Consider the following 71,457-nt stretch of genomic DNA (forward strand, 5'->3'; position numbering starts at 1 on the left):
TAGCCAGACTTGCAACGCCAGAATCAGACTCCTCCTTAGACTCCACCTCCGCCTCCTCAGAAGCAGACTCCTCCTCTGAATCCATTTCCTTGCCAACAAACACACGAGCATTGCCAGATGAGCTCTTCTAGTGTGATGAAGACTTTGAGGAAGACTTGGAAGAAGACTTTGAGTATTTCTTCTTCTTCTTGTCGTCAAAATCATATTTCTTGCTCTTCTTCTTCTTGTTGTTCTCATTGTCCCACTACGGACACTCAGAGATGTAGTGACCAGGCTTCTTGCACTTGTGGCATGTTCTCCTCTTGTAGTCATGAGCAGAAGCTTCATCATTCCTTGAGCTTAATCGTGAAGACTTTCTGAAGCCTTTCTTCTTGGTGAATTTTTGGAACTTCTTCACAAGCATAGCAAGCTCCTTTCCAATGTCTTCAGGATCATCAGAACTGCAGTAAGATTCTTCTTCAGATGTGGAGACAGCTTTTTCCTTCAAGGCCCGAGTTTGGCCATAGTTGGGACCGTAGATATCTCTTTTCTCAGAAAGCTGAAACTCATGTGTGTTGAGCCTTTCAAGTATGTGAGACAGATCGAGTGTCTTGAAGTCAGGGCGTTCTTGAATCATCGGGGCTAGGGTGTCAAATGAGCTATCAAGTGATCTCAGGAGTGTCTTGACGATTTCATGCTTGGTGATCTCAGTAGCACCGAGAGCTTGAAGCTCATTTGTGATGTCAGTAAGGCGATCAAACATGAGCTGAACATTCTCATTGTCGTTTCTCTTGAAGCGGTTGAAGAGGTTGCGAAGGACACTAATCCTTTGATCTCTTTGGGTTGAGACGCCTTCGTTGACCTTGGAGAGCCAATCCCAGACTAGCTTAGATGTTTCCAGAGCACTCACACGGCCATACTGCCCTTTGGTCAGATGACCACAGATGATGTTCTTGGCAGTGGAGTCCAGTTGAACGAACTTCTTGACATCAGCAGCAGTGACACCTTCACCAGCCTTGGGGACGCCATTCTTGACGACATACCAGAGGTCGACATCAATAGCTTCAAGATGCATACGCATCTTATTCTTCCAGTAGGGATATTCAGTTCCATCGAAGACAGAGCATGCAGTGGAGACTTTGATTATCCCTGCAGTCGACATAGCTAAAACTCTAGGTGGTTAAACCGAATCACACAGAACAAGGGAGTACCTTGCTCTGATACCAACTGAAAGTGCTAGTGATTGACTAGAGGGGGGTGAATAGGCGATTTTTATGAAAGTCTTCAAAACATGGAAGTTTCGAAGACAAACGATAGAAAAAAACCTATTACCATGCAGCGGAAGGTAGACTACACTAGGCAAGCCATAGTCAAGTATCCAATGAAGTGAAAGCACAATGACTAATAGCAGCTAGGCAGTATAGATCAGGGTGGAAGATAGTATGAAGCCAATCAGAACAAGCAGTTACACAGTGAAGACAAAAGGATAATGCAAACAGGCAATGACTTCACAAGGACCAACCACAAATAAAGATATGGGAATGATAGAACCACTGGCTCGTTGAAGACAATGATTTGTTGGACCAGTTCCAGTTGTTGTGACAACTGTACGTCTGGTTAGGGAGGCTGAGATTCAACTTAGAAGACCGCGTCTTCACCTTATTCCCCTTGAGCTAAGGACACCCAGTCCTCGCCCAATCACTCTGGCAAGTCTTCAAGGTATACTTCCAAACCTTCACAGACTTCATTCACCGGTGATCCACAATGACTCTTGGATGCTCAGAACGCGACGCCTAACCGGCTGGAGGATTCACAATCCTCAAGTGTAATAAGTCTTCAGATCACACAGACAGGAAGACTTCAGTGATGCCTAACACTCTTTGGCTCTGGGTGTTTAGGGCTTTGTCCTCACAAGGATTTCTCTCTCAAAGGCTTCGAGGTGGGTTGCTCTCAAACGACAAAAGCCGTGCACTAACTCTAAGCAGCCAACAAATTTATGGTGTAGGGGGTGGGCTATTTATAGCCACTAGGCAACCCGACCTGATTTGTCCGAAATGACCCTGGGTCACTAAGGAACTGACACGTGTTCAAACAGTTAGATTTCCAACACACACACAGCAACTTTACTTGATCTACAAGGAAAGCTGACTTATCCAGCTCTGGATAAGATTTGCTCTCATTGTCTTCGCTCGAAGACATAGGATTTTGGTTAAGCATCACTTCAGTCATTCTGACTGGTTCACTTGGACCCCACTTAACAGTACGGTGGTTCCTATGACTCAACAAAGAAGAAAAGGAAACAACGAAACAACTAAGTCTTCGCGCTCCATAGTCTTCACGCGATGTCTTCTCTTGTCATAGTCTTCAATGTGAACACCTTCATATACCACCTTTGTCTTCATTATCTTCATACATTTTTAGGGGTCATCTCCGGTAGGTAAACCAAATCAATGAGGGACTACTACCTGTGTTATCCTGCAATTCTCACAAACACATTAGTCCCTCAACCAGGTTTGTCGTCAATACTCCAAAACCAACTAGGCGTGGCACTAGATGCACTTACACTATTCATGTGGAGGAAGCACAACCAGCCAGTCGTAGTTTAGCATCTATCACATTTGATGTTGTTAAATCATATGTGCGTATCTTCCCATCTTGGAAATATTATACTGAAGATGAAGGAAAATGCCAGTTGCAGGTGTTTGTCCAGGAGTTATGTGTAAGTAATGTTATTCATGGCAATTACTTTGCTTTGTCCCATTCTACCTCCATGATGGTTATAATACAGCAAATTTTCCCATTTTTCTCTATAGAGAAGGACCGTTTTGGAAACTCGGGATGAGGTAACCTGTGCTAATACCTCTGCTATCTTCAAGAATGCTTGGTGTCAGTATCTGAATTACCTGAAGAAAACATACTTCACTGGCAAAGAAACTCATCAAATTCCCTTACGTTCTCCTGAGACACATTTACTAGACGATGACTGGGAACGCCTTGTTCTGTACTGGCCCTGAACCAAGAATGTGGTAAGGTCTAGGAGCTCATTTTCTATTTTTAAGTACTATATTCTTGCGTATTACTGTACTTTGTTCATGTAGAACAAGTGCTTAAACCTGAAGAACAATTGTTCTAATTTAAGATTCCATTGCTATCGTGCATACTGCTTTGCTCTTGTATCACTGTATTTACTCATACAAACTTATTTTTAAATTGAAGGATCCAATCGAAACTCCAATGGAACAGCAGGTATGTTCACGCGTGTTTCTTTAACAGGTTTGCTCTTATCAATAGCTCTGTTGATTTCAATTTCAATTGTGTATACAATTGACTTCTCATATCATGCACATTACTAGCATCACAACAGAGCCAATAGTGTTGTTGTACATGTAGACCCGTGGTACCTGTGTCAAAATCGGCGGATCTCGAGTAGGGGGTCCCAAACTGGGCATCTAGGATCGATGGTAACAGGAGGCAGGGGACACGATGTTTACCCAGGTTCAGGCCCTCTTGATGGAGGTAATACCCTACGTCCTGCTTGATTGATATTGATGATATGAGTATTACAAGAGTTGATCTACCACGAGATCGTAGAGGCTAAAACCCTAGAGGCTAGCCTATGGTATGATTGTTGTATATATCCTATCGACTAGCCTGGCCTTGGTTTATATAATGCACCAGAGGCCTAGGATAACAAGAGTCCTAGCCGAATACGCCGGTGGGGAGGAGTCCTTGTCTTGATCACCAAGTCTTGTGGAATCTTCCATGTATGCGGCAGTTGTCCGAACTGGCCCATGAGTATACGGCCATGGGGGTCCTCGGCCCAATCTAACAGATCAGGAGACGACGTGGTGAGTACCCCCTAGTCCAGGACACCGTCAGTAGCCCCCTGAACCGGTCTTCAAGTTAGGGACGCTCCTCGATTCTTCCAAACTGTTCTTCATCTTCGGTCGTCAGTCTTGAAAACTGGTTCAACAAATCTTCTCACCTTCGATCTTGAGGATCTCCGAAGTGCATCCGAAGAGTTTACACGTCGGGTATCCGAGGAACCCCTTTAAGTATCCGGCCTTTATCAATGCCTTGTTATTTTTATACCACACCTCGGGTTTGAAGTTGTTCCCGGGAGGTAGTGTCCTCTTGCGTCCGAGCTCTAACGCCGGACTGCATTCGAGGTATCTTTTGCAGCCGAGCACCAATGCCGGACTGCTTCCGAGCTCCAACGCCGAAATGTATCCGAGCTCCAACGCCGGACTGTGTCCAAGCTCCAATGCCGGACTATATCCAAGATGTCATAGATCATCTTGGTCCAAAAAAGTTGAAGGAGTTTAGCCGAGCTTAATGCTGGAAATTCCCTCTCTGGAGCCAGCCACTAGCGCCCGATCTTTATGCCGGACTGCTTCCGAGGTGGTGCACCACCCCGACTGTGGGCCAATTTTTTGTCAATATTTTTTATTGGTGCAATTTATTCTCTGCCGAGATATATAGCCAGTAACCCTCAACGTGTGTATCGGTTTAAAACCCGAGATGCACTTGAAGGATGATGTAAGACCACTGATCCCAGTAGCCACTGAGACTCAGGTTGATTTGCAAAATCGGCCTGAGGATCAAGTCCTAGCTCGGAAGAATACTTCGGGACACAAAAAGCGGCGTGCTCAGTCCTCGAGACTCAGGTTGGGTGCGGCCGACCAACCTGAGGATCAAAATCTCCTCGGCAACTGTATTGCACTTAAAATTTTCTGCATTGAACAGGCAATGCAGTAGCCCCCGAGACATTGGTCGGGTGGCAACACCAGATCAGGGGATCGATGTGCCACTTTGATATTTGTAAATAATAAGCCCGAAGCCCAGTAGCCCCCGAGCCTTAATGCGGGCATGGGTGGCCGAATTAAGGATCGATATCCATAGTAAAATCACAATTTATGTGTAATGACTCTATGTATCCAAGTACTTTACATCATTAATGCTCAGATCCGCATTGTACAAAACTTTATTGACCGACCATCGGCTTCCACCTCCTCAGCTAGTAGCCGAGGAGTGTTTGTCCTACTTTATAAAGCCTTTATGAGGGCAAAGATTTACGACAAACAAGGCAATCTGGCCATACGGTTTTATAAACAAAGGTACGCAGAGAGATATGTTATATTACTGTTTAACATAAGAAATGTCTTCCAAAGAAAATAGTTCTGCTATCGGTTCCTTTCTTTGGGTTGTCATGCTAAGCATGATCATGAAACCTCAGCTCTAATGTAAGAGCAAAATATCGAGGATTTAGTTTGGGAGGCCAGTTACTAGTCCCCGGTAGTTTTCGGCGACAATCAAGGTCAAGCCGTAAACACTTCGGCCAATGTTATGAATGGCCCATCATTTGACACAGTCATCGGATCGCTGACCAGTTTACGCTTATTGTGACAGTCAGTTTTTGGCTTTCTCCACTGAGGTGCTTAACCATGTGAGATGGAAGCACAATCGCAGTGGTTCTCCCTTTGCACACCTAGCCGAACAAAGCGGAACGTAGGAAGGAAGTGCAGGAGCCGGGCAACCCAACTATTGACCGAAGACACAATTCGAAACCGATGCATATATAGCAATATCCGAGAATGTTTTTGCCGAATCTCTAAAGTGTCCGGCGTTGCACTGCGAGACTTCTGGTGAAAACACACAAATAGTTTAAAAGTGCCATAAGCTTGGAAAACCAAAAAACGTCAGTAAAAACTTGACGTCCGAACAAGATCAAGTGTTCGGTGCCTATCCGAAAATTGGCCTTAGAAAAAAAAGGTGCTTCTGTCGTGCTTTAACATGACACATCCTATCTCAAGACTTCAAGCGGGTCAGCCTACGGCTTCAACCTCCTATCCCGAGGGCGGAGTACTTCTCATTAGGTCAGTTTAGCAAACTAAACTCTAGCGGCTTTGAGAGAGAAATTAGGCTCCCCGGCTACTGACCACACACTCGTGTCGAAAAAAGGAGTGATAAATAATAATAATAATAATAATAATAATAATAATAATAATAACTTTGCAACGACTAAGAAGAAGAACACTTATTATAAAATGGCTCATATAAATTTAAGAGCCCCCAAGTGACTTGGGTAAAAGAATTTAATGTATAATGATTGTATGTACCGAAGTACTTATATCATATTTGTGTTCACCCGGACTTTAAATGCGTCTTAACCGACCGTCGGCTTCTCCCTCTTCGGCCAAGGGCCGAAAAGTGTCATGTACTCCACCTGTCGAGAGTATCGACGGTGTTTCCGATGACCAGGCAATCATGCCATAAGGCTGTAATAGACAAAGCGCGCTCAGGGAACTTATGCTATATTACTAACGAAGTGTAAGAAGCATCTTTGAAGAAAATAGTACCCCCACCAATACCTTTCTTCGGTGCTCATTATTACTATGAGACTTGTGCAATAGATTTTTTGTACTCATGAGTTCCGTTGTGTGCCGACCATGATTGAAAAAAATAAGAACGCTAGCTTTCGGCTTCACCCAGTCTGAGGTCAGAGCTCGGAGGACCTGGTCGTGACAATCGCAGAGGTGCTCCCTTTACTCCCTAGCCGAACAATCGGGAACGTAGGGGTAAGCATAGGAGCCAGGCAACCCAGCTTGCAAATCGCTTAAGTCAATATGGTGCATATTGTGGTGTAATACACGAACAAGGAACGAAGCCGTACAAGTATAATCATATGCAAGAGGAAAAGCTTCATAAAGGAAGCCCCCAAATAAACGGGGTATTTGAATTTGTGCGTCACAAACAAAGTTTGGACAAGGAAAAAATTTTACAAGCAACTTTTTTCCAAAAAAGTATAATGCTTGGTCGAACCGAACACAAGTTAAAAATTTAAAACTTTGAGCATGAAGGCAACTTAGCTGGTTAATGTGTTCGGTATTGATGACGCAGCCCGAGCTTGATGCGGGACAAGGTTCCATCCCACAAGCCGGTCCCAAGGTGGCAGAGCAAAGAGCTGGGCACTCCGAAGTGGTGACATAGCACGGTCAATGCGGGCCGGCAGAGTGATGCCGAAGTCCCTGGCATGGGGTAATGAAGTGTTGACGAAGCCCCCCGTCCAGCCGAGGTGACGTGGTATGTCAGTACGCCGAGTTAATGATACTGCACAACCCGGATCATTTTCCCGTGGACAAAAAATAGTGCAAACCGGAGTTAATAGTAATAATAATAATTAAAAAAATCATTGCATAATAAATAATTTATGGGAAGTGAGTAATAAAAGCAAATATGGCCTGCGTGCCGAAGTGAATGTCGATGCAGGGCGTCGGCGTGATGCGGTAAAGGCGTGGCAAAGCCTGAATTCACAGGTCGGTCCGAGTTCCGGATGCGGCGTTCGTCGGACCATGTACGGAAACTGACTGAACCACTATGCGACCATCGTTAATGCGGCCATCATTTGATAGACCTGTGTACATATGATGAACAAACCAGAGTAATAATTCTTTGGGAAAAATGAACCCAGACAAGCAAAAAATACTAGGATTAATAGCACCTGGTTTATTTTATGTAGCAATCCGAAGAAAGGTAATTCCAAAAATTGGGACTCGATCCGCACACCCATTGCCTGATGGGCGATAAAGCGATGGTATGGCGATGCTGGCAAAGGTTGGCTCGCCGAGGCAAAGCTCTCGGTCCAGCTAACGTGACGGAGCTGGTCGGCTAGAGACGCCGAAGTCTCCGGAGTAGGTTAATGAAGAGATGGCGAAGCCCCCGGTCCAGCCGAGATGTCGAAGCCTCGATGTCAGCTGATGAGTCGAAGTAGGTCGGCGTGACGGACACCAGCTTGAAGAAGCAATAGTGCGGCCTTGCCGATGCAGGTCGTGATGTGGTCGATGCCGGTATGCCCGCTCCGTGTAATCCGTGGGGCGGCGATGTTGGTGATGATTTATCCTTCGCGATGCCGGACTCTTGTTCGGCTTTCCGAGATGATGATCCGAAGAAGTTGAGCTCGGCTCAACAAAGTGACGACGTGTCTAGCGCAGGTCGGCAGCCTTGGATCAATATTGCCGGACTGGTTTGACACCAGCATGATGATGAAGATGACCTCAGGGGAGGCTTAAAAATTTACGGGCACGTGTTTAAAAACAACGCACAATACCCTAGAAGAGAATTCCTCTAAAAAGGTTGTCCAATATCATGTTCATAAAGAGACATGAATTCGGGTTGGATCCGTATTCGCGCAGAAAACGGATTTGAAAATTGGTCCACTCATCGGAAGGTTCCCGGAGTTTGAACCGTCGAATTGAGTTGAAATTTGGAGGGGTGGAAGATATGGGAATTCCGCAATAGATGAATGGTTGGATCTTCCAAAGGACGTCCGAGCTAGAAGCTGGACACCACGCCCTAAACTCGTCCAGATTCCCGTCCAGATTTGACAGGGCTCCGGTATATCGCGGATTGCCAGAGATTCCTCCATCGGAACTCGACGAATTTTTCCAGGGTTGTTGTAGACTCAATTCCGCACAATTCCACCAAAGCAATCGTTAAAACGACACTTGAGGAGGCTGTGGCGGCGGATACGAGTTCACTGTCCAGAAAAACAGCACGGTCGCCCGAGGGCAGTGTTGACGTTGAACCCCCGGGCTCCCTGGGTGATTTCTCCATGATCTTGATAGAGATCGGAGTTGATGTTGATGAAGGCCCTCATCCGAACATGACGATCGGAGGTAGGGCACAGTCCTCGGTCCAGCCAAGGTGACCGGCCGAGCCGGTGACGAAGAAGCCGGCGTCGCAGTTGACCTGCGGGCGAGCCATCGATCCTTTTGCCGATCACACAGCGGAACTCTCAATGAAAGCACCAATGTCGGTGTCAAAACTAGCGGATCTCGGGTAGGGGGTCCCGAACTGTGCGTCTAGAATCGATGGTAACAGGAGGCAGGGTACACGATGTTTACCCAGGTTTGGGCCCTCTTGATGGAGATAATACCCTACGTCCTGCTTGATTCATATTGATGATATGAGTATTACAAGAGTTGATCTACCACGAGATCGTAGAGGCTAAAACCCTAGAAGCTAGCCTATGGTATGATTGTTGTATATATCCTATCGACTAGCCTGGCCTCGGTTTATATAATGCACCAGAGGCCTAGGATAACAAGAGTCCTAGCCGAATACGCCGGTGGGGAAGAGTGCTTGTCTTGATCACCAAGTCTTGTGGAATCTTCCATGTATGCGGCAGTTGTCCGAACTGGCCCATGAGTATACGGCCATGGGGGTCCTTGGCCCAATCTAACAGATCGGGAGACGACGTGGTGAGTACCCCCTAGTCCAGGACACCGTCAGTATCCATCTGAAATCTTGTTGTGCCGTGTAGTTTCCCACGCTTTGTATTCTTTCACTGCTGCTTTGTCTTGAACTGATATGATTTGAACTGTGACTCTATTTTGATTTGGCAAGACAATGCAGCGACCATAGGACATAGATATATGTTTGTTTGATGCTTTTATTATGTACTACTTGGCAATAAAAGACTTGGTAGGTTAATCCTGTCCACCTTACTAATGAACTGGTTCACCAAAATGAGTTTCATATACTAGTACATGCTAAACCTCTTATGTGTCTGCTTGTTTCTTCTTTTAGAATGCTGACAGAATATTGGGGAAGAGTGCCTTATTAAGCAATGGTAAAGGAAGTAATGCAGATAAGGTTCATGATAGTGAGACATCCTTGTTGGTCTCCAACAAAGCTGATAAAATAGCTAAGGAAGACTATCTTGAAGACAGTGAGACAACCCCAAAGTCCTGTCTTGGCTTAGTGTTCGAGTTACTGGCCACTACCGCTTGCACAAGCTATACAAACTCACTGTCTGAATCAGTTCGGTTTCTTGAGTCTTAACTACAAGCTGAAAGACATCGATCAGCTGTGCTGCAACAAGAAGCGGAAGGACTGCGGAAGTCCCTGAAGCATTTAGATGCATACTTTCTGGTGCAACAACAAGAGTTGGAGGATTTTAGCGCCAAACAGGACAAAGCTAATAAGATTGCTAAGCTTATTGCCAACATGGTGGATACCCAGGATAACGTTTCTTGAGCTCTTCTGAAGTTGTTTTAGTTATGGACTTGTTTTGCGACTGCGTTTATTTGCACTAGTGGCCAATTTAGATGGCCAGTGTATGTAATATGCTGCTTTGTTCCCTATATTTGCACTGGTGGCAAACTTTGATGCCTAGTGGATGTAATATGTGTAATAGCCGTAATAACCTAGCGTTAGTTCCTTGCTTATTTATTTCCTTATTGTCTTGTTTAGTTGTTTGCTTGTAGTCATTGTAGTTCTTTTTCCGTGTTTTTCTAGTGGCCACAATAACCATGGCAAAACACAGACTGTTGTGACCATGGTCCTGCTACCTGCGTAGTGACCATGGCCCTCCATGGGTTGTACGATCCATGGGCCTTCCACGGGTTGTACGATCCATGGGCCTTCCATGGGCCGTAGGATCCATGGGCCTTCTACGGGCTGTAGGATTCATGGGCCTTCTATGGGTCGTCTCATCTATGGGCCTTCTACTGGTTGTATCATCGTTTCACCAAACATGGGCCGTACTATTCGTGGACCAGTGACGGACCGCAAAATGGGCCGTAAATGGTCAAGAGTGGAAATTGTCTGTTTTATGGCCCAGCCATAATGGGTCGTTAATAGGCCGTAATTGATGATGCTACGTAAACAACCCAACGTGTTAACGGGCCACAAGCAGGCCGACTGTAACCACGGGCTGAATTTGGCCCACAAGTTGAACAGGCCAGTAACAGACCGTAAGTAATCGAATTCCGGAAATGAGCCCAAGAATAAATGGGCCCTTATAAGGCCGAAAGTTAACACGGGTTGGAAACAGTCAACGGACTAATGGGTCATTAATGGGTATAAAGCGATAGACTGTTCATTACAGGCCAGTTTCACCAGGGCCGTTAAGGGGCCAAGATTTACAAAGGGACTCATATGGGCAGAAAGACGTCATGGGCCAGACATGGGCTGGAAGCTACAATGGGCTGGAATCATACTGGACAGCCCAGATGACGCTACTGGGCCTAATTCGGGTAAGCCGTAATGGGCCGTGACCTAGCGGGCTGTATATGGGCTATATGCTAACAGGCCGTTAACAGGCTTTTCGTGGGCCGGACCGCTACCTCTTTGACCAAGTCAAACGGGTCGGCCTTTTCACTAAAATGTGCCTCTGTTGGGCCGTGCCATGTGTCGATGTGTCATAGGCGCCTCCTGTCCAGTGAGTGGATGACATCTGTCCCAGCGGTGAGCCAACACATGTTTCCTCCGGCCAATGAGAATTTTACACGTGGAAAATCCCCATTGGTCCGTGTTGTTAACGGGTTACCGGATCCAAAACCGGACCCGATAGCTTAACGGCGACCCGTTACGGTGGATGCCATGTGTCGGTCACCCTTGACGAAAGCACTTTCATGATGCGCCATTTATCGTCATGGAAATGGACACTTCCGTGATGATAATTTTGGTAATGTCATGGAACACTTCTACGACAGCACAGGTATGACTATCTTGATTCTGTCATAAAATCGTCATGGATGTACATGCATGACAGAAAACGTGACCTACTATGACAAACACGTATCATCACAGAAGTGTATTTTTTTAAGTGTACACTTCCACCATTCATTTTCTAAGAGAGAACCACCTACTCATGTATTGAGATCAAGTGTTTCCATTCCTACCATTTGAACCTTGATTTCTAGCCTTCCCAAGTTGCTTTCCACTCAAATCCTTCTTCGACCATAGCCAAATATGTGAGAGAGAGTTGAGTGTTGGGGAGACTATCATTTTAAGCACAAGAGCAAGGAGTTCATCATCAACACACTATCTATTACCTTTTGGAGAGTGGTGTCTCCTAAATTGGTTAGGTGTCGCTTGGGAGCCTCCGACATGATGTGGAGTTGAACCAAGAAGTTTGTAAAGGCAAGGAGATTGCCTACTTCATAAGATCTACCTGAGTGAGGCAAGTCCTTCATGGGCGATGGCCATGGTGGGATGGACAAGGTTGCTTCTTAGTGGACCCTTCCTGGGTGGAGCCCTTCGTGGACTCGCACAACCGTTACCCTTCGTGGGTTGAAGTCTCCATCAATGTGGATGTACGATAGCACCACCTATCGGAACCACGCCAAAAATCTTCGTGTCTCCATTGGGTTTGCCTTCTTGAAACCCTTCCCTTTACCTTCATATGCAATGTTTTAAATTCCACTGCTATACTCTTAGAATTGCATGTGTAGGTTGATTGCTTGACTTGTCATAATTGCTAAAATCTGCCCACAACTAAAATTGTGAAAAGGATAGATTTTTATTTGGTCAAGTAGTATAATCACCCCCTCTAGATATACTTTCAATCCTACACAAGATCCGCAAGGGATTAGTGGGGGGAATCAAATTTCTCTTGGTGGAAGTGTAGGTCTAGGCCTTCTCAACCAATCCCTAGGAAATCAACAAGTTTGATTGGCTAGAGAGAGAGATTGGGCAAGAATGAGCTTTTGACCAACAATGGAGCTTGGAGGAGGATGAGGTAAGTCCACTTGAAGAATAAGACTCACTTATATAGTGGGGGAGAGATCCCAACCATTATGGCCCTTCTGTCGGATTTCGGGTTCCGGCAGACCCTTGAGGTTCGAACACTGGGGTGCGCGCGGAGATTTCACCTTCTACCTACCTGCACCCCTCCGCCTCGCTAAGATCTAAGCTATGGAAAGAACAGCACAAGAGACACAGGGTTTATATTGGTTCGGGCCACCATTGTGGTGTAATACCCTACTCCAGTGTGTGGTGTGGTGGATTGCCTCTTGGGCTGATGATGATGAGCAATACAAGGAAGAACAGCCTCGCGAGGGTCTGTTCTTGGCTGGGGGGATGAACTTCTAGGAGGAGTTCAGTCACCCTTCTCTCTCTCTCTTTTCTCAATTCTCTCTCTGATTTCGATCCGATCTCCCATATCTCCTGTGGGTGGCTAGTCCTATTTATAGGCAAAGGCCCTGGGTCTCTTCCCAAATATTGAGCGGGAAGGGCGCCAACAATTGGCCATTTCGAAGGGGAACATCTGGTACACTTATCCTGACTAAAGTTGGTCCTCGCCTGCCAAAGGCTCTGGTGGTGACGCTGGCTTGGGCTCCACAATGACTTCCTCCCTGCCGTTGGACTGGTCTTGGTCTCGTTGCACCGAAACGGGTGCCTTTGCTTGATGCTCTCGCCTGCGCTTGCTCCCTTTGCACCAAAGAGGAAAGGAGGACACTGCGCGGCTGGCGCCCGCCTGGCACCCTTGGTCGTCATGGCTTGCGTCACGGGCACCTCGTGAGGTACCCCGCCTTGATCTCTCCGCCTCCTCGCGAGCCAGCCTGATGAGGCCATGCCTGAGGAAGCTCCGTGTCATCCGCCCCGCGAGGCTTGGCCCCTCGCGAGGGTCTTGGGTCTGTGTTGATGAAGATGGGCCGCGCTGGGCCCCTCCTTGAGCCACGCCGCAGGCCGCAGGCAGGCAAGTCTAGGGACCCCCGTTCCCAGAACGCCGACAGTAGCCCCCAGGCCCAAGGCGCGTCCGGACTTGGCCGTGCAGGGAGGCGAAAGGGCAAGAGCGAAGCACCGCGGGCCCTAACAGCCTGCGGCCTTGGGCGCCGCGTGGAGGTTGATTGGATGTGGGTGTCTCCACTTCCCACGGCGCCTCGGCAACTGCACGGACTGGACAAGTCCCTGCATGCAAAGCGGGTCATGATTACCTGCGATCGTGGAGGTCGGCGGTTGGCCTTCGCCGGCCATAAGTACGGAACGGCGCGCGCCCTTCCAGTCCATCCCTTCTTGCTTCTCCTTCTTCCCGGTCCTTGCTCCGTCTTGCTGCGATGGCTCCGATCCGCCGGTTCTCGGCGGCAGAGAAGGGAAAGGCTCCCCAAGAGGAACCAGACCCGCTCCCGCCGAAGAAATGGCTCGCCCTCTGCGGCCGGGATGAAGGGGCCCATCAGGTGGTGTCGAGGCCCTGGTGCGAGCGGCCACCGCCGGGGTTCCCGCTTCCCTTGTACGCCCACATCGAAGGCTTTGAAGGAGTCGATGGCAATCGCCACGGGCGGCGCCGCCGTCGGCGCCGACGGGTCACGAAGGTGTGGGTCGTCCCCCCTGGGGTCCACACCGAGGGCTCCTCCCGAGAGTTTGTGTTCCACGCCGCCATGCCTCCTCAGTCTTGGATTCGCCTTCCTCCCTTCTTCGCCTCCATCATCCCGCAGGGAGACTCCTGAAGCTTTGGCTGCAGCACGCCGGCTGCAGCACCCTCGCGACCGAGGCAGAGGTCGCGGTCATTGCCCCGGGCGAGGTCTTCATGAATCGAGGCTGGAGAAAAATCGCCCGGGTTTGCAGGACAAGAGGGGCCCTCATGATCCACTTGGAGTACGACGGTGCTTCAGTGATGTTCTTCAAGGTCTTCGATGCTAACGGGCACCGGCTGGAGTGCTGCCCCGGGAGAGGTGGTCGGGACCCTGCTACAGCCAGGACTGGGCCCGCCGACCGCTCCCTTGGCGGCTCCTCAGGCGGCGGAGGCGTCGGAGGTTCCAGCGACTCCGGCGAGCTCTTCGCGACTCCGAAGACAAGCGACGACAGCTACGAGCCCCCGAGCCGGCGCCACTCCTGGAGCAGGGCGGGCTCGTCAGGCCGTCGCCGACTCTGATCTGGATGGCGTTGGCACCGGTGCTTGATGGCCCACTGTTGATGATGGCGTCTTTTGCAGGGGCGCGTGTAGTTAGCATCCTTTTAGGATCTGTTCCCTGCGAGGAATCAAAGATGCATCCCGTGGGGGCTTGTAAGGTGCATGTGATCCTGTTTTGTTAATATAACCCTTGTCGTAGAATTGTGCGAGTTGCTTATTCCGTCTTAACTCAGTTCTCCCTTTCGAACCTCACGAGGGCTTGGTGCTCTGCGCCGACAGGTCCCAGTCCCAAGGCGGCTTCAGCCGTCGCTGGTATGCCAGGTCGCGATGCCGTGGTCAAGGCCAGGAGGTGAGCGACCCGGGGTCCGGTAAGAGCCCCTGAGTCGTGATGCTCAGGAGGTCCCCTTTGGCGCTCAAGCAGCCGTCGTTCGGTGAGAAATGAGAGCGGCGTCGCTAACACGGGATTGCATTAGGTGCGGGGATGGTGCCACGGTAGCTGGTGCTTCCGGGTGGTGACTTATCTCGAGAATCAGGGGCCGCTCTCTGGTGTGTCGTCGGGTCCGTGCATCGGCAGGCGTGAGGTTGCTCGGCGAGGTCCTCGCGTGTCCCTCCCCTCTCGCCTTTGCTCCCCTTTCTGCTCTACGTCCTCGGGTCCCGGCCCTCGAGCGAGTCTCAGTCGTCGCTGGTATGCCAGGTCGCGATGCCATGGACAAGGCCAGAGGGTGAGGGCTGGAGAGCCAGTAGGAGCCCTGAGTCACGATGCTCAGGCACCCCCCCTTTAACGTGCAAGCGGTTCGCGCGGATGAGAGTGAAGGAGACACCGCAAGGGCCTCGCCTGACGCAGCTCTTTTAGGAGATCCTGTAGACCCATCATAGAAAGAACGAGGGGTTGCCATGACAATTGACAGTCAGCCGTTGGTTGCTTCCGAGGGGCGATGAGGCACTGAAGTCTTGACGAGGTGGCGCCATGCGGGGCTGCCGCGGCCAGAGCTCAGCCATTCAGGTTTGTCGGCGTTGCAGGGACGGACCCATGCGCAAGCGTCGTGCCGTTTGGGAGCAGCTCCGTCAGTTGGCGTCAGTTGAGCGGGCAACTAGGTCAAACACATTAGCCACGAAGGAGTGGATTCATTCAAATAGATGCTGGGAAGGTGGACATCACTGGGCCAGGCCCGAGCGACTTGGGGATGATGCAGCCCGAGGGGCGCCCCCAACAAGGTAAGCTAACAACATAAAATAAAAGGGATACATGCCGCAGGGACGGACCCACGTGGCCTGGGAATAATGCAGCCCTGGGGGGCGCTCCCAGCTGGAAATGAAACTTGAAAGATGTCACCTGATGATGTTGAGGACGAAGAAGTGTTGGCGTAGCAGACTCGGTGGGCTGCGGAAGCCGATCCTCACGAGCCCCCAGGCCCAGGGGCCTCGGGAGGCTCCGGAGGCGCTGGTGGCTCCTCGCGAACCATCTCCATCTCCGCCAGGGCTGCGGAACGCCTGGCCTCTTGAGCCCACATGATGCCCCTCATGAGGCGCTGGTACGTGGCAGCCGCGTTCGGCAAGCCGTAAGGCATGCAAACGTAGCTGTGGGGTGGACCTTCGCAGCGCCCCACTCGCGAGGGCCAGAGGCGCTCCAGAGAGGCGACTCGATTGAGCCCTGGTATGTCGATGCAGACGTGCAGCCCACCATCCTCGCCTGGATGGGGAGCCACAGCTGGTAGGCGGCGGCCACCTCTCATGACTCTTGACTCCTGTAGCTCCTGAATGGCCTTGCTGACGAACTCCTGAGGGTCTGGCCCTCCTTGCCTTACTCCTTCTTAAGGGAAACGTGCTTCGAAACACGCCTCCATGTGGTGCCCAAGCACCTCCCTCGTGACCTTAGCCAGGTCGGTGGCCCTCCAGGGGAGAGCCCCCGAGCCCTGCCTGAGGAGGGCGCCGGGCGCGCTTTCCTATGCGATGGAAGGAGGTTCCCCCTGGGCAGTCGCGGGCCCTGAGGGGCCTGCCTCCTGAGGGGTCGGGCCGGACGATGTCTTCTTCTTCTTGGGGGCGGTCTCGGGAAGCCTCCTGCTTCCGCGATCTGGGTCTTCCAGTGATGCGGCCTGAAAGGCTCGTTCCAGGGAACACACCGCGTCCTTCTCTTCATAGGGCACCGTGATGACTCCGCCACTTCCTGGCATCTTGAGGACATTGTAGCCGTGGTGAGTTACGGCCATGAGCTTGGCCAGTGATGGGTACCCAAGGATGGCGTTGTACGGCAGGCGAATGTGAGCAACGTCGAAGTCGATGAGCTCGGTACGGTAGTTGTCGCGTGCCCCGAAGGTGACAGGGAGGCGGACCTGCCCAATCGGGACCGTGGAGCCATCGGTGACTCCGGAGAAAGGCTTGGTTGGCTGAAGCTAGTTGTAGGGCACTTGGAGATTGTTGAATGTTTCCACGGACAGGACGTTGAGCCCTGCCCCGCCATTGATGAGGGTCCTGGTGACCACCACGTTGCTGATGATTGGGGAACAAAGCATCAGGAGGACTCCGGCTGTGGCCGCACACTTGAGCTGATCTGCTGAGCTGAACGTGATGGCGCACGCCGACCACCTGAGAGGGCGCGTGGCTTCGAACTTGGGGAGGACTGCATTCACTTCGCGGGCGAACTGCTTGAAGATGCGTTGGGAGGCTGAGGCTTGAGCCCCACCCAGGATGCAGGCGATCGCGCGCGGCTCCTGGAAGCCCCCAGCCCCCTCGTCCTGATGGCGGTCCTCGTTTCTCCTTGGCTACGGCGGCAGCGGAGGGAGGCCTGCGTTGCCTGGCGGGCGATCCTCGCGAGGCTGATCCCTCCAGTCTCCCTCGCGAGGCGGGTCTTGCCATCGATCCTCGCGAGGTCGATCGCGCCACCCTTGGCGCGGGCAGCTGTCTTCCCAGCGTCCTGTGTTCCTTCCTCCTCCTCGACCGTAGCCCCAGTCACCGCGGTCGGGGCGACGGCCGATCCTTCCTTCTCGCGCGGCTCGGAGCTCTTGACATTCGTTGGTGTTGTGGGTGTGGAGGTCGTGGTACACACAGTACCGACTGCCCTTGGAAGATTCGGGCTGATCTCTGCCCCGCTTGGTGTCTGGTTCTGCCGCGAGCACGGCAGCCCCCTTGCGCTTCACATCCTTGGCCTTGGGCTTCTTCTCTTCTGGGTCTGCGGCAGGCAGATCGAGGAGGGAGAGATGCCCTTCTTCAGTCCTGGCGCACTTGGTTGCCAAGTTGAACAACTCCAAGGAAGTGCACAGGTCTTCATGCATCGCCAGCTCCTCCTTCATCTTGACATCGCGCACGCTGTCGGAGAAGGCTGAGATGATGGCCTCCTCGGTCACCTTGGGAATCTTGAGGCGTGCGTTGTTGAAGCGCTGGATGTACTTCTGCAGGGTCTCTCCGGGTTGTTGCTTGATGCGGCGCATGTCGCTCACGGCGGGTGGCCGGTCGCGAGTACCTTGGAAGTTGGCGATGAAGCGGGTGCGCATCTCGTCCCAGGAGGAGATCGTGCCTGGAGTCAGGTTCAGGAGCCAGGTGCGGGCCCCATCCTTGAGCGCCATGGGAAACCAGTTCGCCATGACCTTCTCATCTCCTTTGGCAGCTTCGATGCCCAGCTCATAGAGCTGGAGGAAATCCGCAGGGTCGGCCGTGCCGTCGTAACGAGGAGGCAGGTCTGGCTTGAACTTGCCGGGCCACGCGATGCTGCATAGCTCGGTGGTGAAGGCACGGCAGCCTGCCGTGGCCATGGGAGGCCTTGGGTGACGGAGAGCTTGGTCTTGCATGTCCCCACGCGCTGCAGCTGGGAGCAGCGCGGGGTCTTGACGTGCGGGAGCAGGAACATGTGTAACGCCCCGGATATAACTTTCCCAATTTGTACTCCAACTCTTGCCGTTTCCGGCGTTAAGTTATATTTATTTCTCGGGTTCGGGTCTTTGTCTCCGTGTGTTATTGTCTTTGTCATGCATCTCATATCATGTCATCATGTGCATTGCATTTGCATACGTGTTCATCTCATGCATTCGAGCATTTTCCCCGTTGTCCGTTTTGCATTCCGGCGCTTCGTTCTCCTCCGGTGGTCATTTCTAGCTTTCTTTCGTGTGTGGGGATTAAACATTTCCGGATTGGACCGAGACTTGCCAAGCGGCCTTGGTTTACTACCGGTACACCGCCTGTCAAGTTTCGTATCATTTGGACTTCGTTTGATACTCCAACGGTTAACCGAGGGACCGATAAGGCCTCGTGTGTGTTGCAGCCCAACACCCCTCCAATTTGGCCCAAAACCCACCAAACTCTGCTCCATATCCTAGAGCGTTCGATCACGATCACGTGGCCGAAAACCGCACCTCTTTTGGACTCTCCTAGCTCCACTTATGCCTATAAATAGCCCCCCGTTTTCGGATCTCTCTCCCTCTCCGAAACCCTAAAAAAACAGATCTCGCGCGCCGAACGTGTCCGACCCGCGCCGGACAACGTCTGCCGGCCGCCACCGCCAATCCGCCGCCGCCACGTGGGCGTGCGCCCATATCCCCGCCGCCAGGCCCGGGAGGCCCGTGGCCGGCCCCCGAGGCCCACGCCGCCGCCCGCCTCCACCGGCTCCTCCGCCGCCCGCGCCCGACCTCCTCTTCCCCGACGCCGGCGCCGGAGCCCGCCGCTCCGCCGCCACCTCGACGCGGTCCGGCCGCCCGCCGCCCGCGCCTCCTCTCGCCGCCCGCGCCTCCTCTCGCCGCCCGGCGACGCCGCCGCCCTCGCCGGCCGCCGCGGCGCCATCGCCGCCCCGCCGACGCCACCTCCCCCGGCCGGCCTCGTCCTCCTCACTCAGGCAACTCCGGCGACCCGCCGGCGAACAGTAACCCTGGCCAACCTCGGGTTCCGTGCGTCGGATCTCAGATCCAGATCCAGAATATCTCGGTTGACTTTTTCCCATCTCCTCTTAGTTTTTATGCATACTTTGACCGCCCGTATCTCCGCATCCGTAGCTCCGTTTTGGACATATAGCATATCAAAATGTTCGTCTCGACGATTACATCATTTCATTCCATTGCATCATTTTCATTTGAGTGCATATTGATGCCCGAAATGCTGTTAGAAGAGGGCTTCGTGATCTGAAAATTCAGATAAGTGTTAATTTCACTAAGTCTGGAATCTGTTTTGCATTTGCGTTTTTGCCATGATTGTTTGAACCTCATAATGGATGAATTGGCCGTGGCTCAGTGCTAGTCTTTTGTTAAGCATCTTGTGTGCATCCCTGCCATGTATTTTGTTGTCATGTTTGGTGGCTGTAGCATGTTCGTTTCGTTGCCTTTAGATGCCTACTTGCTATAAATCGCAGACCGGTGTCATTCTTAAAACGCTTGCCATTTCCAAACCGTAACTCCGATTCCGGCGTTCTTTATATCGTTTTCAAGCGATTTCATCTCATCTTTCCAGTGGCACCCTTGGAATTCCAAGTTGAGGCCAGGTTCATGCATTTCCTGTCATATCTTGCATTTTGCATCCCGCATCGCATCCCGCATAGCATATCATCATTTCATCATATTGCTTGGTCTTGCACGTGGTTGATTGTATCCTTGTTGCTTTTTTGTCTTGTTTGGGTAGAGCCGGGAGACGAGTTCGCTACCGAGGAGGCCGTTGAGTTTGCTTGTGAGGATCCATTCAACTCTGACAACTGTGCAGGCAAGATGATCATACCCTCAAAATCACTACTATCTTTGCTATGCTAGTTTGCTCGCTCTTTGCTATGTCAATGCTACGATGCCTACCATTTGCTTGTCAGCCTCCCAATTGCCATGTCAAACCTCTAACCCACCTTGTCCTAGCAAACCGTTGATTGGCTATGTTACCGCTTTGCTCAGCCCCTCTTATAGTGTTGCTAGTTGCAGGTGAAGATTGGAGCCGTTCCTTGTTGGAACACCTTTTATTTACTTGTTGGGATATCATTAAATTGCTATGTTATCTTAATGCATCTATATACTTGGTAAAGGGTGGAAGGCTCGGCCTCTCGCCTAGTGTTTTGTTCCACTCTTGCCGCCCTAGTTTCCGTCATATCGGTGTTATGTTCCCGGATTTTGCGTTCCTTACGCGGATGGGTTATAATGGGAACCCCTTGATATTTCTCCTTGATTAAAGCTTTTCCAGCAATGCCCAACATTGGTTTTACCATTCGCCACCTAGCCCATTTTCTTTCCCTTGGGTTCTGCAGACTCAAGGGTCATCTTATTTTAACCCCCCCGGGCCAGTGCTCCTCTGAGTGTTGGTCCCACCGAGCGATGTCCGAGGCTACCAGGGGCAACTCTGGGCTGGCTTACCCGACGTCTGGCTCATCTGAGTGTGCCCTGAGAAAGAGATATGTGCAGCTCCTATTGGGATTTGTCGGCACATTCGGGCGGTGTTGCTGGTCTTGTTTTAACCTGTCGAAGTGTCTTGAGTTACCGAGATACCGAGTCTGATCGGAATGTCTTGGGAGGAGGTCTATTCCTTCGTTGACCGTGAGAGCTTGTCATGGGCTAAGTTGGGACTCCCCTGCAGGGATTGAACTTTCGAAAGTCGTGCCCGCGGTTATGGGCAGATGGGAATTTGTTAATGTCCGGTTGTAGATAACTTGAACCTTAATTAATTAAAATGAATCAACTGAGTGTGTTACCGTGATGGCCTCTTCTCGGCGGAGTCCGGGAAGTGGACACGGTGTTGGAGTAATGGCTGCGCAGGTTGCTCTCTAGTTTCTCGCTCGTGCTTTGCCTCCTCTTCTCGCTCTCTTTTGCGAATAAGATAGCCACCATATATGCTAGTCGCTTGCTGCAGCTCCACTCATATATTTGTCTTACCATTCCTATAAGCTTAAATAGTCTTGGTCGCGAGGGTGCGAGATTGTTGAGTCCCTGTGACTCACAGATTACTATAACTCCAGATGCAGGTCCAGGTGATTCCGCTCCAGGTGACGAGTACGAGCTCAAGTGGGAGTTCGACGAGGACTCTCAGCGTTACTACATTTCCTTTCCCGATGATCAGTAGTGGTGCCCAGTTGGGGGTGATTGGGACCGTGTCGCCTGTTGGGTTCTCTTCTATTTTGGCACCGTAGTCGGGCCATGAGTATTTTGGATGATGTAATGTTATTTATGTTCTTGATTGACGTGGCGAGTGTAAGCCAACTATGTTCTCCCCTTTATTATTCATACTACATGGGATGTTGTGAAGATTGCCTAACTTGCGACATATGCCTTCAATGCGATTATGTCTCTAAGTCGTGCCTCGACACGTGGGAGCTATAGTCGCATCGAGGGTGTTACAACATGGTCGCGACGTGCTGGAGCAGGGAGTGCCCGGGCATCTTCTTGCGGGCGAGGGACTTCTTGGCAGCTCTGCTCTTGCCGCGCTGGCACCTGACGGAGCGGGTTCCGCCCAGGGGCCACGCGCCTTGGAGCCATGGCACCTTCTTGAGGAGGAGGCGGCTGGGGCGCCCCCGGAGTTTCGTCGCTCGCGCGGGGCGGGGTGTGGTGCAGCGGAACGGACAGCGCAGGAGAGCCCCCTGCGGCGCGGACGAGCTCGGCGACGCGGTCGAGCCATTCTTTGTAGACGTCGTCGACGGGACGGTAGCGCAGGAGCTCGTTTGCCGCGATGAGTGCAGCTCGAGCCTCCATGGTTGCGCGGAGCGCGCGGGACGGAGAACCAGCTGGGATGAGCGAGGGAGTAGCGGTGCGGCCGTCTTGCCGCACGGACGGATGCTGAGACGACGCTTGCTGCTCGTCCCCCGCCGGGCCGGTGGCGGTGTTGACGGCAGGTGACGGGGAATGGCGAGGACGCCCGCCGACAGGAGCCGTCTGGGCGACGCGGGAAGCGAGAGCGTCCCGGCGCTCGGCGCGGGCCCGACAAGCGTCAGACATGGACGCGATGGTCGGAGGAGAACGGGGTGGTGGAAGACGAATTCCGGCGCACCCCTACCTGGCGCGCCAAATGTCGGATTTCGGGTTCCGGCAGACCCTTGAGGTTCGAACACTGGGGTGCGCACGGAGATTTCGCCTTCTACCTACCTGCACCCCTCCGCCTCGCTAAGATCTAAACTATGGAAAGAACAGCACAAGAGACACAGGGTTTATACTGGTTCGGGCCACCGTTGTGGTGTAATACCCTACTCCAGTGTGTGGTGTGGTGGATTGCCTCTTGGGCTGATGATGATGAGCAATACAAGGAAGAACAGCCTCGCGAGGGTCTGTTCTTGGCTGGGGGGATGAACTACTAGGAGGAGTTCAGTCACCCTTCTCTCTCTCTCTTTTCTCGATTCTCTCTCTGATTTCGATCTGATCTCCCATATCTCCTGTGGGTGGCTAGTCCTATTTATAGGCAAAGGCCCTGGGTCTCTTCCCAAATATTGAGCGGGAAGGGCGCCAACAATTGGCCATTTCGAAGGGGAACATCTGGTACACTTATCCTGACTAAAGTTGGTCCTCGCCTGCCAAAGGCTCTGGTGGTGACGCTGGCTTGGGCTCCACAATGACTTCCTCCCTGCCGTTGGACTGGTCTTGGTCTCGTTGCACCGAAACGGGTGCCTTTGCTTGATGCTCTCGCCTGCGCTTGCTCCCTTTGCACCAAAGAGGAAAGGAGGACACTGCGCGGCTGGGCCCCTCCTCGAGCCACGCCGCAGGCAGGCAAGTCTGGGGACCCCCGTTCCCAGAACGCCGACACCTTCAGCCCGAGCACAAGCGGTAGTACAACTCGGGTAGCGCTCGGGTGAGCGGTACTTCCGCTTACACGGAAGTTCTAGCACTTCATTCAACTGAACAAGTCAGGGAGGCGGTAGCGCCACTGGAGCGGTACTGCCGCTTCCACCGGCGGTACCGAAGGAAATATGCCCTAGAGGCAATAATAAAGTTGTTATTTATATTTCCTTATATCATGATAAATGTTTATTATTCATTCTAGAATTGTATTAACCAGAAACTTAGTACATGTGTGAATACATAGACAAATAGAGTGTCACAAGTTTGCCTATACTTGACTAGCTCGTTGAATCAATGATGGTTATGTTTCCTAACCATAGACATGAGTTTTCATTTGGTTAATGGGATCACATCATTAGAGAATGATGTGATTGACTTGACCCATCCGTTAGCTTAGCACGATGATCGTTTAGTTTGTTGCTATTGTTTTCTTCATGACTTATACATGTTCCTATGACTATAAGATTATGCAACTCCCGAGTACCGGAAGAACACTTTGTGTGCTACCAAACGTCACAACGTAACTGGGTGATTATAAAGGTGATGTGCAGGTGTCTCTGATGGTACTTGTTGAGTTGGCATAGATCGAGATTAGGATTTGTCACTCCAATTGTCGGAGAGGTATCTCTGGCCCCTCTCGGTAATGCACATCACTATAAGCCTTGCAAGCATTATGACTAATGAGTTAGTTGCGGGATGATGCATTACGGAACGAGTAAAGAGACTTGCCGGTAACGAGATTGAACTAGGTATGGTGATACCGACGATCGGATCTCAGGCAAGTAACATACCGATGACAAAGGGAACAACGTATGTTGTTATGCGGTTTGACCGATAAAGATCTTCATAGAATATGTAGGAACCAATATGAGCATCCAGGTTCCGCTATTGGTTATTGACCGGAGACGAGTCTCGGTCATGTGTACATAGTTCTCGAACCCGTAGGGTCCGCACGCTTAAAGTTCGGTGACGATCGGTAATATGAGTTTATGTGTTTTGATGTACCGAAGGTAGTTCGGAGTCCCGGATATGATCACGGACATGACGAGGAGTCTCGAAATGGTCAAAACATAAAGATCGATATATTGGAAGCCTATATTTGGACATCGGAATAGTTCCGGGTGAAATCGGGATTTTACCGAAGTACCGGGAGGTTAACGGAACCCCCCGGTAAATGTATGGGCCTTATTGGGCCATAGTGGAGAGAGAAAGAGAAGATACCAGGGCAGGACGCGCGCCCCCTCTCCCTCTAGTCCGAATTGGACTAGGAGGGGGGCGGCGCCCCCCTTTCCTTCCTCCCTCTCTCCCCTTCCTTCTCTCCTAGTCCAACTAGGAAATGGGGGGAATCCTACTCCCGGTGGGAGTAGGACTCCTCCTGGCGCGCCCTGCTAGGGCCGGCCGACCTCCCCCTTGCTCCTTTATATACGGGGGCAGGGGACACCCCAAAACACACAAGTTGATCAGTTGATCTTTTAGCCGTGTGCGGTGCCCCCCTCCACCATAATCCACCTCGGTCATATCGTAGCGGTGCTTAGGCGAAGCCCTGCGTCGGTAGCATCATCATCATCGTCATCACGCCGTCGTGCTGACGGAACTCTCCCTCGAAGCTCTACTGGATCGGAGTTTGTGGGACGTCACCGAGCTAAACGTGTGCTGAACTCGGAGGTGCCGTACGTTTGGTACTTGGATCGGTCGGATCGTGAAGACGTACGACTACATCAACCGCGTTCTCATAACGCTTCCGCTTACGGTCTACGAGGGTACGTGGACGACACTCTCCCCTCTCGTTGCTATGCATCACCATGATCTTGCGTGTGCGTAGGAAATTTTTTGAAATTACTACGTTCCCCAACAGGTACTACCGCGTAGTGTTGAGCAACCAGTAGGAACAGCGGTAGTAGAGAAGGACGGTGCGGTAGTGCCGCACATAGCGGTACTACCACTGGGTACTGCCGCTCTACTTCCGCTCGAAGGACAGAGCAGTCCGGAAGACTTAAAATAAGCGGCACTCACAGCGGTACAAGATAGCGGTAGTTTCGCCCGGCGGTACTATCGCTTCGCATGACCGGTACTTTCGCGCTACTGTTAGTAGTCCAGTAAATTTGCGATAGTGGAGTGCTAGTCAGGGCCGCAGTATCGCGGGGGAGATACTACTGCGTTGAACTACCGCCCTATTACCGCTCATTTACAAAGCACTAAAAATAGGTGGAAGTGCCAGTAGCACTGAACTGTGGCAGTACCGCTGGAGCGGTACTACCGTGGTGCAGAGCGGTACTACCGCTTATGTGCCTTAGGAAAGCCCATGCACAAGGAAGGACAAGCTCCAGTGCCGGGAAGAAAAGAGGGTACAAAAAGACTGTGTATGTGTTGATTCCACCCAAACATTTTCGAAGCGGACCCCCTCTTAATAGTACGGTGATCCTACGACTCAAATCCACCAAAAATGAAATGTAAGAAAACAACCGTCTTCGCAATATCTCCGAGGGGTACGAATCGTATTGTGCCATATGATAGATTCTCTGAAATGCTCAATGCACATGATTAGTCCACAAAAGTATTGTCATCAATCACCAAAACCACTATGGGAGAAATATGCCCTAACACTACTTAAGCGGTGACAATCTGGTCACCTATTTACACCACCTAGTTTCCTATGAAAACAACTTGCTTGGCTTTGGATTTGATAAGTTCGAACTTGATTTAAATAAGATTGGGATAAAGAAAAGGCTTATTTATCTTGGGCTTAAACTGGTTACCCACTCATGCCTCGGTAAAGCTATTGAACAAGGTTTTGTGTGTGCGTGTGGGTGGGTGATATGGGTTGGGAGGGGGCTCCCCCCCCCCCTTGAATTGTTGCGTAAGCCAACTTTGTATCTCAGTAAAGCTATTGAATCGAGGTTTTGCGTGTGCATGTGGGTTGGGTGGGGGCTTCTCCCCCGTTGAAATGTTGCGTAAACTAGTCGTGTTATGGTTGCCAGCTGGTCGATCGGCGTGAGTCTCGCGAGCGATCGTAAGCAAAAGTTTTGGTCCCTTTCGCCTCGAATTCTCCGTCGCCGGGGCTATATAAAGCAAGTTTCTCGCTCCATCTCCTCTACTCTTCCCTAACGAACCTCCTCTGCTCTTAGCTACACATGGAAAACTCACCATGGTTGCCTCACTCGCAAGTTGATGGTGAGGAGTGAAGTGAAGCCTTCTCTAATTTGGCGGTGATGATCGGTAACTTACTATGTTCACATGTCTAGCTTTATGTTCGTTGCAGTTCTGAAAAATACTTGCGGGTAAGGCATAGAAGACGTGGTTTATTCTTCTATATATGAAACCCTCTCTACCAACTCCGATGATTCATAGGCCAGCCGAGAGGGGGGAGGGGGTGACACTATACTTCTTCCCCTTTGGTTTACCCATACGAAAGTTCCTCTCTTCCTATATCCCTTTCTTTCGCTGCCGACAATTTTCTCCTCCGCATCCATTATCATCCAACAATACCACCGGAGGTCCGCTAGCAGATGGGTAACTTCATCTCCCCTCCCTTCCCTCCTTGATCCCAGAGAAAATAAATTTGCTCAGATCTACTCATGTCGATAATATAACAAGTTTCATTGTTAGGATTTTTCTGTCTAGATAGATGACCGGATTGAATCGCGATATTATTCGGAAGTTTTCCATATCCTATTTAAGGACTCTAGACCGAAGAAGCGGATTTTTCTTTTAGGGGAGTTGTCCAGTTAACCCGAGCCCCCAGGTGAGCTTACCCTCTTGCAGCTCTAGAGAGTCACCACACCAGATCCGCTCCACCAAAGCGGTGGCGTGAGGAGAAAGACCTGGGGAAGATGATGTAATTTCTAACTTGTTAGGGCTAACCTTTTCCAGCTGCATCGAGCTTTTGCATTGTCGTTTTGGTAACCGAAGCTTATCCCATTTTTGGCAGTTTTACCTTTGCGTGAAACCAGGCGCAGTAAGCAACAAGGCTCACATTGAACCTGCATCAGAAGAGACCAACGGTGGTTCATCTCGCCGCTGAGCTGGATGCATGCGTTCATATGCGGCCGAGATCGAGGAGCCCCTCCCATGGACGGCGTGCACCCGGCTGCTCGCCTCGCGTGCGACCGGCCTCCTTTCCACGTCCTCTGCAGCTTACCCGCAAGCCTTTTCCGGAGAGCCGCGACGAACTCGAGGCTACTGGACGTGTAGACAAGGTGGAGTTACTGGTCTTCACCGCGAGATTAGCGGAGGGGGGCTTCAGTTCGCCCCTGATCACCGCGCGCGCACCGGCAACCGGCGGGTGAGGCGAGCGATGCCGGGCCGGGCTTTCCATGTGAAGGGTGCCGTGTGTACGCCGAGCCGTGCGCCCCTGCGCTGCGTGCTCTCCCTTGCGCGCCCTGGCCTTGTCTCGTAGCCGGGGCGCGCAACAAACCTCTGTGGACGCACGCGCACGCGCGGCGTGCCAGGGCACGGAGCTGGGCCTTTATCAACCCCACCTCGCCGTGCCATTGCCATCCGCCAGCGAGCGAGCGAGAGAGAGAGAGACAGTGTGTTTGTGTGAGAGTGAGGGATCGAGCGAGGTAGTGGTGGCTAGGCGGCCATGGCTGGATTGCGTGAGATGGCTATATTCTACTCACAAGAGCGCAGCTTCTTCCACCGGCTGGTGCGCGACCTCGGGCAGGAGAAGGAGCATATGAGGTGGGTGATCGCGCTCTGGCTCTGGTTCGAGGCCGATGGGAACGACAAGTTCATGCGCCGCGCGGCCGCGCTTCCGGGCCCCGTCGTGCTGCGCTTCGTCGACGAGGCGCTGGCGTGCCTCGCCCGCCTCGCCGGCCGCGTGCTCCCCGGCGCCAGCACCCTCCTCCCCTGCACCAACGCGCTCCTCAACAAGCCCATCGACGACGTCACCTACTTCGACGAGCACCGCGACAACATCATGCCCCGCGTCAAGTTACTGTACAAGACCGTCTGCCGCGTCGTCCTCGACGACGCCTGCGCCTCCGACGACGCCGTCTTCTTTCCCAGGAGCAGCGCCGCCTCCGCGCCGCGCGCCATCGGCACTCCCGTGCTCGCCAGCGCCGTCTCCCCACCCCCCCAGACGCCAACGACGCCGAGGTTCGCCGACCTGAACGCAATAGTGACGCCGAGGTTCTCCCAGCTGAACGCGATGGCGCCGCCGTGGGCCCCGATCCGGCTGGCGCAGCCGTACCAGCCCCAGCCCCAGCCCCAACCCCAGCACCAGCACCAGCAGCATCAGATGATGATCGTCGACCGCCTTCCAGAGGAGTTCCGCTCGCTCTTCATCACCTTCTCCCGCGGCTACCCCATCGACAAGGACGACATCAGGGACTTCTTCAACTCGTAAGCTCATCGCGCCGCCACTACTATATATCATCAGCATATCTATCTCTGGTCAATATATATACAAACGATGACCGTCATCATATATATGCGTGCATGCATGCATGCATGGATGGATGGATGCAGGCTGCACGGGCGCCCGTGCGTGGAGGACGTGATGGTGGAGAGGGCGGCGCCGGGGCAGATGCCGGTGTACGGGAGGGTGGTGCTGCAGAGCGCGGACATGATCCCGGCGCTGCTCGGGGGCGAGCCGACGGCCAAGTTCATCATCAAGGGCAGGCACCTCTGGGCCAGGGTCTACGTGCCCTGCTCCAGGAACACCTTCCAAGCCTGAATGCTCGATCCGTCCATCCATGCATCCAGCTACCTGGCCTACAATTAAGCTGCATGCGTGCATGGAGCTGGAGCTTCAAGATGTGCCATGGCACAGTCAGTTACCCGGTTCATATGCTACCTACTACTACTCGATCGATTGGTCCAGAGACTATGCTCGAGAGATGAGACAACCATCGATCGATATACATATGTGTGTCCAGTCTGTGCTTTGTGCTTGTCTTAATTATATCGGATATGTGGAATAAATGTGTGTTTACTTCCGTTTGATACATGAAAGTATTTATGTTACTCTGTTATTATGCTTATTACGCCAGCTGGCGAAAGGGGGATGTGCTGCAAGGCGATTAAGTTGGGTAACGCCAGGGTTTTCCCAGTCACGACGTTGTAAAACGACGGCCAGTGAATTGTAATACGACTCACTATAGGGCGAATTCAACACTTCATTGCCTCTTTGGTTCAAAGGATTTTTATAGTAGGATTTTGGGAGGATTGAAAAAAAATTAGGAGTTAGTTCTAGGTTGGTCGTTTGATTAGTATGATTGAATCTATAGGGATTTCCATAGTAAATCTTAGCATCCACTCCAATCTGCTGGAAAATTTCTTTGTTTTTCTTGTGATGCAATCAAACAAACTCCAAAGTCAAATCATGTAGGATTCAATTGGGCATGACACTCTAAGGCCTCCTCTGGATATCATGAGAATAGGAAAATCATAAGAAATGAGATGACATGTATTTCAATTCCATGGAGAAAGAGATGTCATTCGATGCATAGGATAGGAATTTTGTCATTGAATCTAGGGTAATGCTTTTTTTTCTTTGAAATGCGAAGTATTGGTTCCTATCCTACATAAGAATAGTAATCCATTTCTACAAAGTAAAGGGCTCCGAAGGAATTTTACCTTTGAAAATTATATCCTATATAACTCCCACAAAATTCCTACAGACCAAAGGAAGCCTGGTCATGTATTCTTCCTATTCCGGTGTTTTTACAATCATGTGAATGAAATAAGTCCAGGCCTTCTTTGGTTTAGAGGAATTTTGTAAGAATTCTAAAGGATAGAAATTTTGTAGGCAAAATTCCTTTGGAGCCATTTGCTTTGTAGGAATGGATTCCTGATCCTGTGTAGAATACGAATTAATCCTTCACATTTCAAAGGCCAATGGAAAAATTCCTACCGTATGAATCAAGTGACATCTCTTTCTCTATAGGAATTGAGAAGTAACATCTCTTTCCCTATAGAAATTGAGATACATGTCTTCTCTTCCTATGGTTTCCTATTCCTATCATATGAACCAAACGAGTGGAATTTCCCACGATATTCCTGTGTTCCAAACAGGCCACTAGTTATGCAAATCGAACAGTTTCATGTGAAGTTCCTGCATTCCAAACAGGCCGTTGTTTACGGTTTACCAGACAGTTTGGTAGCCTCTACTTACATGGCGGCACCAAGGATGTTTCCAGTTACAGAACAGGCTCAAGCTCCCAATATAGAAACTACCCAAATCCATGTCTACATCAATAGTATCTTTCAGGGTAGTATGCCTCATAAGATCATATATACCAATTATGGAAACATTTTGTGGCATGTGAAATGGATACAGATGATCACGTCGACATCTACCGACTTATTCCTCCGTGGGCGTTTTCTCCCACATAATCCAGCACATCTAGTGTCACCGCCTACAAGCTTCAATTCACACTGCTTACAGTTTTGATGCTGCGACATAGCTCTGCTCAGAATGCCCCTCGACAAAGCTCTGCTTGGCATGTTTGCCAGATAGCCAGGGAGCGAGCGCGTCGACCAGCCTCTTGATGTCATCCGAGGAATGAGAAGCACTCAAAGTTATTCGCAGCCTGCCAAGAGATTCATGGTCAGTTAATCTTGGTCGACAGTTGAAACAGAGTCTCATTGGTGATCATCTGTACTAACATCGAGCAGGAATCCATAGATACAGAGACATGCATGCTACAACAGATCTTGCTAATTATGACATTGTGCTATATGCCCTTAATCGAAAAGTCCTAGTCCAGTTACTTGGACACAGGGTTGCAGGTTCTATATTGGTGAAGTTCATGACAAGACACTGGATTGCAAACGAAAAAACAGAAGGGAGGAGGGACCTGCATGAGTTGGGCGGCACGGTGGGTGGTCGAATTGGTGTAACATGAAATCCAGATCTTAGCATATGCCTGCAGTTCAAAGATGGAATAATTAGGAACATAAGATGACCAGACTGGCACTAAATAAAATTTTAAGGAAGAGATATAACCTGCCAGCCCTCAGTGCTGCTTCTTCACTTCCTACTACTATGGAAATTATGGGACTAGTTATATTGAGTTTAGTCAAGGATGCAAAATACTGCACATGCCTCCAGACCAATAATCTCCGCCATCGTTCCTTCCTCGAGACATGGAGCGCAGCTGGAATCAGAAAACAGCACGGATATTTGAAGCAGTGTGATAGTTTCTCTTTCAGAAAAATGCAAGTTCCTGATAACTATAGTTTCTTAAGCTAGCTGAAGTGTTTGTACCCAGTTATCATTCTTACTGACCAATGTGAAAGCACTAGTCATCATTTTAAGCATTTCCTAATGAAAAGAAGGTAAGAGAAAATAGTGGACATCAGCCCAATAAATGGAACACAACAATGACAGACCGCTAGCTTGCGATATTCATTTTAGAGGGTTCTATGACATACTCCCTCCGTCCCATAATATAAGAACGTTTTTGACACTACACTAGTGTCAAAAACATTCTTATATTATGGGACGGAGGGAGTAGTTGGTATGTTGTGAATATTACCTTGAACAGAAGCAACTACTGGCACTGGCAAAGCAGTTGAAAAAATGAACGAACGACCTCGCGACTGAATTAAACTCTTCCATCGGGTGCTGCTCAACACATTGCAATTTTTTAGTTATTAGCCAGTAAACTATCAAGATATCATAGTAAGTCCAAAGTGTAGGGAAGCCATGCAGTGTGGAGTGCTGATATTCCAGAGTCAAGTGTCCAGTACCATAAATATACAGTGTTGCAAATGTGCATAACATCCTATTCATTGAATTATAAGCATGGGGCACTGTGGTGCAAATTTGCCAAAGCTAATTTATATGATATGATCCAGAACCTTGAAAATCACTTTATGTGATCTCGTTTTTTTTTACTAAAATCAGTGCCGCAATGTACAAAAGTGTGTGCATTCATACGACAACCTGATATAAGTGTCTGTTTACCTGCATGCCACAAACCCACCCTGGCAGCCAGCAGCCTTGCTCAAGGTGCCAACACTTATGTCAATTCCACTCTCACATTCAAGCAGCTCGGGTACACCACCACCATTATCACCACAAACAAGTGTTCCATGGGCCTGTCCAAGGAAAATCGCAACAAAATCGATCACTAAGAAATTCTGCAAAACTGTATCTGAGGGGAGATAAAATTACTAACATCATCGATGACCAATAAAAATCCATACTTCCTGCGTAGTTCCACAAGTTCAGGTAATGGAGCAAAATCACCATCCATGCTAAACAAGCTGCATTGTATCAATAAAAGAGTATCTGAATTTGGTGCTCTGACAATATGCATACACAAGCATGCCTCTACTTATACTTCACACAAACATAAATATACTTTTTAAGTGAGGAAATTAAATTTGAGAAAAAACTTGCCTATCTGTGACAACAACTTTCTTTTTTATTGAGCAACTGGACCTGCACGGATAATGGTATTGTATTGTAGCTATCTCAGTTCATGATTACATATGGCATATTATGCAATAATGATATTATGACTGAAAAGTGAAAAAACATACAGGAGGAAATCAAGATGGGACATGTCACAGTGCTTGTAGACAAACACTACAGCTTCTTGCTGCCGCTCAATAAGGCGAATCCCATCGATGATTGAAGCATGATTCAGGGCATCTGAAAAAATAGCAATTCTCTCGTCCTTTGCAGGTTTTCTGCCAACCGCCAAAAGAGAGCTGATACTTCCCAGAGCAGTCATCACAGCCATATTGGCAGAAAATCCGGTGGGGCAGAGAAGGCAATCCTGTAGAAAAACTCTAAAGTGAGGATGCAAAACTTGTGAAATAATGACTACTTGAACTAAAAAAATGCGACGCTGGACCTCTTTTTTCTTCAACTCTGCCAATGATTCCTCCACCAATTTGTGATAAGTAGTATACCCACATATCAATGCGGAGCCTCTAGGGCCCATGCCGTACTCTTGAGCTGCCTAGCAAACGCACCCAATCGTTAGCTCAAGCAGAGACTCGTCGATTCAGAGTACTCTACAGTCCTAACAATCGCCACGATTGCAGAACTTGCACACCTTTGCTGCGGCCTCACGGACTGCCGGATGTGAGCTGAGTCCCATGTAGTCATTCCCGGAGAAAAGAATGAGCTTCTCACCCAGCTCCTCTTCCTGGCCACTGGCCTCGCCACCTAAACCAAACGTGCCCATGAACAAGCCATGTAGTGAGCACTAGCAGTAAATCTTGAAAGTGCAATATAACCAGAAACTATAAATAAATAAACACAAATAAACTCTGGAGCGTTGTTCTTTCTTTTTGCAAACCATATCCTAACAGCTAACAGGGACAGTCACACAGCAAGGCATCAAGTATATATTAATAACACCCAAAAATAGTAAGCGGAATTGTCTAGGGCGTTATAGCGAGCAAGGGAGCTATATTGACACTGCCTGCTGCAGACCTTCGGCGAGCCACTGGTGGAGGGTGGCGCGGTCGAGGCGGATCTCGACGGCGGCGCGGTCCCACGGGCCGGGGCCTGGGAAGGTCTCCGGCGGCGCGGGCGGCAGCGCCAGGGAGATGGGGCGCGTGGCGCGCAGGAGGCTCCTGGACGCCAGCTCGCCGAGCGCGGCGTCCACGAGCGCGTCCCATTGCGCCATTCCGTCGAACAGGCGGCCGCCGCTCCCTCCTCGCTGGTGGTGGGACGGAGAGGACGAGGCGCGGACACGGAGAAGGGTCACATGACAGAGCGGTTGGCCCACGCTTCCGTGACCAACAACGTCAGCCCAACCAGGATCGGCCCCGAGTTAAAGACTATATTGGGCCACAGGCCCACAACCGATTGTATTGTACTCGGCCCCGTGACGCTCATCGTGTCTCAGTTTCCCTGAAAAAACGGTAGTCGTGTCTCGGTCAAGCCGCCTCGAGCTTTCCCTCGAAAAAAAGAGACCGCCTCCACCACCACCAGCTCTCCACTCCGGCGACTCGAGCGCTCCTTTCGCCGGCGGGCGGTGGTTCTGCGCGGCGGTTGCTCGTGTATAGGTGCGACTCCCTCTCGCGCTCCCGACTCCTCCTCTCCACATCTCAGACACGAAGTCCCTCGTCTGCACGCTTGTTTTCAGTAGCCTCTGTTTATGCTTGGTTTCTGCTACGTCCTGTCACAATTATGCCGGATCCGTCTGTTATGCTCGCGCGTGGTGTTCCAGCCTATTTTTCGATGTGTTCGTGCCTGATTTTGTGATGAACTGATGATGGCATGCTGTTGTTCTCGCTTTCGCGTGGTAGGGTTTCAGTTCAGCCCCTTTATGTTGAGCACGATCGAGGCGAAATAGTTCATACCATGCCTGGTTTTACATGATTCTGTGATACTTTCTGTAGACCTGGTATAGAACATGTTTGTGGCATGCTTGTTTAGTTCATATGGGAAGAACTGTGACTGTCCTTACCGGCTGATTTTATTTTGGCAAACACATTGATGGATTCCTGTCTTTTCTACTGTGATTGCTTTTCTTCGAGCCACGAGCTTGGGATTTGAGAATGATTCTTAGCTATTTTCAGTTGCCACTTTGTCATTAGGTATGCAGTAATTTGTCTTTGGATTATCTACTTGTTGTTGCTTGCGTAGTTCAGAACTGTTGTTATTTTTCTGAAAATCTGTAAGTTTGGACGGGGAAATTCGAACAGCATATATTTCATAACGGTCAAGGATGTGGAACTTATGAATACTTGTGTTTACGAGTTTGCACGTGACTGTGTGCTTTTAATATTTTAATTGGCAGTTTATATACATTGCGTGTTCTTGTTCAGGCTCTCTGTTATGCGGCCTGCCGGCCCACCAATATAAGAGCTGGTTCGCGAGAAAATGATGTTTGGAGATTTTTCACTTTGATTGGTGTCACGTCATGATTTTTTTGCTCCAGTTGTTATTGTTCTTGTCATGTTGCTGTACTGTGTGGATATATAGTTTGCGTGCCATCTACTTATATAGAGTCATGAAAACGTTGACTTTATTCTGCTTTTACATAGTGCTTGCTCGTAATTTTAGGACTTTAGGTATATATGCAAGGTTTAGCCAGCAGAGTTTGTCTCAATTTTAGATTTAGATGTCAAAAATTGTTTGAGTGTCCCCTGTTGGTGAGTTTTCGTATGGTTCCGGTACCTGTGTTACAGAATGGCTTCATCTCATTGACTTCATTAAGCATTACTATGTTTCTTATGTTGGAAAACTGAGAAATTCAAAGCAGATTGCACCCTGTTGCTATTTTTTACATTGAATATCTACAATTTATTCCGGAATAATGTATGTGAAATCTAGAAGCTTGCCTCTGATACCTGTTTTTTGTTGAACAATCAGGAAAATGTCATCAAATCCTGAAGAAGGCAAGCGTTATGCACGCAGAGACCTTTTGCTCAAGATCCAGTCAGATGCTCATAAGTGTTGGGAGGATAGCAAAGTTTTTCATGCTGAGCCGGGCAATAAATCTCCAGGCCCTGGTGAAAAATTCTTCGGCAACTTTCCGTATCCTTACATGAATGGATTGCTTCATTTGGGACATGCGTTCTCATTGTCCAAGCTTGAGTTTGGTGCTGCATACCACAGACTCCGTGGCTCAAATGTTCTATTGCCATTTGCTTTCCACTGTACTGGGATGCCAATCAAGGCCTCAGCTGATAAGCTGGCCAGGGAGATACAACAGTATGGAAACCCTCCAGTGTTTCCTCAACCAGAGAATAATTCAAGTGCTGAAGTGGCAGATGATAGAGAAGTTGAGCAGGCTGCTGTCGTTACCCCAGATAAATTTAAGAGCAAGAAATCTAAGGCTGCTGCAAAGACTGGCATGCAGAAGTTCCAATGGGAGATCATGAAGAGCTTTGGCCTGTTAGATGAACAAATTGCCAAATTTCAAGATCCTTATCACTGGTTGACCTACTTCCCTCCGTTGGCGGTGAAAGACCTTAAGGACTTTGGCTTAGGTTGTGATTGGAGGCGTTCATTCATAACCACCAACATGAATCCTTTCTATGATGCTTTTGTTCGATGGCAGATGAGAAAGCTCAAGAAAATGGGGAAAGTTGTCAAGGACCTGAGGTACACAATCTACTCCCCATTGGATGGCCAACCTTGCGCCGACCATGACAGGGCAACAGGTGAAAATGCACAGCCACAAGAATATGTGCTGATTAAAATGGAGGTGATTCCACCTTTTCCCCCAAAGTTGAAGGTCTTGGAAGGAAAAAATGTTTATTTGGCAGCAGCTACATTGAGACCAGAGACTATGTATGGCCAAACAAACTGTTGGGTGCTGCCTAATGGAATTTACGGGGCTTTTGAGGTCAATGATGCCGATGTCTTCATTCTGACAGCAAGGTCTGCTCTTAATCTTGCATATCAGAATCTATCCAGGGTCCCCGAAAAGCCAACCTGCCTAGCTGAGCTTTCTGGCAATGATTTGATTGGTTTGCCATTAAAGTCTCCTATTTCCTTCAATGAAATCATATATGCGCTTCCCATGCTCACTATCTTAACAGATAAAGGTACTGGCATTGTGACTAGTGTTCCAAGCGATTCGCCAGACGATTTCATGGCACTGCAAGCTTTAGTCACAAAGCCGGCATTGAGAGCAAAATTTGGAGTCAAAGACGAGTGGGTTCTTCCATTTGATATTATACCAATAATCAACATTCCTGGATTTGGAGACAAGTCAGCTGAGAAGGTGTGTGTTGATCTTAAGATTACGAGCCAATACGACAAGGAAAAACTTGCTGAAGCGAAAAGGATGACATATCTTAAAGGGTTTACAGAAGGAGTGATGGTTGTAGGGGAGTACAATGGCAGAAAGGTTGAAGAAGCAAAGCCACTGATTAAGAACAAGCTTTTGGAAGAAGGCTTGGCTGTTTTGTATAGTGAGCCTGAGAAAAAAGTTATGTCAAGATCTGGTGATGAGTGTGTCGTTGCTCTCACAGATCAATGGTACATAACTTATGGTGAGGTTGAATGGAAGCAGAAGGCGGTCAAATGTTTGAAGAACATGAATACATTTTCAGCTGAAACTCGTAATGGGTTCGAGCATACATTGGGCTGGCTGAACAAGTGGGCTTGTTCACGTTCTTTTGGCCTAGGTACTCGCATTCCATTTGATGAACAGTTCCTTGTAGAATCTCTTTCTGATTCAACTCTATACATGGCGTATTACACGATTGCGCATCTTCTACAAAATGGTGACATGTATGGAAAAGAAAGATCTTCTATTAGGCCAGAGCAAATGACGGATGAGGTATGGGATTATGTTTTCTGTGATGGTCTGGCACCCAAAAGCGACATCCCTCCTGCTCTGTTGAGCAAAATGAAGCAAGAATATGAGTACTGGTATCCCTTGGATATTCGGGTATCTGGTAAGGAGCTTATCCAGAACCATCTGACATTCAGCATTTACACTCATACAGCTATCCTTCCAGAGCATCATTGGCCTCGTGGATTCCGCTGCAATGGACATCTTATGCTTAACTCTGAGAAAATGTCCAAGTCAACAGGGAATTTCCAAACTCTTGGGCAGGCCATTAAAGAGTACTCTTCAGATGCCACCAGGTTTGCCCTTGCTGATGCGGGTGATGGTATGGATGATGCAAATTTTGTCACTGAAACTGCAAAATCTGCCATCATGAGGCTTACAAAAGAAATTGCATGGATGGAAGAGGTTATAGCTTCTCAATCTTCTCTGAGATCTGGTCCTCCCTCTACTTATGCTGACCATGTGTTTGCCAATGAGATCAACATTGCTGTGAATGAAACCGAGAAGAGCTACAGTTCTTTTATGTTCAGAGATGCCTTGAAGTCTGGGTTCTATGACCTACAATTGGCTAGAGATGAGTACAGGCTCTCTTGTGGAGCGGCAGGCATGAATCGTGATTTATTGGTGCGGTTCATGGAAGTTCAGACGAGGCTCATCACCCCAATTTGTCCACACTATGCTGAACATGTGTGGCAGAATATCCTAAGCAAGGAAGGTTTTGCAATAAAGGCTGGATGGCCTATCGCAGACACTCCCGATCCTACTCTTAGAATAGCAAACAAGTATTTACAGGATTCGATTGTTTTGATGAGGAAGCTGCACCAGAAGCAAGGATCAGGCTCCAAGAAACACAAGAAGGGCGCGGCACCACCTCGGACCGCAGAGAACAAGCTCACTGTCGGTCTCATATATGTCAACGAGCACTATGACGGATGGAAAGAGCAATGCCTGAGGGTGCTTCAATCGAATTATGATAGCCAAACGCGTTTGTTTGCCCCTGACGAGGACATTAGTGAGGCACTGAAGAATTGCTTCATTGAACATGAAGCAAGCTTCACACAAGTCCAGAAGCTCTGCATGCCTTTCATCAGGTTCAAGAAAGATGAAGCAAGGACCATTGGTCCCCAGGCTTTGAATTTGAAGCTTCCGTTTGGTGAAATGAACGTGCTTGAGGAGAACCTGGAGCTGATCAAAAGGCAGCTGGGCCTTGAGCATGCAGAGGTGCTGTCGGCATCTGATGGAGCTGCTCGTGCCAGAGCTGGACGGCATGTTTCTGTGCTGAACAACAACCCGCCTTCCCCTGGGGAGCCAGTTGCAATATTCATGAGCAAGCAGGAGTTCGAAGCCCAAAACTAAGCTCAGCTTCATCGATGTAAGTCATACTATTAGCTTGCCTTACATGTTTGCAGCTTGGCCATTTCATGTTAGTCATGGGTGTAATTATTATGAGAATAAATGTAGGTTGTATTGCAGTGTTGTGGTCTGAAACTGGTTCCTCCTTGTGATGGTTTGCTCTACTGTTAAGGCTCAATTCGCTTCTAGATTAATGTGTTTAGTCAGATTACATGCACCCATGTGTACACAAGTTCTGCTATGCTTTTTGGCTGCACTGAAACCAAGTTCTAGAATGTTCAGGAAAAACAAGTTCTGCACTGAAATCTCTGTTCATTTACCATGCCTTGTATGTGATATGTATGGGGCTTTTTACCTGTCGTGGCAATCCTGTGTGCTATATGTAGCTTGGGAAATCATGTATATAAATGAGTGATTTGTGTCTAGAATCTCCTGCACCGTTGTCAGCCTTATTAAAGATAGAAACTCTGCCACTTGATGTTACTGCTGCAACAGAAATGTTGTCAGGCTTACTCAAGATGGTCATTAGATCACTCCATGCTGGTAGTGTTGTAGCAGAAGATGGGTCAGTAGCATTACTGTAGTTGTGCCTTACGTCGCAGGGTAATTGGCTCATAGTGCTGAGGTAAATATCACTTTTGACATTGTGTGTTTGTTATGCGATGTATGGATTCATCTGTTGCGACACTCCTATGAGCTATATGCTGCTTGAGGTCATGTATGAAATGTGCTGAGGTTCTTCTTCCTTTGGATGAATAGGTGAGGAAAGGAAAGCTGGCGTGCTTGACGGTGTGAGGATCCGAGAAGGTCGAGGATTCAGAAATGGTAGGCATGCTGTTTGACGTGGCTGTTCATTCATGGGAGTGACTTCGAATTCATCATACGGAAGAACTGAGGAAGTGCAGCCATTGGGAAATTGTACCATACTTGCACAGGTTGACACGTGGGACGCCCACGATCAGTCCCGCCTGCAGCCTGACATGACATGTTAATTTGGCAGGTTTCCTGTGTTTAGACTTGAACATACTTTTTTGCCTCGTGTGAATATTACAAAGGAATAGGTTGATGCGTGAGAACGATTCCTGAGCTCCATGCTCTTGTACAATTAGTGCAAAAAACGCTATTATATTATGGAACGGAGGAAGTAGCTTTTAAGCTTGCTTGTCTATACATCTTTTTTCTGAACAAGGCGTGTACATTTTACAACTTCTCTGCTGTGTGCTTGTGAAGGTATTAGTACAGAAGCCCTGGAGTTTTTACTAGGGAGTATGGAACTCCAAGCCCTGGAGCGCGCTTCTCGCGAATTGGCGCTTGAAACTTGGAATTGCACTTGTTATTAACAGTTGAAACATTCAAGTTACTGTCAGCTCAAAATGCTCTTGTTATTCTTGGTTTCTTTACCCTTTCCAAATGCACTGGAGGCCATCAGTTGTGTGCTCCATGCATGTGTTTCTTTAGTGCGCTGTACTCCAAGTGAGAGACCAAAAGCGGGGGAAACGGAGAGGAAGAAGATGCAAACTAAACCATACTGTATGTTACAGAAGACTGGTGTAATTGATCATGTAGATCGATCGATCTGTTGGCTCCTGTTGTGACAAACTCGTGGTGGTGCTTGCTCCTTATGGCACCGTTTGCCACACTGATCACACACAGGAGGACGGATGAAGTGAACTGAACTGAGCAGAGGAGCGTCAGGTCAGTCGATCAATCAAAGTAAACGTCGTGCCAGCTCCTCCGGCCGAGAAGCGCGGACTCGGGCGGCCACGCCCCCCACGCATGGCGCGAGCCTACTGGACCGAAGCCCAATCAGTCGCCGTCGGGGGAGACGCCCGCCAGTGCCGCCGGGCCATGTCATGCCATGCCAGCGTGCACGCCACTGTGGCTCGTTCGCCTCAGGGTGCAGTGGCGCCGGTGCGCAGCGCGTGGCGTGCGCCGCGCACATGGGGAGCGAGCGGCGCCGAGGCGAGGGCGGGCGCGCGCGGGGCTGCCGGGCACACGCACATGGTCAACCGGCACATGCCCGCCCCCTGTGCGCGCTGCGACCCCGTGCTCCGCACCGCGGCGCGTCCGTTCGTGGTTCACCCTCCACCTGGCGAGTGATCGCCAGAGGGCAGGGGGCACGCGGGTGCGGCACCGCCACCCACCACGACGCACCGGCGCCGCCCGGGCCTACCGACGATCTCTTCTCCGGCGACCGATCGATCCCGCACAGGGGCCTGTCGCTCGGCCAGCCGGGCTGCACCTGCACACACACACCCACCGGCGGCCACGCGTTCCACGCCATGTTACGCACAGTCCATGGGCCGAGCACGCACAGTGGCGGTACACATATAGAATATCTTTTCTGCCGGGGACCGCGGCCGGGTAAGTAAAATCCCTGGCCTGAAGATCAAACAAAGCTTTTGGAAGAAGCTTATTAAAAAGGGGTCCCAGGGAATGATGGGAAGTGCGGAAGCAACCGTGGCCGCGGGTAAACGCCTAGCTAGGAGAGGACCAGACCCAAGGCCAAGGCCAAGGCCAAGGGGGCACGCACGCACGACACGATCACTGCACATGGTACGGCGCCATGCCATGCCACCCGGACCCGGCCGATCTAGAAGGAGTCAGTAGCCTGACAGGATCAAAATAAGCAAGGCAGCATCATGGTAAACGCAGGCACCAACATGGCGCTGCAATTTGCAGGACGCCAACCGCGAACGCAATCCCGACCGATTAGTTATATGGGAATCCAAGGAAACCCCGGCCCAATTATAGGGGCTCGCCTCACTCACTCGCCGCCACAAAAATCCAAGGAAACCGAGCACAGCAGGCAAGCCTGTTTTGCTTACAGAGAAGAGGAGAGCGTGCTCGTGCAGGGGCGCTCCGAGAGCCAGCCCCGGGCCCGACCAGGAGACCATCGCCTCGCCCTCGTCCATGTGCTCCGATCCCAATGCCGTATTGCCATCCATCCACTGATCCACACAGGCACACAGTAGCCCCTTGCTTTTCCGGTTCTGCACTGGATGCATGGGCAGGCAGCCATTTTCACATCACAGCTTGGCTTGCAGCTGCAGGTACAACCGCGTTGGTTGTCTCCACTCTGCTTTGGCAGCTAAAGCCAAGGCCAGTGGGCACACCGGACGACGGACTGGACAGCAACATCAACGTGCGGCTCCTCCCTCCAGCAGGGCCTGCGTGGGTGAGTTGTAAAAACATGCAAACAGGCGTGGGGGGAGGGGGAGGGTGGTGTGCAGTGTGCTATGCTACCTTTGGCCTTTGGGGATGGAATGGGTGGATGGGCTGGTTGTGTCACCAGCAAGGCACCAGCCACCAGGGTGGTGGTGAAAGGAACAGAGCGTTGCGCATGTCCCTGCCAGCTTCTTCTGGCAAATGGGCCCAAGCTGTCAGCCATTGTATTTTGGATTCAACTCAGTTCACTTCTTTTTTTTCGGTGAGAAGTGAACTGAGAGAAAATACCCTGGTTCGTCCAAATATAAGACGAGGGAAATGATTTGAAGTCATTCAACACAATTAGATCTCGTCCGAACAAAGAAGGGCAGATGGATACTTATTATTTAGCATAGTCATGATAAAAAAATGGTAAAGGAGGATGACCCCTCAGCCTTTGCATCAGAACGATGCATGCAACCATCATAGGCGTGATAATGGTGTGCTGCAACGTTTTTTTTTTTTTGCATGAGGCCGTCACATCACATCACATTGTGGCACTGGTATGAAATGGGCTTGATGCTAATATGTGCCACCCCTGTGGTGTGCACATCAAAATGGTGTGCAGGTTTTACACGGATTTACCCAACCATGCACATCAAAAGATCTACGTGATGTTGTTTCTTTTTTGTAAAGGAGAGACGTTGCTTCTTTTACAAGACTGAATTTGCAAATTACAGAATCTGATATACTTCTTTTGTTGTTTTCGAGATCGCACTCATGTGAATATCTTATAGAATTCACCAATGGAAAATCATGTATGTCTTGACTTCTTCAAGAATGAACCCTACTGTACCGTATATAAACAACAAGACATGAACTCTACCCGCAAAAAAAAAACACGTCAACTTTTTTGTGTAACGATTCAAGAAGGTTCATGAATTATAATTAAAATGGTGCTATTGATTCTCGGCCGTCAGGAATTTTCACAAACCTTAGCCAACAATAATTGCACATTATTTGCCTAATATTATGTTACTGCCAATGTATAACTTTGGCAGAACCTTGATACAATTATTAGTTGTAGGTTATATGTGTGGTGATATAAAAGGGTGATGAACAGCTGTTTAATGGAAAATTTGGAAGTTTAGCTAACATTTAAGAAATATTAAACTAATTTATTAATATATAATCTTAATTTTGAAAAAGAAAAAAATCTCCATAGTCTACCTAACTTAACACCGACTCAGAGCTAGAGTTGTCTCGTCCAATATACATATGAGCACCCTTCTGCATATTGAACTAGCCCCTTGGAAAAAAGGGAAAACCATCCACAACCACTTGAATTTGTATCACTGAATATCTAGTGTGTACTGAAAAGTTTGGAAATCTAACTACACGTGTAACAAAGTTCCAACTATTTTTTTCTATAGATAATCTCAATTTTGGTAACCAAAAATCTCCATAGTACCTAAATTAACGACGACTCCGATCTAGAGTTGGTCTTGCCCCATACGTTTCGACAAATAAAACACGACATCATATTTATGAGCACCGCCTGCATATTGTGCTAGCGGGTAAGGGCCATTCTTTTGGGCGGCTTAAAAAATAAGCTGCCTCTCCCAGCTTCAAAAATAAGCCGCCTCCTAATTTTGTTGACACTTCTAAATCAGTTAATTCATAACTAGTTTAAAAGTCTTAATAAATAAAAAAGGCGGCTTATGAAAAATGCCGGGGAGGAGGCGTCTTATTTTTTTAATCTACCAAAAGAACTTGTCCTTGGTATCAGGTGATACCACCATTCGCATGCACAAGTGCTCCTAATTATAGAAACTCGCACTTAAATGTTTTAAAAATTCACAAAAGTTGTGGATGTTCACAAGGGATGTCTACAACTATTTAAAAAATCAAATCCGAAATCAAAATACACATAGAGAAACAAAAAAGAAAAATTCTAATATGAATAGTGTCAAAAAAGACAAAAACATGAACAACGTGGAAACATGACGCTATTCACATCTGGATTTCCTTTTTTGTTTCTCTATGCATGTTACGAATTTTTGTTTGAAAATTTTAAGGGCTGCAGATACTTGTCTTATAGACATGCACACGAAAAAAATTCAAATAATTGTGAACCATTTAAATGTAAAATTAGGAGCATGGGAGGAGCATGCATGTGAATGGTGGCATCACCTGATATTCTCCCTTGTCCTAGCTCCAAAGCCCACCACCACTCAAATTTGTACCGTTGAATCTGTGGTGCCAATTTTGTGAAATGATGATGTATATCATGTAGTGCCACAAGGCACCGAAAAGCCAATGATGAACATGTGCCCTTGGAAACAAAACAGTGGGGACAAGACCAGGGGGGCACCAAGCATATATATCGCCCTCCCATGGTTTCTTAATTAGCTTTTTCACCAGTAAACTTTTCTCCCACCTCCCTCTCTCTCATATAAACCCCCACTGCAGATACGAACAGACACACACCACCGCAAGTCCAAGGCGGAGCGGCAAGCAAAGCCAATACTCCTTCCCTCGTCGTGCACCCACTGCACGCGGCCATGGCGCCTGCTCGGGAGCTCCAAGAAACCTCGTCGTCCTCGTCGTCATCGACGTCGTCGTATACGACCAGCTCCACGTCCATGTCGTGCTCGTCCACCGTCACGGACTCCTCGTCGTGTCCCTCCTCGCCGGCGAGCGCCGCCAATGCCGTGAAGGCGGCGCCGCGCAAGCGGCAGCTGGACGAGGGAGAGGGAGGGCAGGAGGAGACGGAGGAGGGGAAGACGACGACGACGAAGAAGAGCAAGCGTAGCAGCGACGGGAAGCACCCGGTGTACCGCGGCGTGCGGATGCGGGCGTGGGGCAAGTGGGTGTCGGAGATCCGCGAGCCACGCAAGAAGTCGCGCATCTGGCTCGGCACCTTCCCCACCGCCGAGATGGCCGCGCGCGCGCACGACGTCGCCGCGCTCGCCATCAAGGGCGCCCGGTCCGCGCACCTCAACTTCCCGGAGCTCGCCGACGTCCTCCCGCGCGCCGCCTCGCCGGCGCCCAAGGACGTGCAGGCCGCCGCCGCATTGGCCGCCGCGTTCACGTCTTCGCCGCCGCCCTTGTCCACGGATCAGTCGGAGTCGGAGGAGGGCCTCATCCAAGAGGAGACCGTCAAGAACGACGCCGGCGCGGGCGCCACCGCGCCGCCGGAGTCTGCCGCCACGGCTACGAGCTGCGGCGGCGCCGCTGAGCAGGCGGAGGAGGAGGAGCTGCGGCAGCTGTTCGACCTGCCGGACCTGCTCATCGACATCGAGGACGGGTTCGGGTTCTCCACCATGTGGGCTCCGCTCCCCGACGTCGAGGAGGTCAATGCAGACCTCCGGCTCGAGGAGCCGCTCCTTTGGGAGTAGCAGATGCTTGCGAAGACTAGATGATCAAATATACTAGGAGTACTTAATCGCTAGTGTAATCTCTTCTTTGCCTTTCTTTTTTTTACTACTAGCGTTTTTTCTAGTTTGCCTTTTGTCTTTTACTTTGCTGGTTTAATAAGCACAAGGGAGTACGTAGTGATATACATATGCAAAAAAAGTTTGCTACTACCACTACTACATGTTACCTGAGAGAGTTAATTATCAGTACTATTACCACATAGTAATGTGTGAATCCTAGTGGTTTGACCTTGCCATCAGATTATTGGGTGATTGTACTGTATTCGTTATGCTTGGAATACTCGTTGTACTGCATTGAGTCTCCCCAGAAAAAAAGAGAGTATAAATTTGAGTGTCATGCCATGGAGACTGAGATGAGAAGAAGGAATAGAATGCCAGGAAGCTCGAAGTTAAGAGGCCACTGAAGCTGACTTTGAAAACTTAATCTATTCCACTTCCACCCCTCACTTGTTTATCAGCAAGTGATGTTGCTCAACAAGAGGTGCTTTGCCACTGCCAGCAATTTCATGTTTCTTTATCAGCATTCAGATCCTGTCGTAAACACCATGCTGAACTTTATTAGTTTGTTCAGTGAAGTTGGGAGAAGAAGGAAGCTCTTTTACTATTCAAAAACAGCAGAAAAAAGGGTTAAAAATGTTGATTTGTGGATATGAGGCTGTCTGGCTAGTGTTGGTCTCCCCCATGATCAAGCAAGCAGAGGCGGTGCAGACAAAAGGTGGCACTCCTCATGTGGCTCCAGTGCAGCATCTCATCATCATCAACTTCTTCTTCTTCTTCTTCCTCTGGCTTCCCCTGCTTTTTTCTCCCTTTTGCCATCTGCTTTGGAAAGCTGCTGCTGATCAAGACGAGGGAATGAGATTCTTCTTCTTCTTTTCCTTGTGGGAGAGAGAGAGGAGTGAGGTTATTTTAAGCATGGCCATCATTTCCAGTGGGAAAGCTAATGCTCCCACTTACCAAGCATGTGCCGGACAGAGCCCCCTGGCTAGGTGAGCTGACCGTGCATGCATGCTCTGCCCTTTCGCTGGAGTTGAACACTGTTCCTCCAAACAAAGCATGGGTGTCATCTTCATGGCTAGGCAAGCCACAACGGCCGCCTTAATTGCATCTCATCTCCCTGTTTCTGTCAGCTCAAATCGAAGCTACAGTGCCAGTTCATCCACTCTACCCCTACCACGGTGTCACCCAGGTTGCCACGTGGACGGCCCCGATACGCCCACAAGGTTACGGCTGGAACTTTTTTTTTTGCCAAGTTCAGTTTGGCGTATATAAAAATGGTTTTTTGGTTGCCCACGATTTTAGGGAGCATTGGCAAGAAAAATGAATTAGAGTAGACAAAAAGTCATTGTCATGCCATAGAAATTAGCAAGCATCCAAACAAATAGTACCAATTTTTTGTTTTTGTTTTGAACTGCATCGCAAAGAATTTAGTAGAATGGATTTTGTTCACCATCAAAACAATACCCTTGTGTAAATACGACGGGACCAAATACTAAAGAGGATCGCCTCGTGTAATTACAGCCCTGCCTCGCCGATCGGACGGCGGGCGGCGAAGTAGGTGGACGGCCCTCCCGGGGTCTCTGGGCCGGCCATGGTGGAGGGTGACTCACCCGCTGGTGGCGGCCACGTCGGCAACCGGACAACGGCATGACCGCGGCGCCGATGGATCGCTCGCCGAGCTGGACTGCACTGCGCTCCGGCCGATACACTCGTACACGTATGTACTGCGTACGCTAGACACGGATCCGGCCGTTGGTAGGTGAGGCATACGGAGGCACGTGGGTGCATGGTGTGCCTACGTGCTCGTGTGTACTGTCGCGCGCGTAGGCGTAGAGAGACGCTCGTACGTACGCGTCGTATACTACAGTCCAGGTGAAGCGGAGAGCGACGCGTCGCGAGCCCCGACTATTCATGAAAAGAGAAGGGTGGGAAACAAAAGGGGAGAGGGGAAAAGATCGAAAGATTGATGCGCCCCGCTGGATGCAGTTGTCGCCCTCGTGTGCCATTAATTTGGCCAGCAACGCCCCGCCGAGCCAACACCAAGTGAGCGGTCAGTCAGAGTCTCGAGGGACGCCCCCGGCTGACGCCAGCATCACGACTGCCTGCCCGAGCCTCGGAGATTCTGGTTTCTGAACCTGCTGCAGAAGAAGCAGATGCTCTGGCTTGATTAATTACCGGGATTCACATGAGTTTTGCAGTGAAAAAACGGAATCCGACGGCGGCCTGATCAGGAGAAGCCGTAATAACCTGAGCTGATCGATGTGCCTGACAGGTCCCATTCTCCGCTGTCCGGAAGCGCTGGGCACGTTTACTTAATGGAACCGCCCGCTAACCAACGGGATCGGATGTACTGTTACCATCCATCCATGACCGGTGAAAATGAAATAAAAGTCCGGGCTCGGTGATCCCGGTGACCCGTTGCGGTCGGCCTGCCCTCTCTCTCTCTCTCTCTCTCTCTCTCTCTCTCTCTCTCTCTCTCTGTGTGTGTGTGTGTGTTCCGCACTTTTTACGTAAGCTCTGTGGACTGCATGCTTAGTTAGTTTGTACTGCACTGTCAAGATGATATTCACTGCGGCGGTAAATGATCCCGTGAGAATTACGGGGCAGGAGCTTGTCCTATGCCGACTTTCCTTCAACCACGACGGTAACTGCTGTAGTGGTAGGAGAGAGCGACACACGCCGTGCGTCGCAAGGTAGTGTATCAGTCGCTGCTTTTCAATCAGAGAGAAGCAGTGTTAGAGTATGATTACGGACGGGTACGTTGCTGCTCGGACGATACGGAATCCCATCCCTGGATTCTTAAAATGTTCCATATTACTTGTCGCTGCTGAAATTACACTGAAGCAACTAAAAGTACTCCCTCCGTCTCATAATATAAGAGTGTTTTGTCTAGTGTCAAAAACGCTCTTATATTATGAGATAAAGGGAATAATATGGATCTAAGGAAGTGGCTAATTAAGCAGGCCACGATCGTGTCATGTTAATTAGGGCACCACTGCTTGATTTAGTTTGTCGAGAGCATGGGCTCAGCCAACACCAACTAGCTGGTTATTAGAACCAATTTGGTCCGCGTGTTCGGTTAATTTTGTCTTGCTTGTAGAGGCTGATCAACATGTTGCCCGGTCTTTTCTTCCACGGGATCAGATCACGCGGAAGCTATAGCTAGAGACAGCAAGATGTGCACACCCTGAGAAGTTGCATGCACACTAGAGTCCCACAAAGCACACTGCTCATAACTCATGAGTGCAAAGCAAGACCTCCTGAGATCAAAAGCAAATCTTTGAATCGCTAGTGTTTGTTGCAAAGTTGTGATCGCGGACCTCATCATGGCCTACTTATTTGCCAGTAAGTAGGGCACTGCATTGACGCACAGGACAAATGGAAATTAAAGTATCTATCATATGTCGTATGTGCAAATATAATTTTGTTGGGAAAAGCTATTACACTGATTGAAGCATGATCGTGAACAAACAAGAATATCACATAGTACGTGCTCGCTACTCCCGGCTTGTGAGTTGTGGCTACAATTGACATGCTTGTTCATTTTCGACGATGGAAATATATTAATACCGACAAAATACCAATTGCACTCGCAAAAAGTAAAATAATATCAATTACATCCTACCTATGCACCAATACAACCTGAAGAGCTATTCAAGATATCGAGGATGCAGACACCCAAATTATTAGTACAAAATAAGAAGAAAAAGTGACCAATGAAACAACTCCAAAAAGATAAGAACAACAGTAACCATCAATGACGACAACCATAGGATATGTGCTCCAGCAATGACGCCCCTAGGAAGAGAACAACCTAGGGGCGCCATCGTAACTGGACCTAAAAACAAGGTTAGATCATGGATTTTCACCTAGTATCGGCACTGGGGTTTTCAAGACCATGCAAGAGAATTGCGTGTATTAGAGGAGGAAAAGAGGTCAGATCATCTCCAAGGTAGACCCGTAAAACTCCGGTATATGTCCGACCTGACACTTTTTTTCACTTTTGTAATCCAACACGGTCCTGCACAAGCTACCAGAGCCCACAACGCTCGTCTAGCGCCGCGCAAGGGCAATGTACTACCAGCACTGGTCACCTAGCTAGATATGAACTGTTGTACTAGGAGCTAGCTTGACCAAACGCCATCAATGCAAGGTGGTTTAGAAACGTATGGATCCCAATCTAATGATGCACAAATGTTCCTACATATGCATACATACATGTCGATTCGCCCAAGACGTGAAGCTTTGGAGAGAAAAGAAGAAGAAGCGGGTGCCCAACTCAAAACTGTTAACAATGACTAGGCAGCAACAAAAGGGTGCATTTTATTTTTCCTTTTGGTAATTGACTCTAGCCTAGCTCAGTTGCTTTCAGGGCGAAAGGGGAAAGGCCGTAGAGCTAGCACAGTGCTGTGGCTACAAGCAAGGAATAAAGCAACATCAACAAAGGCCCCAACTACTAGTACACACTTCCTCCTTGTGTGTCTTGTGTGTTGTGTCCCTTGCTTCTCTGCTGCGAGGTGGAGGAGATGAGCCCTGTGATGCAGCCTTGACAGTTGTTTACTGTTGGAAAAGGAAGCTCATCATATGGATTCAGCAGATGCTGACCGTTGAGCTTTTGTACTTGCCATCATTTGAGGCTTCACAAGATTGGACATGCATGTGAATAGGCAAAAGGCACAAATTTGACCTCAGGTCGAAACTATTTCACAAACTAAACTGTTCTTAAAAGTATTTCACCCGACTGACCTTTAATGTGCAGCGCCTGACATTAAGGCGCTGCACTCTACTGTGCAACGCCTAACACTTAGGCGCCACATTGTGCAGCGCCTAGCTCTAAGAGGTTGCACTACACTGTGCAGCGCCTAGCTGTAAGGAGTTGCACAGTAGAGTGCAGCGCCTTGTTGTCGGGCGCTGCACAAAAGGGTCAGCAGTGTGAAATATTTTCTAAAACAGTTTAGTTTGTGAAATACTTTCGTTTTAAAGTCAGATTTGCCAATTTTGCCATGTGAATGTGCTACCTTTGTTGGAGAACCAGAGTCTTCTCTCTTGCTAATTTCGTCTGGTTTGTACCTAAAATTGATGATACTCATATTCTCATTCTTGGCGAGAAAATTACGTACCATGGTATTTTGCAGTACTAATTTACACCTGTTGCTACTGACCAATTTCCTTTTTGCCGTGAAAGTATTCTCGAGAGAGGAAGAAAATTGCTCGCTCTTACAAGAAGAGGTAGCGAGTCAATCTGGTGACGTAAATTTTAATTCATTATGAGTTAAATACGGCCATTTGGCATGTGAGCCTGACACTTTAGTCTTGCAATGCCCATTGGTTGATCAAAGAGTGTGCAATACTCCATCACAAACTCATGTCTGCCCCACATATTATATCTTTTTTTTTCTTTTGCCAATACACATATTACTCTTTGCAAGAATATTCTTAGCTTGCATAGAGATTTTCCACTTTTGACTTGGCCATCAGTGATGACGCTGTCCATATGCATGCCACTGCCACTCTTGCCAGCTTAGCTTGCTAGTGTCAGATCTAAAAATCCTGAGAGAAGAGGAGCTGTTGATCCACATCGATCAGTGATAGTATACAGTAGTATCACAAAAGATATTAAGGCCAAGTCATGATGCATCACTTCGAATTAATTGAGCATTGAACACATCATAAATTTAAACCGGCAAGACCGGAACATGCATGGTCGCTTGATAAATCATATCCCATGAGTTGGTCTATGCTGAGACTATAGCCAGGATCGGATAAATTAAACATGAACAATTAGGTCAACAGTAGTAGCCACTGTTCTTTTGTTTGTAGACTTCGATCGGTCAAGTGTTCTAGTGAGTTTCAAGGCAATGATAAGGGGGCTATTGGCTAGCTTCAAGGCAATGGAATTATTTTTTCGAACACAGTAAGACGCAAGCGCTCATATACACGGGCATATATTCACCCTTATAAACGCGCGCACACACACACATCATACCTCTATGAGCATCTTCGAGAGAGACTGAGCCGGCATATCATCATGACATTTTATAAAAATATTAGTAGGGGGCTATTGACTAGCTTCCAAGGCAATGGAAAGTTAACAATGTAAAGTACCATATTGCGTGAAAAAAATATATAGTACCATGCAGTTTAGGTAAACAGTAGCGAGTGTGCTTTTTTTTTTCTGATTTTGATCGGTCAAGCAGGCCGTATGTTTTCATGTGCAGGGCGGGGGGCCTTGGAAGAGCTCCGCAAGATTCGGCAGAGTTAGTCCTGCAACAGTGCGAAGAATCCCGAGAAGATGGTACCAGCTGTTGCTCCGACTATTACTTCCTGGGGCGTTCCCGGGAAGAGGCGCGTCGACACGCCTGGGAGGAGAAAACCCCGTCCCCAAGACAAACGAGCGGTGACCCATGCCCAAAGGATGGTCGCTGACGCTAGGTGGCAGGCTAAGGGTGTACCTCTCTGGCCTCCCGCCTATACTCCTGAGGGATCCGTGTATACCAAGGAATCCATGGTGGTCATGATAAGATTCGCCTGCTGCCCAGGACGCAACAGTGCCGGTACTTCGCCGCCACCCAACGAATACCGAAGGAGGCGGGCAAATGTCCAGGGGGCAACGCGCTGCCCCGGAAGGACGTCATCATCAGTCGTACAAGCATGATGTGGGCGACCACCACTACAAAAAATACACTTTCATGATGATACGTGTTTGTCACAGTAGGTCACGTATTTTGTCATGCATGTATATCCATGACGATTTTATGATAGAATTAAGATAGTCATACATGTGCTGTTGTAGAAGTGTTCCATGACATTACCAAAATTATCATCACGGAAGTGTCCACTTCCATGACGATAAATTGCGCGTCATGGAAATGCTTTCGTCAAGGGTAACCGACACGTGGCATCCACCATAACGGAAGCTATCGAGTTCCGATTTGGATCCGATAACCCGTTAACAACCCGGACCAATGGGGATTTTCCACGTGTAAAATCATTATTGGCTGGAGGAAGCACGTGTCTGCTCCTCGGTGGGCCAGATGTCGTCCGTCCAATGTAGGAGACATGCCTATGATACGTCAACATGTGGCAGGGCCCAACAGAGGCCCATATAGGTTAAAAAGGCCGGCTCAATCAAAGACCCGTAGTACTTACTCAGGTACTAGTGGGCCAGCCCAATAACAGCCTGTTTAAACATGGCTCATTTATGGCCCGAAGCCGGATCTGTCCCATTAATTGTTCGCCAAATATTTGGGCCCAATTACGACCCGGTGACTTTCGGCCTGTTAGAGGCCCGATGTAGACATGGACCCATTTAAGTCCGGTGTATCTTTCGGCCTGAGAATGGCTTGTGCTGCCCATGGGCCATATATGGTCCGACGCGACATCCGACCCGCTAACGGCCCGTGACAAAGGTGGCAATAGTTCATCCCAACGTGACTTTGGGCCTGTTAAAGGCTTGTCGCATAATTCGGCCCGTTGATGCCTGTACTAAGCTTTCGGCCTCTTAAAGGCCCATTATATCAGTGGGCCAACTAAGGCCCGAGATATGTTTCAGCCTGGTAATGGCCCGTCATATAACTGGGCCAAAAAAGGCTCGGTCTACATTCCAGCCTGCTGAAGGCCCATCGACGACTAGTGAAAGTTGAGGCCCGACATGCATTTCGGCCTGCTAAAGGCCCATGGTTTCATCTGGGCCGTAAAAGGCCAGCATAATATTCAGCCTGTTAATGGACCAAAGCTACATGGGCCCAACTAAGCACTGGGTCCACTAAAGGCCCAACTAAAATTTGGGCCGAATATAGGCTCGAGTAAGTTGTGGGCCTAACGCAAAGTGTGAAGGCCTCAATGGCCTTTCAGTCCCATGAAAGTTGCAGGCCGGCCCAATTGTGGCCTGCTAAAAAGCAGGCCCATTAGAGGCGAATATTTTGGCCCGGTCGACTACATCAGATTTCTTTTCAAATAGTGAATGATGGCAATAACTAGTAGAATTAAGAACATACCTACTCTATACAATAAAGAAATTACGACATAGTAACTTAGAATAAACCTACACTATACAATAAAGGATTTATGGTATATTACATCCACTGGACATCTAAGTTCGCCACCAATGATCATAAAGCGCAACGAAGAAGCAGATTACAAAAACTAGGCACCATTGCAGCGTAACAAAATAATATTGAACCAAGACCACTTCCAAGACAGTTCAAAAAAGGTTAGCCTTGCACGGAAACTGTTGCGCAAGCTGCTGAGCAAGGCTGTGAGACCGGCCTAGCATGTCGGTCATAGCTTCCAGGTGTAGCTGTTTAGCAATGAGGTTCTCATTGGTGTTCTACACAATCTTTCTTAGAGATAGGACTTCAAGTCGAAGTTGAGTTGCAGAATGCCTTTCTGCTAGAACTTGGGACTGAAGAAGTCAAACTGATTCAGACCACGAATTTTGTGAGCTTGTCTGACTGCTAGTCTCAAGTAACTTGAACACTGCATCAATACAAGACTTTGGGGTTGTCTCGCTATCTTCAAGATGTTTTGCCTTCTTTGCTGCAATATATGTTGGGTTTGTCTCACAGCGTTCAGCAGACATGTGCATGCCATCAGGCATATCACCCTAAAATAAGCAGAGAGATGACAGATTTTGCACGTTGATACGTCCATTTTGCATCATGCTTTTATATCGATATTTATTGCATTATGGGTTGTTATTACACATTATGTCACAATACTTATGCCTATTCTGTCTTATTTTACAAGGTTTACATAAAGAGGGAGAATGCCGGCAGCTGGGATTCTGGGCTGGAAAAGGAGCAAATATTAGAGACCTATTCTGCACAGCTCCAAAAGTCCTGAAACTTCACGGAAGACGTTTTCAGAATAAATAAAAAATACTCAGCGGAAGAGATTCACCAGGGGGGCCACACCCTACCCACGAGGGTGGGGGGCGCGCCCCCTACCTCATGGCCCCCCTGGTGGCCATCTTCTGCTATATGAAGTCTTTCGATGGGAAAAAATAACAAGCCATCTTCTCAGATGAAACTCCGCCGCCACGAGGCGGAACCTTGGCGGAACCAATCTAGGGCTCTGGCGGAGCTGTTCTGTCGGGGAAACTTCCCTCTCGGAGGGAGAAATCATCGCCATCGTCATCACCAACGCTCCTCTCATCGGGAGAGGACAATCTCCATCAACATCTTTATCAGCACCATCTCCTCTCAAAACCCTAGTTCATCTCTTGTATCCAATTCTTGTCTCCAAGTCCGGGATTGGTGCTAGTAGGTTGCTAGTAGTGTTAATTACTCCTTGTAGTTGATTCTACTTGGTTTAATTGGTGGAAGATCATATGTTCAGATCCTATATGCATATTAATACCCCTCTGATTATGAACATGTTTATGCTTTGTGAGTAGTTACGTTTGTTCCTGAGGACATGGGAGAAGTCTTGCTATTAGTAGTCATGTGAACTTGGTATTCGTTCGATATTTTGATGAGATGTATGTTGTCTCTCCTCTAGTGGTGTTATGTGAACGTCGACTACATGACACTTCACCATTATTTGGGCCTAGAGGAAGGCATTGGGAAGTAATAAGTAGATGATGGGTTGCTAGAGTGACAGAAGCTTAAACCCTAGTTTATGCGTTGCTTCGTAAGGGGCTGATTTGGATCCATATGTTTCATGCTATGGTTAGGCTTACCTTAATACTTTTGTTATAGTTGTGGATGCTTGCAATAGAGGTTAATCATAAGTGGGATACTTGTCCAAGTAAGGACAGTACCCAAGCACCGGTCCACCCACATACCAAATTATCAAAGTACCGAACGCGAATCATATGAGCGTGATGAAAACTAGCTTGACGATATTCCCATGTGTCCTCTAGAGCGCTTTTCTCTATATAAGAGTTTGTCCAGGCTTGTCCTTTGCTACAAAAAGGATTGGGTCACCTTGCTGCACTTTATTTACTTTTGTTACTTGGTGCTCGTTACAAATTATCCTATCACAAAACTATCTGTTACCACTTATTTTAGTACTTGTAGAGAATACCTTGCTGGAAACCACTTATCATTTCCTTCTGCTCCTCGTTGGGTTCGACACTCTTACTTATCGAAAGGACTACGATAGATCCCCTATACTTGTGGGTCATCAAGACTCTTTTCTCGCGTCATTGCCGGGGAGTGAAGAGCCTTTGGTAGGTGGAATTTGGTAAGAAAAAATTTATATAGTGTGCTAAAATTTACTGTCACTTGTTACTATGGAAAGTAATCCTCTAAGGGACTTGTTCGGGGTATCTTCACCCCGACTAGTAGAGCAAAGAGTTTCTCCTCAACCTACTAAACCTACTGAAAATGAAAATGTCTGCTTTGAAATTCCTTCGGGTATGATAGAGAAACTGCTAGCTAATCCTTTTTTAGGAGATGGAAGAAAACATCCTGATGAGCATCTAATATATGTGTATGAAGTTTGTGGATTATTTAAGCTTGCAGGTGTACCCGGAGATGTTGTTAAGAAGAAGGTCTTCCCTTTATCTTTGAAGGGAGATGCATCGACATGGTATAGGCTATGTGATGATATGGGGTCTTGGAATTACAAACGATTGAAATTGGAATTTCATCAGAAGTTTTATCCTATGCATCTTGTTCATCGTGATCGCAATTATATATATATAATTTTTGGCCTCGCGAAGGAGAAAGCATCGCTCAAGCTTGGGGAGGCTTAAATCAATGTTATATTCATGCCCCAATCATGAGCTCTCAAGAGAAATGATTATTCAAAAAAATTATGCTCGGCTTTCTGATAGCAATCGCACCATGCTTGATACTTCTTGTGCTGGCTCTTTTATGATGAAGACTATTGAATTCAAATGGGATTTATTGGAAAGAATTAAACGCAACTCTGAAGATTGGGACCTCAACAAAGGTAAGGAGTCAGGTATGACACCTAGGTTTGATTGTGTTAAATCTTTTATGGATACCGATGTTTTCCGTAAATTTAGCACTAAATATGGACTTGACTCTGAGATAATAGCTTCTTTCTGTGAATCTTTTGCTACTTATGTTGATCTCCCCAAGGAGAAGTGGAAATATCATCCTCCCATAGAAGTAAAAGTAGCTGCACCTATTAAAGTTGAAGAAAAGATTGTCACCTATAATGATCCTATTATTCCTACTTCTTATGTTGAGAAACCATCTTTTCCTGTTAGGATAAAGGATCATGGTAAAGCTTCAACTGTGGTTCGTAAAAGCAATATTAAAACTTATACACCTCATGAGCAAATTAAAGTTGAACCTGATATTGCTATTGTTAAAGATCTCTTGTCTGGTAATATTGATGGGCATGTTATTCATTTCCTTGATGGAACTGCTAGAATTGCTAAACCTTGTGCTAAAGATAAAAACAGACTTGTGGTAGGCATGCCTTTTATTTCTGTTAAAATAGGAGATCATTGTTATCATGGCTTATGTGATATGGGTGCTAGTGCTAGTGCAATACCTTATTCCTTATACAAAGAAATTATGCATGATATTGCACCTGCTGAGATAGAAGATATTGATGTCACAATTAAACTTGCCAATAGAGATACTATTTCACCAATGGGAATTGTTAGAGATGTTGAAGTCTTGTGTGGGAAAACTAAATATCCTGCTGATTTTCTTGTTCTTGGTTCCCCACAAGATAGCTTTTGTCCCATTATATTTGGTAGGCCCTTCTTAAATACTGTTAATGCTACCATAGATTGCAAAAGGGATGTTGTTACTATCGGTTTAGATGATATGACTCATGAATTTAATTTCTCTAAATTTAGTAGACAACACTGTGAAGAAGAATTACCTAGTAAGGATGAAATTATTGGTCTTGCTTCTATTGATGTACCTCCTAGTGATCCTTTAGAACAATATTTGCTAGACCATGAAAATGATATTTTTATGAATGAAAGAAGGGAAATAGATGAAGTATTCTTTAAACAGGAACCTATTCTGAAAAAAAATTGCCTGTTGAAATCCTAGGGGATCCTCCTTCACCCAAGGGTGATCCCATGTTTGAGCTTAAACCGTTGCCTGATACTCTTAAATATGCTTATCTTGATGAGAAAAAGATATATCCTGTTATTATTAGTGCTAACCTTTAAGAGCATGAGGAAGAGAGATTATTGAAAACTCTGAAGAAGCACCGTGCTGCTATTGGGTATACTCTTGATGATCTTAAGGGCATTAGTCCCACTCTATGTCAACATAAAATTAATTTGGAAGAAGATGCTAAACTAGTTCGTGATCATCAACGATGGCTGAATCCTAAAATGAAAGAAGTGGTAAGAAAGGAAATACTAAAGCTCCTTGAGGCAGGTATAATCTATCCCGTTGCTGATAGTCTGTGGGTAAGTCCTGTCCATTGTGTTCCTAAGAAGGGAGGTATTACTGCCGTTCCTAATGATAAAGATGAATTGGTTCCTCAAAGAATTATTACAGGTTATAGGATGGTAATTGATTTCCGCAAATTAAATAAGGCCACTAAAAAGGATCATTACCCCTTACCTTTTATCGATGAAATGCTAGAAAGATTATCCAAACATACACATTTTTGCTTTCTAGATGGTTATTTTGGTTTCTCTCAAATACCTATGTCAGCCAAAGATCAATCAAAGACTACTTTTACTTGCCCTTTTGGTACTTTTGCTTATGGACGTATGCCTTTTGGTTTATGTAATACACCTGCTACCTTTCAAAGATGCATGATGGCTATATTCTCTGACTTTTGTGAAAAGATTTGTGAGGTTTTCATGGACGATTTCTCCGTTTATGGATCTTCTTTTGATGATTGCTTGAGCAACCTTGATCGAGTTTTGCAGAGATGTGAAGAAACTAATCTTGTCTTGAATTGGGAAAAGTGCCACTTTATGGTTAATGAAGGTATTGTCTTGGGGCACAAAGTTTCTGAAAGAGGTATTGAGGTTGATAAAGCCAAGGTTGATGCTATTGAGAAGATGCCATGTCCCAAGGACATCAAAGGTATAAGAAGTTTCCTTGGTCATGTCGGATTTTATAGGAGGTTCATTAAGGACTTCTCAAAAATTTCTTGGCCTTTGACTAATTTATTACAGAAAGATATACCATTTGTCTTTGATGATGATTGTGTAGAAGCTTTTGAAATACTTAAGAAAGCATTGATCTCTGCACCTATTGTTCAGCCACCTGATTGGAATTTACCCTTTGAAATTATGTGTGATGCTAGTGATTATGCTGTAGGTGTTGTTCTAGGACAAAGAGTTGATAAGAAATTAAATGTTATTCAATATGCTAGTAAAACCCTAGACAATGCTCAAAGAAATTATGCTACTACCGAAAAAGAATTCTTAGCAGTTGTATTTGCTTGTGATAAGTTCAGACCTTATATTGTTGATTCTAAAGTAACTATTCACACTGATCATGCTGCTATTAAATATCTTATGAAAAAGAAAGATGCTAAACCTAGACTTATTAGATGGGTTCTCTTGCTATAAGAATTTGACTTACATATTGTTGATAAAAAGGGAGCTGAGAACCCCGTTGCAGACAAGTTGTCTAGATTAGAAAATGTGCTTGATGACCCACTTCCTATTGATGATAGCTTTCCTGATGAGCAATTAAATGTCATAAATGCTTCTCATACTGCTCCATGGTATGCTAATTATGCTAATTACATTGTTGCTAAGTTTATACCACCTAGTTTCACATACCAGCAAAAGAAAAAGTTCTTTTATGATTTGAGGCATTACTTTTGGGATGACCCACATCTTTATAAAGAAGGAGTAGATGGTGTTATTAGACGTTGTGTACCTAAGCATGAACAGGAACAAATCCTTGATACGTCCATTTTGCATCATGCTTTTATATCAATATTTATTGCATTATGGGCTGTTATTACACATTATGTCACAATACTTATGCATATTCTCTCTCATTTTACAAGGTTTACATAAAGAGGGAGAATGCCGGCAGCTGGGATTCTGGGCTAGAAAAGGAGAAAATATTAGAGACCTATTCTGCACAGCTCCAAAAGTCCTGAAACTTCACGGAAGATGTTTTCTAAATATATAAAAAATACTGAGAGCAAGAACCTCACCAGGGGGGCCACACCCTGCCCACGAGGGTGGGGGCGCGCCCTACCCCCTGTGTTGGCAAACGTTGCAGAAAACAAAATTTTCCTACGGTTTCACCAAGATCCATCTATGAGTACATCTAGCAACGAGTGATCGGATTGCATCTACATACCTTTGTAGATCACGCGCGGAAGCGTTCAAAGAACGGGGATGAGGAAGTCGTACTCGACGTGATCCAAATCACCGGAGATCCTAGCGCCAAACGGACGGCACCTCCGTGTTCAACGCACGTACGGTCAGCGTGACGTCTCCTCCTTCTTGATCCAGCAAGGGGGGAGGAGAGGTTGATGAAGATCCAGCAGCACGACGGCGTGGTGGTGGATGCAGGGGTCACCGCAGCAGGGCTTCGCCGTTCTACTACGAGAGGGAGAGGTGTAGCAGGGGAGAGGGAGGCGCCAAGACTCAAGGGTACGGCTGCCCCCTCCCCCCTTTATATAGGCCCCCTAGGGGGTGAGCCGGCCCTAGGAGATGGGATCTCCTAGGGGGGCAAGGGGTGGAGTGCCCCCCAAGCTAGGTGGGGCGCCCCCCACCCTAGGGTTCCCAACCCTAGGCGCATGGGGTGGGCCAAGGGGGGCGCACCAGCCCACTATGGGCTGGTTCCCCTCCCCACTTTGGCCCATGGGGCCCTCCGGGATGGGTGGCCCCACCCGGTGGACCCCCGGGACCCTTCCGGTGGTCCCGGTACAATACCGGTGACCCCCGAAACTCTCCCGATGGCCGAAACTGCACTTCCTATATATAATTGTTCACCTCCGGACCATTCCGGAACTCCTCGTGACGTCCGGGATCTCATCTGGGACTCCGAACAACTTTCGGGTTACTGCATATTATATCTCTACAACCCTAGCGTCACCGAACCTTAAGTGTGTAGACCCTACGGGTTCGGGAGACATGTAGACATGACCGAGATGGCTCTCCGGTCAATAACCAACAGCGGGATCTGGATACCCATGTTGGCTCCCACATGCTCCTCGATGATCTCATCGGATGAACCACGATGTCGAGGATTCAAGCAACCCCGTATACAATTCCCTTTGTCAATCGGTACGTTACTTGCCCGAGATTCGATCATCGGTATCCCAATACCTTGTTCAATCTCGTTACCGGCAAGTCACTTTACTCGTACCGTAATGCATGATCCCGTGACCAGACACTTGGTCACTTTGAGCTCATTATGATGATGCATTACCGAGTGGGCCCAGAGATACCTCTCCGTTATACGGAGTGACAAATCCCAGTCTTGATCCGTGTCAACCCAACAGACACTTTCAGAGATACCCGTAGTATACCTTTATAGTCACCCAGTTACGTTGTGACGTTTGGTACACCCAAAGCACTCCTACGGCATCCGGGAGTTACACGATCTCATGGTCTAAGGAAAAGATACTTGACATTGGAAAAACTCTAGCAAACGAACTATACGATCTTGTGCTAAGTTTAGGATTGGGTCTTGTCCATCACATCATTCTCCTAATTATGTGATCTCGTTATCAATGACATCCAATGTCCATAGTCAGGAAACCATGACTATCTATTGATCAACGAGCTAGTCAACTAGAGGCTTACTAGGGACATGTTGGTGTCTATGTATTCACACATGTGTTACGATTTCCGGATAACACAATTATAGCATGAATAAAAGACAATTATCATGAACAAGGAAATATAATAATAATCCTTTTATTATTGCCTCTAGGGCATATTTCCAACAGTCTCCCACTTGCACTAGAGTCAATAATCTAGTTACATTGTGATGAATCGAACACCCATGGAATTCTGGTGTTGATCATGTTTTGCTCTAGGGAGAGGTTTAGTCAACGGATCTGCTACATTCAGGTCCGTATGTACTTTACAAATATCTATGTCTCCATCTTGAACATTTTCACGAATGGAGTTGAAGCGACGCTTGATGTGCCTTGTCTTCTTGTGAAACCGGGGCTCCTTGGCAAGTGCAATAGCTCCAGTGTTGTCACAGAAGAGTTTGATCGGCCCCGACGCATTGGGTATGACTCGTAGGTCGGTGATGAACTCCTTCACCCAAATTGCTTCATGCGCTGCCTCCGAGGCTGCCATGTACTCCGCTTCACATGTAGATCCCGCCACGACGCTCTGCTTGCAACTGCACCAGCTTACTGCCCCACCATTCAAAATATACACATATCCGGTTTGTGACTTAGAGTCATCCAGATCTGTGTCGAAGCTAGCGTCGACGTAACCCTTTACGACGAGCTCTTCGTCACCTCCATAAACGGGAAACATTTCCTTAGTCCTTTTCAGGTACTTCAGGATATTCTTGACCGCTGTCCAGTGTTCCTTGCCGGGATTACTTTGGTACCTACCTACCAAACTTACGGCAAGGTTTACATCAGGTCTGGTACACAGCATGGCATACATAATAGAACCTATGGCTGAGGCATAGGGGATGACACTCATCTCTTCTATATCTTCTGCCGTGGTCAGACATTGAGCTGAGCTCAATTTCACACCTTGCAACACAGGCAAGAACCCCTTCTTAGACTGATCCATATTGAACTTCTTCAATATCTTATCAAGGTATGTGCTTTGTGAAAGACCTATGAGACGTCTTGATCTATCTCTATAGATCTTGATGCCTAATATATAAGCAGCTTCTCCAAGGTCCTTCATTGAAAAACTCTTATTCAAGTAGGCCTTAATGCTGTCAAAAAGCTCTATATCATTTCCCATCAAAAGTATGTCATATAATATGAGAAATGCTACAGAGCTCCCACTCACTTTCCTGTAAATGCAGGCTTCTCCATAAGTCTGCATAAACCCAAACGCTTTGATCATCTCATCAAAGCAAATGTTCCAACTCCGAGATGCTTGCACCAGCCCATAAATCGAGCGTTGGAGCTTGCACACCTTGTCAGCATTCTTAGGATCGACAAAACCTTCCGGCTGCATCATATACAATTCTTCCTTAAGGAAACCATTAAGGAATGCCGTTTTGACGTCCATTTGCCATATCTCATAATCATAGAATGCGGAAATTGCTAACATGATTCGGACGGACTTCAGCTTCGCTACCGGTGAGAAAGTCTCATCGTAGTCAACCCCTTGAACTTGTCGATAACCCTTAGCGACAAGCCGAGCTTTATAGATGGTCACATTACCATCCGCGTCTGTCTTCTTCTTAAAGATCCATTTATTTTCTATGGCTCGCCGCTCAACGGGCAAGTCAGTCAAAGTCCATACTTCATTTTCATACATGGATCCTATATCGGATTTCATGGCTTCCAGCCATTTGTCGGAATCCGGGCCTGCCATCGCTTCTTCATAGTTCGAAGGTTCACCGTTGTCTAACAACATGATTTCCAAGACAGGGTTGCCGTACCACTCTGGTGCAGAACGTGTCCTTGTGGACCTACAAAGTTCAGTAGCAACTTGATCTGAAGTTTCATGATCATCATCATTAACTTCCTCTCTAGTCGGTGCAGGCACCTCAGGAACATTTTCTTGAGTTGCGCCATTTTCCGGTTCAAGAGGTAATACTTCATCAAGTTCTACTTTCCTCCCACTTACTTCTTTCGAGAGAAACTCCTTCTCTAGAAAGGATCCATTCTTGGCAACAAAGATCTTGCCTTCGGATCTGAGGTAGAAGGTATACCCAATAGTTTCTTTAGGGTATCCTATGAAGACGCATTTTTCCGACTTGGGTTCGAGCTTTTCAGGTTGAAGTTTCTTGACATAAGCATCGCATCCCCAAACTTTTAGAAACGACAGCTTAGGTTTCTTCCCAAACCATAACTCATACGGTGTCGTCTCAACGGATTTTGACGAAGCCCTATTTAAAGTGAATGCGGCAGTCTCTAAAGCATAGCCCCAAAAAGATAGCGGTAAATCGGTAAGAGACATCATAGATCGCACCATATCTAATAGAGTGCGATTACGACGTTCGGACACACCATTATGCTGAGGTGTTCCAGGCGGCATGAGTTGTGAAACTATTCCACATTTTCTTAAGTGTGTGCCAAATTCGTGACTCAAGTATTCTCCTCCACGATCTGATCGCAGGAACTTGATTTTCCTGTCACGTTGATTCTCAACCTCACTCTGAAATTCCTTGAACCTTTCAAAGGTCTCAGACTTGTGTTTCATTAAGTAGACATACCCATATCTACTCAAGTCATTAGTGAGGGTGAGAACATAACGATAACCACCATGAGCCTCAACACTCATTGGACCGCACACATCAGTATGTATGATTTCCAATAAGTTGGTTGCTCGCTCCATTGTTCCTGAGAACGGAGTCTTGGTCATTTTACCCATGAGGCATGGTTCGCATGTGTCAAATGATTCGTAATCAAGAGACTCTAAAAGTCCATCTGCATGGAGCTTCTTCATGCATTTGACACCTATGTGACCAAGGCGGCAGTGCCACAAGTATGTGGGACTATCATTATCAACCTTACATCTTTTGGTACTCACACTATGAATATGTGTAGCATTATGCTCGAGATTCATTAAGAATAAACCATTCACCATTGGAGCATGACCATAAAACATATCTCTCATATAAATAGAACAACCATTATTCTTGGATTTAAATGAGTAGCCATCTCGTATTAAACGAGATCCTGATACAATGTTCATGCTCAAACTTGGCACTAAATAACAATTATTGAGGTTCAAAACTAATCCCGTAGGTAAATGTAGAGGTAGCGTGCCGACGACGATCACATCGACCTTGGAACCATTCCCGACGCGCATCGTCACCTCGTCCTTCGCCAGTCTCCGCTTATTCCGCAGCTCCTGCTTTGAGTTACAAATGTGAGCAACTGCACCGGTATCAAATACCCAGGAACTACTACGAGTACTGGTAAGGTACACATCAATTACATGTATATCACATATACCTTCCGTTTTGCCGGCCTTCTTGTCCGCTAAGTATTTGGGGCAGTTCCGCTTCCAGTGACCACTTTCCTTGCAATAAAAGCACTCAGTCTCAGGCTTGGGTCCATTCTTTGGCTTCTTCCCTGCAGCTTGCTTGCCGGGCGCGGCAACTCCCTTGCCGTCCTTCTTGAAGTTTTTCTTACCCTTGCCTTTCTTGAACTTAGTGGTTTTATTCACCATCAACACTTGATGTTCCTTTTTGACTTCTACCTCTGCTGATTTCAGCATTGCAAATACTTCAGGAATGCTCTTTTCCATCCCCTGCATATTGAAGTTCATCACAAAGCTCTTGTAGCTCGGTGGAAGCGACTGAAGGATTCTGTCAATGACCGCGTCATCCAGGAGATTAACTCCCAGCTGAGTCAAGCGGTTATGTAACCCTGACATAGTGAGTATGTGCTCACTGACAGAACTATTTTCCTCCATCTTATAGCTGAAGAACTTGTCGGAGACTTCATATCTCTCGACCCGGGCATGAGCTTGAAAAACCATTTTCAGCTCTTCGAACATCTCATATGCTCCGTGTCTCTCAAAATGCTTTTGGAGCCCCGGTTCTAAGCTGTAAAGCATGCCGCACTGAACGAGGGAGTAATCATCGGTACGTGTCTGCCAAGCGTTCATAACGTCTTGTTCTGCAGGGAGAACAGGTGCTTCACCTAGCGGTGCTTGTAGGACATAATCTTTCTTGGCAGCTATGAGGATGATCCTCAGGTTCCGGACCCAGTCCATATAGTTGCTACCATCGTCTTTCAGCTTGGTTTTCTCTAGGAACGCGTTGAAGTTGAGGACAACGTTGGCCATTTGATCTACAATACATGTTGTAAAGATTTTAGACTAAGTTCATGATAATTAAGTTCATCTAAATCAAATTATTCAATGAACTCCCACTCAGATAGACATCCCTCCAGTCATCTAAGTATAACATGATCCGAGTTAACTAGGCCGTGTCCGATCATCACGTGAGACGGACTAGCCAACATCGGTGAACATCTTCATGTTGATCGTATCTTCTATACGACTCATGCTCAACCTTTCGGTATTCTGTGTTCCGAGGCCATGTCTGTACATGCTAGGCTCGTCAAGTCAACCTAAGTGTTTGCATGTGTAAATCTGTCTTACACCCGTTGTATGTGAAATTTGGAATCTATCACACCCGATCATCACGTGGTGCTTCGAAACAACGAACTGTCGCAACGGTGCATAGTTAGGGGGAACACTTTCTTGAAATTATTATGAGGGATCATCTTATTTACTACCGTCGCTCTAAGTAAACAAGATGCAAAAAACATGATAAACATCACATGCAATCAAATAATAATAGTGACATGATATGGCCAATATCACATAGCTCCTTTGATCTCCATCTTGGGGCTCCATGATCATCTTGTCACCGGCATGACACCATGATCTCCATCATCATGATCTCCATCATCGTGTCTCCATGAAGTTGCTCGCCAACTATTACTTCTACTACTATGGCTAACACGTTTAGCAATAAAGTAAAGTAATTTACATGGCGTTTCTCAATGACACGCAGGTCATACAAAAAATAAATAAAGACAACTCCTATGGCTCCTGCCGGTTGTCATACTCATCGACATGCAAGTCGTGATTCCTATTACAATAGCACGAACATCTCATACATCACATATATATCATTCATCATTCATCACAACTTTGGCCATATCACATCACAAAACACTTGCTGCAAAAACAAGTTAGACGTCCTCTAATTGTTGTTGCAAGTTTTACGTGGCTGCAAAAGGGTTCTAGCAAGAACGTTTTCTTACCTACGTGAAAGCCACAACGTGATTTGTCAACTTCTATTTACCCTTCATAAGGACCCTTTTCATCGAATCCGCTCCAACTAAAGTGGGAGAGACAAACACCCGCCAGCCACCTTATGCAACTAGTGCATGTCAGTCGGTGGAACTGGTCTCACGTAAGCGTACGTGTAAGGTTGGTCCGGGCCGCTTCATCCCACAGTACCGTTGAAGCAAAATAAGACTAGTAGCGGCAAGAAAGTTGACAACATCTACGCCCACAACAAATTGTGTTCTACTCGTGCAAAAAGAACTACGCATAGACCTAGCTCAGGATGCCACTGTTGGGGAACGTTGCAGAAAACAAAAATTTTCCTATGGTTTCACCAAGATCCATCTATGAGTTCATCTAGCAACGAGTGATCGGATTGCATCTACATACCTTTGTAGATCACGCGCGGAAGCATTCAAAGAACGGGGATGAGGAAGTCGTACTCGACGTGATCCAAATCACCGGAGATCCTAGCGCCGAATGGACGGCACCTCCGTGTTCAACACACGTACGGTCAGCGTGACGTCTCCTCCTTCTTGATCCAGCAAGGGGGGAGGAGAGGTTGATGAAGATCCAGCAGCACGACGGCGTGGTGGTGGATGCAGGGGTCACCGCAGCAGGGCTTCGCCGTTCTACTACGAGAGGGAGAGGTGTAGCAGGGGAGAGGGAGGCGCCAAGACTCAAGGGTACGGCTGCCCCCTCCCCCCTTTATATAGGCCCCCTAGGGGGTGAGCCGGCCCTAGGAGATGGGATCTCCTAGGAGGGGCAAGGGGTGGAGTGCCCCCCAAGCCAGGTGGGGCGCCCCCCACCCTAGGGTTCCCAACCCTAGGCGCATGGGGTGGGCCAAGGGGGGCGCACCAGCCCACTATGGGCTGGTTCCCCTCCCCACTTTGTCCCATGGGGCCCTCCGGGATGGGTGGCCCCACCCGGTGGACCCCCGGGACCCTTCCGGTGGTCCCGGTACAATACCGGTGACCCCCGAAACTCTCCCGATGGCCGAAACTGCACTTCCTATATATAATTCTTCACCTCGGACCATTCCGGAACTCCTCGTGACGTTCGAGATCTCATCCGGGACTCTGAAAAACTTTCGGGTTACTGCATATTATATCTCTACAACCCTAGCATCACCGAACCTTAAGTGTGTAGACCCTACGGGTTCGGGAGACATGTAGACATGACCGAGATGGCTCTCCGGTCAATAACCAACAGCGGGATCTGGATACCCATGTTGGCTCCCACATGCTCCTCGATGATCTCATCGGATGAACCACGATGTCGAGGATTCAAGCAACCCCGTATACAATTCCCTTTGTCAATCAGTACGTTACTTGCCCGAGATTCGATCGTCGGTATCCCAATACCTCGTTCAATCTTGTTACCGGCAAGTCACTTTACTCGTACCGTTAATGCATGATCCCGTGACCAGACACTTGGTCACTTTGAGCTCATTATGATGATGCATTACCGAGTGGGCCCAGAGATACCTCTCCGTCATACGGAGTGACAAATCCCAGTCTTGATCCGTGTCAACCCAACAGACACTTTCGGAGATACCCGTAGTATACCTTTATAGTCACTCAGTTACGTTGTGACGTTTGGTACACCCAAAGCACTCCTACGGCATCCGGGAGTTACACGATCTCATGGTCTAAGGAAAAGATACTTGACATTGGAAAAACTCTAGCAAACGAACTATACGATCTTGTGCTAAGTTTAGGATTGGGTCTTGTCCATCACATCATTCTTCTAATGATGTGATCTCGTTATCAATGACATCCAATGTCCATAGTCAGGAAACCATGACTATCTGTTGATCAACGAGCTGTCAACTAGAGGCTTACTAGGGACATGTTGGTGTCTATGTATTCACACATGTATTACGATTTCCGGATAACACAATTATAGCATGAATAAAAGACAATTATCATGAACAAGGAAGTATAATAATAATCCTTTTATTATTGCCTCTAGGGCATATTTCCAACACCCTGGGCGCGCCCTCCTACCTCGTGGGCCCCCTGGTGGCCCTCCGGTGGCCATCTTCTGCTATATGGAGTCTTTCGATGGGAAAAAATCATAAGCCATCTTCTCGGACGAAACTCCGCCACCATGAGGCGGAACCAATCTAAGGCTCTGGCGGAGCTGTTCTGCCGGGAAACTTCCCTCCCGGAGGGGGAAATCATCGCCATCGTCATCACCAACGCTCCTCTCATCGGGAAAGGGCAATCTCCATCAACATCTTCATCAACACCATCTCATCTCAAAACCCTAGTTCATCTCTTGTATCCAAGTCTTGTCTTCAAGTCCGGGATTGGTGCTAGTAGGTTGCTAGTAGTGTTAATTACTCCTTGTACTTGATGCTAGTTGGTTTAATTGGTGGAAGATCATATGTTCAGATCCTATATGCATATTAATACCCCTCTGATTATGAACATGTTTATGCTTTGTGAGTAGTTACTTTTGTTCCTGAGGACATGGGAGAAGTCTTGCTATTAGTAGTCATGTGAATTTGGTATTCGTTCGATATTTTGATGAGATGTATGTTGTCTCTCCTCTAGTTGTCTTATGTGAACGTCGACTACATGACACTTCACCATTATTTGGGCCTAGAGGAAGGCATTGGGAAGTAATAAGTAGATGATGGGTGGCTAGAGTGATAGAAGCTTAAACCCTAGTTTATGCGTTGCTTCGTAAGGGGCTGATTTGGATCCATATGTTTCATGCTATGGTTAGGTTTACCTTAATACTTTTGTTGTGTTTGTGGATGCTTGCAATAGAGGTTAATCATAAGTGAGATTCTTGTCCAAGTAAGGGCAGCACCCAAGCACCGGTCCACCCACATACCAAATTATCAAAGTACCGAACGCGAATCATATGAATGTGATGAAAACTAGCTTGACGATATTCCCATGTGTCCTCGGGAGCGCTTTACATCATATAAGAGTTTGTCCAGGCTTGTCCTTTGCTACAAAAAGGATTGGGCCACCTTGCTGCACCTTATTTACTTTTGTTACTTGTTGCTCATTACAAATTATCTTATCACAAAACTATCTGTTACCACTTATTTCAGTATTTGCAGAGAATACCTTGCTAGAAACTGCTTATCATTTCCTTCTGCTCCTCGTTGGGTTCGACACTCTTACTTATCGAAAGGACTACGATAGATCCCCTATACTTGTGGGTCATCAAGACTCTTTTCTAGCGCAGTTTCCGGGGAGTGAAGCGCCTTTGGTAGGTGGAATTTGGTAAGGAAAAATTTATATAGTGTGCTGAAATTTACTGTCACTTGTCACTATGGAAAGTAATCCTCTGAGGGGCTTGTTCGGGGTATCTTCACCCCTGACCAGTAGAGGGAAGAGTTGCTCCTCAACCTACTGAAAATGAAAATGTGATGATATGAGGTCTTGGAATTACAAATGATTGAGATTGGAATTTCATCAGAAGTTTTATCCTATGCATCTTGTTCATCGTGATCGCAATTATATATATATAATTTTTGGCCTCGCGAAGGATAAATCATCGCTCAAGCTTGGGGGAGGCTTAAATCAATGTTATATTCATGCCCCAGTCATGAGCTCTCAAGAGAAATGATTATTCAAAAAATTTATGCTCGGCTTTCTGGTAACAATCGCACCATGCTTGATACTTCTTGTGCTGGCTCTTTTATGATGAAGACTATAGAATTTAAATGGGATTTATTGGAAAGAATTAAACGCAACTCTGAAGATTGGGACCTCGACAATGGTAAGGAGTCAGGTATGACACCTAGTTTTGATTGTGTTAAATCTTTTACGGATACCGATATTTTTCGTAAATTTAGCACTAAATATGGGCTTGACTCTGAGATAGTAGCTTCTTCCTGTGAATCTTTTGCTGCTTATGTTGATCTCCCCAAGGAGAAGTGGTTTAAATATCATCCTCTAATAGAAGTAAAAGTAGCTGCACCTATTAAAGTTGAATAAAAGACTATTACATATAATGATCCTATTGTTCCTACTTATGTTGAGAAACCACCTTTCCCTGTTAGGATAAAGGATCATGCTAAAGCTTCAACTGTGGTTCGTAAAAGCAATATTAAAACATATACACCTCCTGAGCAAGTTAAAGTTGAACCTAATATTGCTATTGTTAAAGATCTCTTGTCTAATAATATAGATGGGAATGTTATTTATTTCTGTAATGAAACTGCTAGAATTGCTAAACCCCGTGATAAAGATAAACCTAGACCTGTGGTAGGCATGCCTTTTATTTCTGTTAAAATAGGAGATCATTGTTATCATGGCTTATGTGATATGGGTGCTAGTGCTAGTGCAATACCTTATTCCTTATACAAAGAAGTTATGCATTATATTGCACCTGCTGAGATGTAAGATATTGATGTCACAACTAATTTGCCAATAGAGTTACTATTTCACCAATGGGAATTGTTAAAGATGTTGAAGTCTTGTGTGGGAAAACTAAATATCCTGCTGATTTCCTTGTTCTTGGTTCCCTACAAGATAGCTTTTGTCCCATTATATTTGGTAGACCTTTCTTAAATACTATTAATGCTACCATAGATTGCAAAAGGGATGTTGTTACTATCGGTTTAGATGATATGACTCATGAATTTAATTTTTCTAAATTTAGTAGACAACACCGTGAAGAAGAATTACCTAGTAAGGATGAAATTATTGGTCTTGCTTCTATTGCCGTACCTCCTAGTGATCCTTTAGAACAATACTTGCTAGACCATGAAAATGATATGTTTATGAATGAAAGAAGGGAAATAGATGAAGTATTCTTTAAACAGGAACCTATTCTGAAAAAAAAATTGCCTGTTGAAATCCTAAGGGATCCTCCTTCACCCAAGGGTGATCCCGTGTTTGAGCTTAAACCGTTGCCTGATACTCTTAAATATGCTTATCTTGATGAGAAAAAGATATATCCTGTTATTATTAGTGCTAACCTTTAAGAGCATGAGGAAGAGAGATTATTGAAAACTCTGAAGAAGCACCGTGCTGCTATTGGGTATACTCTTGATGATCTTAAGGGCATTAGTCCCAGTCTATGTCAATATAAAATTAATTTGGAAGAAGATGCTAAACCAGTTTGTGATCATCAACGCCGGCTGAAT

The 71,457-nt window shown here is 47.7% G+C and overlaps 4 protein-coding genes across 4 annotated transcripts; 3 read left to right on the top strand and 1 right to left on the bottom strand.

Annotated features, from left to right (window-relative positions):
* The first annotated feature begins 26,436 nt into the window (after nucleotides 1-26,436).
* Nucleotides 26,437-29,303, top strand: LOC125534297. The gene is made up of 2 exons (XM_048697559.1): nucleotides 26,437-28,671; nucleotides 28,798-29,303. The coding sequence occupies exons 1-2, from the start codon at nucleotides 27,911-27,913 to the stop codon at nucleotides 29,003-29,005; spliced, it is 969 nt and encodes a 322-aa protein (XP_048553516.1). The 5' UTR covers nucleotides 26,437-27,910; the 3' UTR covers nucleotides 29,006-29,303.
* Nucleotides 29,304-30,370: 1,067 nt separating this feature from the next.
* On the bottom strand, nucleotides 30,371-34,024 carry LOC125513862 (8-amino-7-oxononanoate synthase). Its single transcript, XM_048679070.1, has 11 exons — nucleotides 33,728-34,024; nucleotides 33,345-33,457; nucleotides 33,141-33,248; nucleotides 32,824-33,062; nucleotides 32,681-32,722; nucleotides 32,457-32,544; nucleotides 32,243-32,376; nucleotides 31,812-31,900; nucleotides 31,280-31,430; nucleotides 31,131-31,199; nucleotides 30,371-30,863 (listed from the first exon to the last, which is right to left on the bottom strand). Exons 1-11 carry the CDS (start codon nucleotides 33,921-33,923, stop codon nucleotides 30,713-30,715), a joined length of 1,380 nt encoding a protein of 459 aa, XP_048535027.1. The 5' UTR covers nucleotides 33,924-34,024; the 3' UTR covers nucleotides 30,371-30,712.
* Nucleotides 34,025-34,154: 130 nt separating this feature from the next.
* Nucleotides 34,155-40,061, top strand: LOC125513869 (leucine--tRNA ligase, cytoplasmic-like). The gene is made up of 3 exons (XM_048679080.1): nucleotides 34,155-34,305; nucleotides 35,618-38,925; nucleotides 39,666-40,061. Exon 2 carries the CDS (start codon nucleotides 35,622-35,624, stop codon nucleotides 38,907-38,909), a length of 3,288 nt encoding a protein of 1,095 aa, XP_048535037.1. The 5' UTR covers nucleotides 34,155-34,305; nucleotides 35,618-35,621; the 3' UTR covers nucleotides 38,910-38,925; nucleotides 39,666-40,061.
* Nucleotides 40,062-44,476: 4,415 nt separating this feature from the next.
* On the top strand, nucleotides 44,477-45,729 carry LOC125513875 (ethylene-responsive transcription factor ERF039-like). The gene has a single exon (XM_048679089.1). It carries the CDS (start codon nucleotides 44,618-44,620, stop codon nucleotides 45,452-45,454), a length of 837 nt encoding a protein of 278 aa, XP_048535046.1. The 5' UTR covers nucleotides 44,477-44,617; the 3' UTR covers nucleotides 45,455-45,729.
* Nucleotides 45,730-71,457: the final 25,728 nt, after the last annotated feature.

Source organism: Triticum urartu, chromosome 1 (genome assembly GCF_003073215.2).
Source record: "Triticum urartu cultivar G1812 chromosome 1, Tu2.1, whole genome shotgun sequence".
In the NCBI taxonomy this organism is placed as follows: Eukaryota; Viridiplantae; Streptophyta; class Magnoliopsida; order Poales; family Poaceae; genus Triticum; species Triticum urartu.

Bases quoted from the DNA above. Each gene is read 5' to 3' on its own strand.
- LOC125534297 (XM_048697559.1), top strand. From the start codon at position 27,911: ATGGCTGGATTGCGTGAGATGGCTATATTCTACTCACAAGAGCGCAGC. The intron at 28,672-28,797 runs GTAAGCTCATCG...GGATGGATGCAG, and splicing joins ATCAGGGACTTCTTCAACTC to GCTGCACGGGCGCCCGTGCG.
- LOC125513862 (XM_048679070.1), bottom strand. From the start codon at position 33,923: ATGGCGCAATGGGACGCGCTCGTGGACGCCGCGCTCGGCGAGCTGGCG. The intron at 32,377-32,456 runs GTTAGTAATTTT...TTCCTTGGACAG, and splicing joins TTTTATTGGTCATCGATGAT to GCCCATGGAACACTTGTTTG. The intron at 31,431-31,811 runs GTAATATTCACA...TTCTGATTCCAG, and splicing joins AGTAGTTGCTTCTGTTCAAG to CTGCGCTCCATGTCTCGAGG.
- LOC125513869 (XM_048679080.1), top strand. From the start codon at position 35,622: ATGTCATCAAATCCTGAAGAAGGCAAGCGTTATGCACGCAGAGACCTT.
- LOC125513875 (XM_048679089.1), top strand. From the start codon at position 44,618: ATGGCGCCTGCTCGGGAGCTCCAAGAAACCTCGTCGTCCTCGTCGTCA.